The following is a 55,325-nucleotide window of genomic DNA, read 5'->3' as shown; positions in this document are numbered from 1 at the left end:
ACCAAATCCGGCTAAAAGTGTCGATTCTTCGTAAGACCTCAAGAATTCATTTTTGGGCGCTTCCATGTGGATTTGTCCGTTGACAGACTAGGATGTAACGAAGAAATGAATATTTTGCCACATCCACAGATCGCTTGCCAAACAAGGAATTCTAGCTGGATGGCTAAGATCCGGTGCCTTCTAAACTTTGTATACAGGACGTTTCATTGCTGTTGTTGAAAATAAATTTAAACTTGAAGGGAAATAAGAATCAAGAAAACATAACATAGCATTCGGGCAGTCCAGACGAGCTTTCGAAAGAACTTGGAGTTCAAACCCAAATATATCGGTTGCATCTATGCAACAATTTTACGTCTTATACTGATATACGGATCAGCTTATGATTGGTGCATTTACGACAACTCCGCTACGTGCTACACCCGAAATGAATCTACCTTCCACTTCTGGTTGAATCGGAAGTAAAAAACGAGCAAAATTAACGATAACTGGTGTCATAGCAAGCTCCCGATTAAACATTGTGTTTATGAGGGTGAATATTTCCCGACGGTTAAAATGGACCTTCAGATTACGAAAGTTGCACAGTATCTAACATGTAGGGCCAAGCCGAAAGTTACACTTTACAGAACAATCTAGAAAATTAAATTGCACAAGTTATTGGGGCCTATCATATACAAAGAAAGATAAATAACAGTTAAAATTTAATGATAGTAATATTGAAATCGTTTTCGTTTGCAAACCTAGCATACGACGTCTTTCTTCACAAATTTGTCCCACGCAAATTACATCTATAACATTCTCAATTATTTCCAATTTCTTATCATACGATTATTTGATCGAATGGATTTTCGTTCACTCAACTTACCTGAACTGATAACAATACATTCCATGAAGAACTGTCCAGCTGACTCTCGTGTTGACATACCGAACAGCCTTATCAGAGAGATTGGAGTATTCTGGTTGATATGTTATTAGAGCTGCAGCGTCTGGTTCAGTTCCTGAAAAAGAAAAAAATGGTTAAAATTAAGTAATATCGCATGAGATTCTAATTATATATTGGCTAGGTAATCAAACTAACAATTATTCAGCTATTGAGAATCATGCCCTTTGTTGTATCAACGCCCTTAATCCCATGTAGTTATCGTCAATGCATAACAATGCCGAATTAAAATCTTATAGCATTATACTACTGGATCAGCATTCAACCCTTAGGGAACGCCCGAACGTCAATTGAACAAAATAAAGTCGCAGTAGGCCATTAAAGTGTAAAATTTACTAATGCCGAACACATTCGTAGGTACAATATGGAAAAGAACATTTGCTTTTGCAAGCGTTTTGTGGTTTTGTCGGAACGTTATCCTAATTTAATCGGTTAGTATCGAAGGTAAATCTACTCGTGAGAATATTTCGTATCGATCTTCGCAACACCAAAAAGGCCTAACAAGATTCAAAAATTATTTACCATGAAAGATTTTCACCCTCCAAATACAAAAAAAATCTTGCTAGGTTCCAATGTTTTGGACCGGTGGAGTGATTGAAAATCGGATAAACACACACTTGTATTATTGAAAACATGATTATCCGAACAAGTGAGAATGAGTTTTGTATACAATGTAATGAAGGGGTTGCAACAAATTGCAGCCTAGAAAATTTCAGCATGTTGGCAACAATGATCATCTGTTAGTACCATTTTTTTTTTACGCAGTTGCGTTTCGGCTTCGCCTCATCAGAAACCGACACTAACTTTTTATCGGATGGCTTGATGCAAATCCCTTAAAACTAAAAACACACTTTGTGTTTCAATCGAACGACTGATCAAACGTGATGTCCCGTCCGAGCAGAAGTTCTGTTTATGCCGATGAGACGCAAATTTTAGAGACAACATTTTGAACCTATTTGGTTCGGTAAAAAGGAACTGATCGCGAAAGGGCATACGTTCAATTTTCGTAGTAAACTGTGTTATAAATCTGGTCTCGTAAGTAGTTGAATAAAAAGTAAATTACAGCAAATACCAACGCGAGATATAGTTTTGAAATCTTTTTATTATGAGCTTCCGATCGGGTAGTGCTGATAACAATCGGAGGCCTTAGAGGCTACAAATCTGAACTATCTTGTTGTTTACGACAACTGGAATCGTCGTACATAAACACCATGTGTTCACGTTCATTAATCCACGAATGACGAGCCTGAAATGAGACGTCGCCGGTTTCTAGCTTATACCAACCAACCTACCGACCGACGGACCGACAGCAGAGAGTGAGCAGCTTGAGTCGCACTCTCTGGAGGGTACATACAAATATAAACAACAACGTGAGCTGGCAGGTTAAGTACGCGGGGAAACGGTATAGAAGCGGCCTACTAGGTGGGTACCGGACCGCTACCGCAACAGCTAAGGTACGTAAGCCTCAACCGATTAGCACTCTGGTCCTCCCGATCACGCCACATTCGACCTTTGGAGCAAACGCTGACGCGGTCTGAGTCGGTGCAGCAGCGGTTGTAGTATGGCGAAAGAGGAATATTGCTCGCTCGTATGTGTGTTTGCCGGGCGGGTCGGGATTTGCAATATCAAGCTTTGTTTGTTGAATGGAACAAAACTGTAAGTCTTGTGACAGAGCGGTGACTTTGACGGATTTCACGTTCGGGTAAAAGTAAGGGGTTAGAAAGACGTAGGTTGCTATGTTTACGAAAAATATTTGCAAGTGCATCCATCGATGGCAGTCAGTGGCTGCACTGTACTACTGCATCGTCGCTGAATGATTCGTTCGAATGACCGGACCGGATCGAAGTAGGCTGGTCATTTGATGCAGCTGAAGGTGAGATCGAGAGGATTACTTTAGGCTAGCGGAGTTCGGTTGGATAACGAGTTGCGGATGCAATCGTTATTACATCAGTTCAAAGTAAATATTTGAAGGGCTAGGCAGGTGTCTCAGGCAAACCTATCTTAAACAGTCGTAATATTAAGTGACGATTGTTTTCTGTTAGCTTCAGTTGATCATTTTTAAGCGTTGTCGGGTTGAAGCTATCCCATTCAATGGAGAGAAAGGTCGCTCCATTTAGTATTCAAATTAATGCGGAGAAGTTCAATATATTGGAAACTGGGAAAGAAAAATTGTAATTATGAATCTGACAACAGCTACGCCTTTCAAGTGGAACTTTAGTGAACTTAAGGGTATTGTAGTGAGAGTACACGGAATAGGTAAGATACAGGATGCTATTTAAGCAAACAAGGGGCTTTGGAAATGTTTTGTGAAGGCTTGATGTCTTTGTCTAGTCTAGTCTACACATACACAGCCAATACATGTAGGGATCCTGGAAAATTGCAGACGTTCGTCCACAATTTTTCTTGTCATTATTAATGTTTGTGGCACATATTGAATGTGACACAAGCATTAAAGCGGCCAGGCCAACTGTGCAGCGTACAAAATAAAGATGATTCAAAATTATACGGCAATCAAATTATTCATTCAATGAATAATTTAATCAACGGATTATTTTGAACCTTGAATAAGGAAGAAACGTGGACAACCGTACACAACCGTTTCAATTTGATGGGGCTTTGATAAATCGTTGGGAGTGACTTTGCTAAGAAGGTTAATGTCACTCCTTTGGTCCTAGGTTCCTGGGATGGGACAGAAGCATTTAGTCCTGCCTGGCTAATGAGCCAGGGTTATAGCGCCCTTATTCGCTCTAATTTTGTGAAGGCTTGATGCCCTTGGCTACATAACTTGAGTATAGTATCTAGATAATTTTTTAGCATTTTTGTTTCAAATGGCTATAGCCTAAAAATGACAAATCCTGCAAAAAATGTTGTAGGAGTGATTTTCACAAAATTAGTCAAATTTTTGAATAAAAATATTGAAAAAATTCTTTATCGACTTCTACACTGAAAAAAATCGACTTTAAAAATTTACAGTCTATTTACAAAAAACCCCATCTTTGATTTGAATGAAATTTTGTTCCCAGATAGGTAATTATGTTCCCTACCTACCGTCGAAAATTCAAGTTGGACACTTTTAAGGAAAAAAGCTATTTGAAAAAACTTTTTCTTGTTCAAACTGATTTTTTTTTCTGCGTATTTTTATCGAAAATTGAACCAATGAAAGTCATAATCATCTCAGAATCCAATTTTCCATACATGCAAAAAGTATCAGTAACGAATTTGGTATAGTATCGCAAACTGCACTGAAACGAGGCTGAAGGGATTCGTTTAACGGAGATCTGGTACTAGAATACTTAGCGCACGACCAGACAACATGTTCAATATCGCGATAACCGCCACCACAAGCGCAGAGACCACGACCTCAATACGCCGGAGATGGGCCATGCCATCATCCATTCTCTTGGACCATGGTTTGTTGATACCTTTGGGATTCCGTCCTCTGAGGAGAAATATTTGAAAACTTCTAATGCCTAAATATCCACCTTCTCATTATCATTCTAATCCTAGTGTCCACCTTCTCATTACCCGGAATGGAGCACTGCAAAAAAAAACTAAGGTAATATGCTATGATTTTTCAGATAAAGTACTCAAAAACTCCCATGTTTTCCCCAGGAAATACAGAGTGCTTTCCATGCTCCATCAAATGGGGAGCCTAGTGTAACTGTAACGATGTGGGCATGGGAGAATGTTGGCAGCACAGCCTCTTTTATGATTGCACTCACCACTACTGTCATAATAATTAGCATAAAAGCGATGCATAGCTGGTCATCATATGATGAACGTTCCGTGTATTCCAATCACAAGATTCACAACGTAGGCCCTGGCCACCACACGAAACAGTGATTCTCTGATGATTCGTCCGTTAATTCGTCGACGGACCGGTGTCAATAATCGAGTTTTTCAGCTTTCATCAAGTTTTTTATTTGCTTTTGTAGTGTCGCGTATATTGGAAAAAATCGGGCGATCCGACGTTCAGAAGTCCCTTTCGCGTATAATTCTAAGAAATCTCTGCCCACTACGAGGTAGGAAACTGTTCACGTTTGTTCGCGTCGTGTGCCTTAATCGTAATGCAAATGCATTGTGTAAAACCAGGGGAAAATGTAGGGACTGAAATATAAGGACACTTGGGGTTTTTGATGTCCCATGTGGAAATTCCTGCTAGTTTCTAAGATTACCGAGACCAGGAACCACTTACTTCGGTTTTGTAATAGCTTCCCTTCAAAGGACACTCTCAGGCCTTTACGAGGAAGCTTAGGAGAGAAAACTGATTTTCCTCCTTCGGAAATTTTTACACGCATTAGAAAATGTTCTAATATAATGGATGGTCCGACTCTCGCACTTTAATGTACAAGGAAACGTAGGAATTAGTCGTTGTCAGTGGCGTAGCGCTCTTATGTATAATCGGAGTGTTCCTTAAAAGAATGTTTCATTTTGTCCCCACATTTTCTACAGCCTTGTTTTACAATAAGTTCATGCCTTGCGGCACAAAAAGGCGAACAGGTAGACTAGCCCCGCCCAAAAGGTCAAAGTTAGCAAGAGCAGATTCGGCGAAAGGTTGGACATGAGGCTGATGGAAAATAAGTTGTGTTCAAATACTCCTTGATTTTTTCCTGAACGCAATTGCTTGCGAACAAGGGTTCTTGAAGGAGCGAACCCTATACTTCGCAATTAAGGCCTCTGTTGGAGACTACACCATCAATCTCTACTTCCCGGGCGGGTACATAGATAAGATCAATTTAGTATTTAGTTAAATCTCGCATATATCGATGATGTTAAATGGCTCATCTTTGCCCTCATTCAAGTTTGTTATGAATATATGAGCGACCGAAAATAAAAGTCGCAAGGATAGAACATGCTTCGCAAAACCCGTTTCAAACATATTAGAAGATAAAAATCGAAAATAAACTTCAAGCATAATAATCGGACAGAAATCCTTCAGCATAAGAATCGCTTAGAAAGTTCTCACCCGTAAAACTCGGCAAGCATGAACCTCCAGTATAAAAATCGTTTAAAAATAAATAAATTGTTCGTAGTAGGATCCGTCAAGATATACTTAACGTTCAAGATTAAAAGTCGTCTAACAAAAACTACTTTTTACTGGAGGTTTTTCTACCCGACTCTTACAAAGGAATGTTCCAGTCCGATTTGTATGCTTAATGTTTATATCCGGTTTTTATATTCTAATATATTTAAAACGGGTTTTATGAAGCATGCTCTATCCTTGCGACTTTTATTTTCGGTCGCTCATATACCAAATTCGTTACCGATACTTTTTGCATGTATCGGGCAACTAGCAGTTGAAAAATGGGATTTTGAGATAATTATGACTTCCATTGATTTAGTTTTCGATAAAAATACACTGAAAAAATAAATTCAGTTTGGACAAGGAAAAGTTTTTTTTAAATAAGATTTTTTCCTTAAAAGTGTCCAACTTGAATTTTTGACGGTAGGTATGGAAAATAACCTATTTTGGAACAAAATTTCATCCAAATCAAAGATTGTTTTTTTTTGTAAATCGACTTTAAATTTTTAAAATCGATTTTTTTCAGTGTAGAAGTCGATGAAGAATTTTTTCAATATTTTTATTCAAAAATTTGACTAATTTTGTGAAAATCACTCCTGCAACATTTTTTTGGCAGGATTTGTCATTTTTAGACTATAGTCATTTGAAAAAAAAAATAGTTAAAAAAGTTTGACCCTTTTCAAAAGACAGTCTAGATCATTTTCGAAAAAACGAAGTATGCAAAATGGCTTTTTGTGACATAGTTCTCAGGTACAGAAAGTTTCATTAAAATCTGAGAGGGTGCTGCCAACTCTGAATACGATTTAGCGCGAAATTCGTATACCTATATTGACATTTCAAGTTGGGGAAATTTGAAAAAGGATTGTGAAAAAATTCACATGCTTTAAAATTCATTTTCCATATGTTCGTTGTGTTACGCGATGATAAGAATGAAGATGTTTGGGGTTCTATTTCACAACATTCCGTTATGACGGCAAAGACAAATTACGTAGACTGTAATATGATTTAGGTGCTTTTACCTTAGTACTACAGTATATAGGCGTTTATTGCGCCTTTGGTTATACTAAACCAGAACCGATTGACTTGCTTGCAATTTTTCTTGTACCATATCAGATATGTCTAGCAATCAAAGCCTGCTGTGGGCGGTTTCCTCGTTGCTTTGCGTAACAGAAAAAAGACTAATATCGTGTTATTCTTGCTACAGGCTTAAACGGAGTCAGGAACGAACTTCAGCCCAAACATGATGACAATATTTGGCGTTAGGAACCCATTCAGTTCAATTTCTAAGATAAGCCACATTCATTGAATAACTGACCTCTTTAATCAATGAATGGTTATCGTCCTGTTTGTAGGCAAAAATTGTTGGAATCTTATCAGTCTAAAACGATTCTGCATAGTGTGAGTTTATCTAATCAGACCCGATCGATTTCAAAATCTAGACAATAAAGTATGTAAAATTTGTATATGCATATAAAAAAAAATCGTCGAATTCAAGAACTAAGCAAGTCACTAAAAATTTTCAACAAGGCTCAAGATCTCATTAAACTTTTCTTTAAACCGATTAGTTAATACCATTATTTTAATTGTTTCTTCAAGTAACTAATTGCCTAAAAGCATAATTATTTAATCCATCCAATCAATTTACTATACAATTCGAAACGACAAAAAACAATTCAACAGCGGCAGGTGTTGAGCATTGAACATTGTTGCAGGGCCGGAAAAAAGCGGACGAATGCTAAACATACAAAATTTAACGGCACAAGTGTCGGATTAATTAAAGCAGGCGGTGGGCACTTGTATCCAAGCTACACGCTCTACACGCTGCTACTAGGTATACACACCTAGGGGCTCTAAATAACAAGAAACAATAAATGAAGACGTCAGTGAAGTTGTTGCTGACGTGGTGATGTTCAGTCGGTCAGTGGAAACTGTAGTTTATTTACATATTTTATAATCAAATGGAGTGTTGGTTTTTCGTTGGGAAAATTGAAGCAACTTGATTCTGTTGGCCAGCTCAGCTTTACCCGTTTGCCTTCAAAATTCGTCCAACAAATATAAGATTAATAATATTCTCAATATTTTCTCTTTCCTAAATATGCCATCGTGTGATCGAATAAATACTTACCTAAAGTGATGACAATAGGTTCGATGAAAGTTGTCCAGCTGACTCTCGTATTTCTATATCAAGAACCCTTATCAGAATGGTTGAAATGTTCGTCGATACGTTATTAGCAAATAAGTAACGTATTAGATCCTGAAAAATAACTTCGGTTTAAAATATGTCTTCGAAATTCGATTTCTCGACTCACTTAAAATTATGGCGTAATCTCTGGCGTAATTGCCAACTGTCAAAACGTGTCTAACTTGTAAGATTTTCATCGTATTAGCTATCAAATTTTTTTCACAGTTGTGAACAGAATTTACACATATACAAAATTAAAATTGAAAACTTTATGTATTGAAATAAATATTTGAGAGGCTCGCCCGGACTAGTAAAAAAGTCATGAAAAATTAATAAACTGAACTGAATTAATACTTGTTTACTAATCCTTGCGTACGTTCTGCTGTCTTGCATAACTTTATTACGTGCTCTATGCTAAGAGTAGAAAATAAGCAAAGAAACTACTGTCATTCATGTTGGATAATTTTTTACATGCTAGACAATTTTTACTACCGTAAACGGTATTGCATCACGAAGCTTAGGTCCCAGGAAAGCTTAGCAAAAAAAACTACATAAAGAGCGAGAAGGATAGTCATCAGCGCAGAAATTAAAGCACTAATGCACATCTAATAAGGGGGTATTGTTGAACAAAGTTGAGCACGAAGAATGAAGGGAATACAACTACGTTGACAGATCGTCGTTTGAAGGGTAAAAATTAAACGATTATCTCGCAAGGTACGCGCTAGCTGTAGCATTCAAAAACGAAACAATTTTCGGATGGATGGATAACAAAAAAAATCATTGAATCAATGTCAATGAACATTAATTCATGATTTCACAAAAAATGATTCCACTCCCTGTCGCGCATTGTCCATTGTCAATTCTAAATCATCATCAGGGGCAGATTCAGTAAAAAATTGGGAGTGGTCTAAATTTAAGGAAATCAGTGAAAAATTGGTTTGAGAATGAAGATTTAAAATTGTTAACTAACTCAACAGTTTGAGAGAACAATATCCATTTCAATTTTAGATTCGATTCAGCAACTATAAACCCACACAGACATGATCATGCGTATTCCCCTCGCACAGTTAATGTACTTTGAATTAGTTCCCTAGTTGGCTAAATAAACGGAAAACAAAAAATTTGGTTAGCTAAGTTCAATGATGTCATCTCGATTAGTATCAACCGGCGTGTTCCCTAACAATGCCATCTTAACATCAACCATCACATATGACAACAATGTGCAATTTTGATTATTCAAATTATTCACTGCAATTCCAGACGAGACGGGAAATGTCACCAACTAAGCACTGCTTAAGGCCAATTGTAGCGCACCGTGATTCGGAATGTGATATTAAGTGTACGGTTCCGATGTGCGGGCCTTCACGATCGCGTGTAGCATTGCGAAGGGCTCGAACGTTTATATGTTAGCGTGTTAGATCGCATGTGCTAGCGTGTATGTGAATCGCATGTATAAATTTGATTTCGTAACCCTGTGGCCATTTGCATATTCACGTGTGTTCTTGAATGATTGCGCGGATCGTGAATAGGGATCATTCATAAATGACGTAGCATTATATGGGGGAGGGGGGAGTTTTGTATTTTGTGATGATGTGTGACGACAGGGGGGTAGGGGGTCATGTCATGCTACGTAGCTTTTTTAAAGGGGAATAGAATAGAATTTTTAAAAAAAATTACGGGGAAAAGGGGGGGGGGGCAGAGTTACCGTCAAGCTACGTAATTACCAGGGGGGGTATTTAGAGGTTTGTGACGAAATGCTACGATGGGGGAGGGGGGGGGGTGTTAAAAATCACTCAAAAATGCTACGTCATTTATGGATCATCCCATATGATACTTAAATTTCAGTGCGCAGATCAGATACTTGAAGACAGCAAGTGTCACCAAGGAACGTGTTAACTAGGGGATACGAGCGTTATTTTTTATTGGTACTAGAACCGAGAGTAAAAACTGCCGGACGTGACCGATTCGTGGACGTGAGAACACGGGCATTTGCAAGTTCACATTTGAGACTGTGTTTTTAAATATTCAAGTGCTAAAACGCCTACTTTATGGCACGGATTGTTAACAGGTTTGCGAAATCGCGCGCGTAGATTGCGTGGATAGTCGCGAAGAGCTCTAGCGTTTGTATGTTAACGTGTTTGTCGAATGTGCTAGTGCTTACGTTACTTCACATATATAAACTCGATACATGATTGCGGAAACAAAATCATTTGTACGTTCACAGCTTGAGGCCGTTTTGGCAAAAAAAATATTTATAATTTATTACCGGGGTGTTTTCATGATTGGGAGACCGCGAGCGTATGCGCGGACGATCTCGAAAGGCTGCCATTTATCATCTGGTATGTTGTCATCTTCGGGAGTCTTGGAATGGAAAACTTCAAGTTTAAGAGTCTCAAACCAGAGCTCATCGTCTAGCCTAGGGCGCCGCTAGAGAGAACTTGTCCCTAAACCCACTTTGTACACAATTTCGACCATGGCATATGTGAGTAATAAAGGTCACAGAGTTAAATACTAAATTTGTTCACAATGCAGCTTAACTATTTTGTTAACTCAATAGCTAGAGTTTTAGAGAACGACACCCATCTAAAATTGCTCAACAAAATTAATATTGCGGAGAGGGTTTGGAACCTCAGGACCTCTCTTCTGGATCAGCCCTGATCATTGTACATGTTACAGCAGCCATTTGCCCACTCAGACAAGATCATGCGTGTTCCCCACGCACATTAAATTCTCTATGGATCACAAATATACAGAGATACTACATTTGTTCACAATGTAGCTTAATTTTTTGGGATAAGATTTTATTCGTTATATCGCCGATTAGGGTCATTAAGCTAAAAGTCGTTTGGCCGAACGAGTCATAAGGTCAAATGAACCATTAGACCAAATGAGTCATTAGATCGAATGCGTTAGGTTTTAGTGGTCTGGTAGCCGATGGTACAATACGTGTAAATACATCTGAGAAACTGTCGTTTTTAAAACTTGGCGGTATCCAGCAATGATAAAGCCGTTAATTATCGTCTGGGCCAACGGTCGTCTGGATTTGGGCTGGTTGAGTAGAATTTAAATCGTGCAGTACAAGATTTATAATTCGAAAGAACAGCTCATGATATAAAGAAGGTTAAGAAGCAAATAATTTTAATTATTGAAACTATTTTTATTTTAAAACAATGACTTATGGATCGGTAAATAATGCAAACGTAAGAAGGTGTCCTAACCAAACGTTGGCAAAGCAACAAGTCTCTGGCGGAAAAGTCAAGACGTGTGAACAAATTTCATAAAAAAGCAGGATTCATTTATTTTCATGTTTCAAACGTTTGCGTACTGCGGAGGCATCTTGATGCGAAGAAACGTAAACTGTGCAAAACGGACATGGGAATAAATTCGTAACATTTGATTCACTTTCTTCAGCACTTGGACCGAACCTCCACCAATGAATATTGCGGTTGTGGGTGGTGCTAGGGGGATTAAGGAAGTAGAATAAAACCATTAGAATTTGTCTGGCACAATGCCAGTAGTCATGATCGGACAGAAAAACAAGAAGTCTCTGAGTTTTCGCATTAAATTAGCTCAAATTTCGCAGAACACTTCCAATTTGAATAACGTATATGTTGTTATGGACATTCCACGTGGCGTGTAAATTCAAAAGATCTGAAAAAATCGTTTTCTTCTAACAAAGAACAGTAACAGATTCATCAAATAGAGCTATACAAATTTCTCTCAAGCCGAGAAGCCCTGGAAGCTTTGCAGGACTAGCATGGATCACTGTCCTCCTTTTTATTAAAATTTCGACCTACGGTGCGTTCGGATAAAGACCTTTGGCCTAATGTGTATTCGGCCTGATTGCCAGACTCCTTTCTGACGTCGCCTCTTAGAACTCTAACTGTAAAAAACCGGACAAATAAAGCAAGCCGAGATGTTCATAAATTGAAAGGAACAGCTCATGCATTAAAGAAGGAAAAATGCACTGATTTTTCAGACGGTTATTAAATACAAGAATCATGTAATAAGCACTTTAATAAGTCGCAGTCGCTAATTTCGAAGCAGATATTTCCAATGTCATGACAATCGGTTAAATGTTCCTATTTTGCCTGATACCCATTCGGATGAATGACTCATTCGCTCTAGTGACCCATATGGCCTCATGTCTCTTTTTTGGGCCAATGGCATTCGGCCATATGGCCTATTCGGCCTACTAGCATTATGAGTCAAACGGATTTCCGCCCAATGGCCCGATACCGTTACATCGTAGTGATTGGATCTATTACGAATGTATAACCGAAATAGTTATTATGATAAAATGGCTAAAAAAGCACGACTGTTGTTTCTGTTTCTGTAAATTTCAAAATCAGGCGTGTCTCAGTTTTCTTTCCCTTTATTAACTTTTATACTTATTTTTCTTATTCTAGACACTACATAGCAACCGAAACTTGGTGTTTATCGAATCAGAATTTGATCTCTGGCAGTTTTTTAGTAGCCAACAGGGAAAACAGATCGAAATGGTGAGCTAAGCAAAAGCAATTATGTGAAAAAATCTCCCCAGAGGCAGTATTCGAACCTACAACCCTTGGGACTGCGGAAAAATGAATAAACCCTTAGGCTATCCCAGAAATAACACATGATTATCGCATTGGCGACAGTGATCGTACCCTGCCTCTAAACCGAGATCCCGCACAACCCCATCTACCACCCAACACATTTGATCTATTTAATTTCCACGCTAAATATCAAGGCCATGGGCCACATTGTGTCTTTAATTATCGTCTGGTGTCTATAAAGCTCATTACCCATCGTACTTCGATGGGTGACAGAACTAATGAAGTCTGTCGATTTAAATAGATCAAATATGTGCAGCTGTGATCTCATTTCAGTGACATTGTGCGATCACTGTCGCAATTGTCATGTATTCTTTCTGAGACGTCTTTCTATCCCAGGGATAGTATAAGGTTTCATACATAGCGTCCGAGTCCCAAGGGTTGCAGATTCGAATCGTGCCGCTGGGAGCATTTTTTCACAAAATTGCTTTCGCTTAACTCACAATTTCGATCCTAAATTCGATCACCACTTCGATCTTAAATAAGGTATTGGCACTTATGTCAAAAATTTGCGCTTCGATTTCGTCTCATCAGAATCCGACATCAACTTAGTGACAGGACTGAGCTAGCGCCGGGCGGACGCTAGCTCCTAATCTCTGAGCAAATCCCTAGCCCTGTGTGATGACCCGTAAGCAAAGGAGTTCTGATTAAGCTAATCCTGCCACTAAGTTAATGTTGGATTCTGATGAGACGAAGTCGAAACGAAAATTCTTTAACTAAACTAGTTAAGTTTTCGGTTTAATTATATTGTTTTTTGAAACAGAACAAAATGGCATTACATTTATTACAACTGAAGGGCAATTGTTTCATTTGAGAGGCAAAGTTTGACAAGCGGAACCAACTGATTCCGAAATCAACCACCGAACCATTCCTTTTGTGATGCCGTTCTGCTTTGTGAAAACCACCGAAGCAATATCCAAAACAAATCACACAAATAAATCGAAAACTAAAATTCGTCAACACGTTCGCTGAAAATTCGGAACCTTTCGGCGGCTTTGAAAATGGAAATTCAGTTTTTTACATCCACGCCCAGCAAAGCGACGTCACACATTCATTAACCACCCTCTGAAGCGAATCGATCGCGATCGAGAGCCCCCTGTGTTGGCGCGAAAATGCACGAAAGCCTTATTCGATGCCAGCAAAACATTTCCTACCCGCCCAGCCGTTGGTAGGTTTTCTGGTCCGTATGTAGTCCACATTCAGCCAGCCACCGAATCGGGTCGGAACGTTGCTAACCCCAAACAGAAAATCAATCGTGATCAGAAGAAAAACAGCTTTCATTGCTGCTGAACCATCATCAAAAAAAAAGCTCACGGAAGTAAAGCCACTACAACCTCCAAAAGTAGACCCAATTGACCCGCCAGCATGACCGCAGCAGAAAAAAGTGGTTACCTCGGCGTTTTCTTTGTTAGTGATCTTCGCTCAGAGTGTTTGGGGCTTTGGCTGTGACTGCCTAGAGTGCCAAGGACACTGCAAGCAAACGGACCTGCAGTCGGTGGCCTAGCGAGAAGCAGTGTTGTTTCATTTGTTGGTTGGTGGCACTCCGATGGTGATCGCGGTCGGATATGTGCTTTCCGGTGAAAATCTGTGCAATCGAAGAATTCATTCAGTTGTATCGATTACAGCGGCTGCAGTGTGGTGAAGGGCGACCGATGATCTTTTCGAGTAGGAGAGGAATTTTAATTGTTTCAGCTTCATAGTTAGAGGCAAGCATGAAAGTTATCAAGTTCTCGGTCAGTGAACAGTGTCGTTTAGTTGTGCTCGACTTGTTGCCAGAATGACCTCGAAGAAGACACTAGAACAGGTGATCGTGGTTTGTGTGATAGCTGTTTTGTGTGGTGACGTTGTGCGATGTGATCTATTGAGGAAGTCCAGAGCGGTGATAAGTGCTGAAGTAACAACTGAATCCATGAGCTCCTTTGATCAGGAAACTACCACAGTTAGCGCAAAAAGGTTGCAAACAGTGCCGAAGGAAAGTACAATAGCAGTGCCTACTACAACGGAAGAAAACGAATCCGACAGTGTCGGAATAAGCACGGTGATCGTTCAGTTGAAACACTTTGGGACGAAGAACTTTACGTTTTTGGAACCCGATCATATACCGATCAGTAATTTTCTTGATCTGGATGAGAACGTGGACTTGGAGCTGCTGTTTACCGAGCATGTCAATGCAAGTTTAGAGCACAGCAATAATCCGGCTGAAAATGTTGTGGTAAGAGGGTTCAACATTTGTTAAGACACAGTAACTTTATTAATGGGTGCCGCACAGAATATTTTCAATCTTAAAAAAGACAAAGCAACCTTCGATATTTCAAGCAGTATCAGATAAAATCTACCACATTGATGGTTACTCTTATTTTTCTACCATCGATTACATTCTCCCGCAATCGTTCACAGCTCCAGATCGAAGACTACGACGACGACGGAAACACCAAAAGTTACTTTCTGCATTCCTCGCCATACTCCGCAAGTAAGTGCAGGACGTCTAATCTTTAACATGTTTCACCTTTTCACCCACCTGAAAGCACGACGCACCATGCACAAACAGCTGTTTCTCAGAGACCTGCGCATGCGGCGGAGGACACGGCTCACCGATTCCGGAGGAAAAAAATATCAACGCTCACGTAACACGCTGACACAGAGAAGCGTGCACTACTGGTATACAAACAAATTCTGTTCGCACTCATTTTTTTGCAGTTTCTTTACCTCCATAATTAACTAGTTGCATTGTTTATACGCATGTAAATAAGGCGGCTTTTCTTCCTTTCCTTTCTGCTAACTCGAATTACTCCTTTCCCCTGCCAACGCCTACTGTGATCGTGTCGGCGGCGGTGAAAGATCCTGTCAATGAAAGCACGCCTACCTCAAAAAGCATCTCAACGCGAGTTTCAGGCTTCTTCCGAGATGTACTGCAACGGTTGGGCGTCTACAAGTACATCGTAAACTACCGGAATCGGCACGGAGCGGAAAGAGCACTAGACGGCAAGATTCCCCACCGATTTCATCCGAACAGTTTGTCGGCTTCGGTTGAGACGGATCAAGTGACAACTTCGACTCCATCCGCGAGTACTGGCAGCAGTACTTCGAAGCGGCCCACCGCCAAGGGTCACCCGGCAAAGTCGTCGATCGCAAGTTTGTTCGATCAGTTCAAGCAGCGCATCAAAGCGATCTATCCGGGGACGGTTTGGTGCGGCGATGGGAATCAGGCGAAGAGTGAAAACGATATCGGATTTTTCTATCAGACGGATGTGTGCTGTCGGGCGCATGATCTGTGTCCGATGACAATCGCCGCCGGCGATCAGTTTGATCGGTTGCGAAATAATGGATTTTTTACCCGGTGAGTGGTTTTGTTGTGCGACGTGGAACTTAATCCGATTTTAATGAAACCATTTTTGCAGATCGCACTGTGATTGTGATAAGCAGTTCTACAACTGTCTGAAAAATGCTAATACGTTGGTATCGAGCCAGATCGGTTACACCTATTTCAACCTGCTGAAGCCGCAGTGTTTCCGGCATGAGCATCCTAAAGTTGCTTGCTCCAAGAAGTACTTCGAACTGACTCTAATGGATGAATACCCAATAAAAAATATTTTCCTTTTTCAGAAGCAAACACAAATGCCTAACGTATGTTGTTGATGAAACGAAGGACAAACTGTGGCAGTGGTTTGATAACCTAATCTTTTAGATTCATGGGGAATGAGGAAGAGAACAACTTCAAATACCAAATCAATGCATTATTGAAATAAGTTTTATTTATTTTAATGTTAATTTTTCAACAGGACAAGTGTTTTAAAAAGCGATGTTATGCTGAATAAAGCCAAAGTAGCGGTTTTATGTAGCATATTTACATTAAAGAAGCGAATAGTGACAAATCGTCACAAATGAGAAACCACTGCATAATTTATTCACAGATTCGTGTTGGATCTGACTCTCTGCTCCGACAATATTACGCATCAGGTGGCTAATAATCAGCTCAAACCTTCGCTAAGTAAATTAGCATGCATTATGGTAGTCTGACTTTCTGTCAGACCTTCATGAAAATACATGAATTTCCGTTAACCATTAACGGATTTGTATAAGTTTGGAGTCGTTCTGAGAACTCGATTGCAGATGTCGCAGCATCTCTACTGGAGCAACATACCGTACTAGCTAATGATGTGACACCAAGAATGCATCAGAGAATCTTGATTGAAACCCTTCGACACAAGTTTGATCGTACCAACCAGTAACGCGGGTGACGTCGTGTAAACTGTCGAATACGAATTTCCAATTGACATAGCTTAATTTAATACATTTAATAAAATATATGAAACTACGCTTGCAGGAATGGTATTCGAGAAAAAAAAAAGAAATTTTGGTTAAGTACAACGGGAAAGGTTGTTTGAATCTGTCATCATTACGCCTTCTGTTTCCCCATGCGTTAGCCGCCGATTTATCCTACTTTCATCGACGATTTATCAGTTTCTCAGAACATTACAAATTCGGCGTTGAATAATAGTAAATATAAATGTGAATTCCTCTCGCTAGTAATTCGTTTTGCCATAGGCAGATGTAGCTGGACGAGCATGGTGATACTTCAGGTTCGAGTGATTCTATAATTCTTAGATGAACTTTGGATCCCTCTCGGGATCTTCAGTTGATTATCTATATTATACACGGTTCAGATCTGTTTTCTCAATTTTTATGACATTGAAAATATCTTACTGCACTATCTGGGGCAGGGTGTCATTCTAAAATCTAAAATCAAATGATGTCACGTTTTTGCGTCACTATTTCGAACGCTAATAACTTTGTTATTAATGAACGGATTTCCGTCTGTTTACCACCAAACAATTCGAAATTAACTGAAATAATGTTTTATTGCTCTACCCTTTTTTTATAGCACACAATTGAAAAACAAGCAAAACTGATTAGATCTCGGAAAACGTGAAAACTCCCTTACATCAGTCAATCTATCCCGGGCAGAACCGTCAATAGGGAGCACCTAAGCGACTCAATCAGATACGTGAGGCTATTTATAGAGGTGCCGCGTGTTCGTTTGTGTCAGTCCTTGCTCGATTTTCGCACGAGTAGGACCTGGACAATAATGTCCGGACGATGCGATAAGTGCTAAAGTTGCTTGTTCCAAGAAGTACCTTACGGTAGCTTGAAAGGGTAGATTGTTTAACAAAAAAAAATGTTTTCCATTTTCAGACGCAAACACAAATGCCTAACTTATATTGTGGATGAAACGCAGGACAAATTGTGGCAGTGGTTCGATAACTTAATCTTCTAGATTCATTGGGAATGAGGAAGAGAGCAACTTCCAATACCAAAAAATGGATTATTGAAATAAGTTTTTATTTTAATGTTAATGTTTCAACAGGACTATTAAAGTTATGCTGAACAAAGCTAAAGTAGCGGTTTTATGTAGCGTAGTTCAACCGCTTTTTTTTTATTTGAATCATATCGTTCCCACCTGTAAGGGGGTGGGCGTAGCGTATTGGTAAATCGATTGCCTTGTACGCAGCGCACCTGGGTTCGAGTCCCGACCCCGCACATAGAGTTAGAAATTTTTCATAAGAGATTTTTCTAACCCGAAGAGGCAAATGACCTTAAGGTTAAAACCTCGATAATCGAAATGAAAAAAAAAGTTCCCATCTATAGCTTTAATTCCAAATTAGGAGACTTGAGATTGATAATATGCCAAAGTAGCACGTATCTGAATGCACTCAACGCAGAAGATCGGCCAAAATTTGCAGGATATGGGAGAAGAGTCGTGTTAGACCTGACACACTGCTCCGACAATATTATGATGGCTAATAATCAGCTCAAACCTCAGCTAAGTAAATTAGATGACTGGATGATCGAGCATGTATTACGGTCGTTGATACCACAAACTTACCCATGGTAGTGGCATATGAAAATGCTCATCCACTGCTTCTCAAAGCCCGCCTTTGTGGAGCGCCGAGTTATATCAGACGATGGCCATGAGCTTATTTTATGAAGCACAGCTTGCACAGAATTGGTCGAATATGCAATGGAATGGAAAGTTAGGTTATCTGGTTGGGTTTGGTCCATTTTTTGCTCTAACAGATTTTAAAAACTTCTCTCGTAACTTGTAAGAGGTTTTCACCTGTAGTCTTGTAGTAAGATGCATGCAAACACCAAAGAAATAATCGCAGCTGTAAAAATGTCTTGTCGGACTCACAATCTAATAACGGCACAAAACTGAGCAACAGCGTCGCTTTCCAAACTTGAATGTCACTTCTTTTCCTCCTTAATTGGCGCAGCAATCCCAAAAGTGCGCGCTTGAAGTCGGTCAATCAAAGCAAGCTGGGGTTGCCGGCTTTGTTGTACTAAATCAGTTGCGTCGATAAAATAAACTGTGGCAGTAGGCCCAGCAGTTGACAGTACATTAAATAAACTTTTTTTGGGCTGACAAAATGTAGCTCGCAAGATTCAAATATTGAAGCTTCGTTTTCTGGAATCGAAAGCAACTCCCACTTGTGGAATGGTCGCCGCAGAATTCCTCCTTCTCGATTCCGCCTTTACGCCGAACTTGAGTCGGTAAGTTGTCCTTTATGATCGCCATCACTCAGCACTCCCGGTCTTGAAGTTCTTGGATGTGCTACCATCGTGAGCGCGTTGAACGGTATCTCCTCACATGAAGGCTCTGGAATGACCGTCAGAGAGCGATCAACCATATTATTAAATGTTAAATATTTGAGACTAAGTTTATGAGAATGGACTTAGCCTTTTTCGAAGAACCGATGCGACTTCAATTCTAGAATATTCACAGAACCCGAAATTGTCGAAGGCGGACACTGTATTCAAAGGGACTGATCAAGAAGGCTCTAGCAAAGCTAAATGTAGATCTTACTAACGACGGTTCCATCGGCACTTACCGCAGAGAGAGCCAGGAAACCATCATCACTGTCACTTTCTGCAACCCTGGACCAACAGGAAGCATAAGCTGGTGAGTGTGCGAGGAGTATATCCTCAGCGATCGGAAACAGCACATAAACTAACAATCTTAGAAAACGACGATCTTTAACAAGGGCGTGCTCTTCGAAGCACTTAGATTTGAGGGTATCCTCCTGATTCTAAGGACGGATGATTTCACGGAAGTACTAACAAGGGTATGCTATGCTACCATGCGGAGAAATGGGTAACCAAGGTACGCCAAGAAAACTAGTGGTATACGACGATAGCCGATCTACGTGTAAGTTGCCTCCGAGCCTGGAGAAGAAGTCAGGCGGTTCGCGTATATAGTTGTAATCACCGCTCTCAACAAAGCGATCAAGCTAAGCAAGAAATCCTTCCTTGTGGAGCTCTGCCATAAATCCAACAAGGATCCTTGTGGAGACACCTACAGAATTGCTATGGCGAAGATAAAATTCCCTGGTTCTGAAAATAGCGACAAATGCGCACCCAGACATGTTCAGGACTACACTGCAGAAATACATCGATGAATGTAGCTTCCCCAATAACTGGAAGCGACAGCAGCTTCCGAAGACGGCAAAAAACCTCCTGGAGATTCTTTAGCGCATAGGTCAATAAGTCTGTTGAATTCAGCCAGAAAGCTGTCAGAGAGAGAGAGAGAGAGAGAGAGAGAGAGAGAGAGAGAGTAACACTGAACAGGTTTACCAAGTACACGAACCGTGAGAATTTCTTGTCCAACATGTAGTTCGGCTTCCGGAAAGGAATACAGTGGATACTATCCGAAAATGCGGAAACTGCGCGGATAATACTGTACCTACCGGACCGTATCGTTGAAAGCAGTCTGCGTCATTGCCAGAATGAGTCCCATTGTATTGCTACTGGAGGAGGATCAGGAATGCTATATGAACAGAGACACCAGAGGAGTTCGGCTAAGAACTTGTATTCCCATCATGAGGAAGCTTTAAGAGAAATGGAACATGGACACACCGGTTGATCCCAAAAGTGTCCACGTGGATGAACACAAAGCACGAAGTTGATCAAGCAAGTGGATGAACAGCGGGTGATCATCCTGTGGAATAGGCTAGATCTCACGCCGGGTAGCGCTTTGCGTCGATCCATCGTACCCAACCGACAAGATCGTTAAAAGGCTTACGAAAAGGGATCATTATTCGGAAAAAATCCGCCACGGGTAACTTGGAGTAGGGTGGATTAACCGCGGAAAACTAACTCTAATAATAAGCGTTGATTCTTCGTATCGAAAGAAATTCCGCTTCCAGGGAACTCTCAGTCGGAGTAGATTCACCACCGTGGACTATCCGAATTGATCGCAACAATGCAGGAAGATGAAGGGCTTGCGAAAGCGGGAGCGGAGGATCTAAACGAATGCATGCACCGAATAATCGAAAGAATCTGGGACAGGTAACAGCTACCGGAGGAGTGGAAGGAAGGGGTTATCACCCCGATATACAAGAAAGGCGACAGATTGGACTGTGAAAACTACAGAGCGATCACAGTGACAAATGCCACTTACAAAGTGCTACCCCAGCTTCTGTTCCGGCGCATGTCACCGCTGGTAAATGGATTTGTCGGGAGTTATCAGGCCGGTTTCATCAACGGCAGATCAACAAACGACCAAATCTTTACTATACGGCAAATCCTCCAAAAATGCCGTGAATACCAGGTCACGACACATCACCTGTTCATCGACTTTAAAGCCGCATATGACACGGTGGACAGTGTAGAGCTATGGAAAATGATAGACGAGAACGGCTTCCCTGGGAAGCTGACAAGACTGATTAAGGCTACGATGGATGGTGTAAGGTGTTGTGTCAAAATTTCGGGCGGCCTCTCGGGTCCGTTTGAAACACGCAGGGGACTAAGACAAGGAGATGGGTTGTTCTGCCTGCTGTTCAATATAGCGCTGGAAGGTGTAATGCGAAGAGCGGGGTTCAACATGCGGGGCACGATTTTCACGAGGTCCGGACAGTTCGTGTGCTTCGCTGACGACGTGGACATAATCGGTAGAAATAAGGAGACGGTAGCAGATCTGTATACCCGATTGAAGCGCGAACCAGCACGAGTAGGACTGAAGATAAATGTGTCTAAGACGAAGTACATGCTGGCTGGCGGAACCGATCGCAATAGGGAACGCTTGGGCAGTAGTATTACGATCGACGGCGACGAGTTCGAGGTGGTTGACGAGTTCATCTATCTAGGCGCATTGGTGACTGCGGACAATAACACCAGCCGGGAGATCAGAAGGCGTATTATCTCTGGAAGTCGTGCTTACTATGGGCTCGCCACAAAACTTTGAGACCCAGGAAGCTTCACCACCGCACGAAATGCGCCATCTACGGGCACGAAACGTGGACAGTGATCGAGGAGGATTTGCAAGCACTCGAAGTCTTCGAAAGAAGGGTGCTGAGAACGATCTTCGGTGGTGTGCAGGAGGATGGCGCGTGGAGGAGAAGGTTGAAACACGAACTTGCGCGACTCTATGGTGAGCCAGGTATCCGGAAAGTAGCTCAAGCTGGAAGGGTACGGTGGGCGGGGCACGTTGTGAGGATGCCGGACAACAACCCCACCAAGTTGGTGGGGTTGTTGTCCGGCATCCCAACCCTGCAGGTACAAGATGGAGCGTTCCCGGCGGCTGGACCAAGTGGAGCAGAACCTGGCGAGAATCGGGCACCTGGGAGATTGGAGACAAGCAGCAACTGAGTGACATGGCGAAATATTGTGGAACAGATTAAATCATGTTAATATGATATATAATCAGGAAATAGGGATCTAAACGATCAAATGTATGCAAAGACTGATGGAGTACAAGAGAAATGTTAGAAGCTTAAGACTCAAAAGACAAGAAACTTAATAGATCAAACGAGACTCCCAGTTAATTAGGAAAATTTCGTGAAAAATAGCAAGAGGTTCAGGGTCTTGATTGAAAAGTCGAGTTTGAGAGTGATTGCAAACCCTTTTTTATGTAAAAAGGCAAAAATGCACTGACGACTCTTGAACATTTCATAAATCCAGGCTGCTATACGCAGTATAAAAGAATGTTTCAGCAAAGATTGCTACATGCGTGGACAGAAATGCCGATTGTGCCTAAAAGTACACGTTAAAGTTCACATAAAGCTCTTAGCGAACTTTCAAATCACTCAATCTTGTACTGTTCGAAAAATTGCTTGAAACGAGAACATTAAAAGAAATAAACCTCAAGCACACCATCACCAATTGCCCTGCAGAAACGTACACGAGGACGATCGCCAGAAAATGCTGTTTATAACGGCATTTTAAATAACGTCTAACTAAATTTGTTGGAGGAATAATGTTTCAAATTTCTTCTAGAATAATCCCCAATCTCATCAGAAAGTCAATTCTAATATCTATGCATTGATTTATGATACATTAATCTTTCAACTATATTGACTTTTATGTGATGGTTCTGTATACGTTGTTTTTACTTATTGTAATTCGTTCCAATTCCGACACTTTTTCTGCATTTTCTCAACAGTTTCTTATGTCTATCCGTACTGTCAGACAATAATTTCACTAGTTTTCTACTTACCCCTCCTTCGAAAATCCATTGAGATGTTGATCGTAATTGTATGTATGATTAAAGAATCTGAAAAGAAACGGAAAATATTTAAAACCATTAGTTTACTCATGTTTGATCGATCGCGCTTAAACTCAGAATAGAAATATTATGGATAAGCATAGTTCATCCTCGCCTACCTAGCTTTTACCGAAAGCTTTTCAACCAGCGACAAAAACAAATTCCTCCCCTTCATGACACTGCGCCACAAATACACCGAAAACTATACATCAGTGAACAGCTATGTTCATCTAGCCGGCAAGTAAAACGCCAACCCGCACCGTACCAGTTAGTGTTGAGCGGTTACTCTCGCCTAGTGGACGCATATCTCGATAGCCCCGAAAAAAGACAGAAAACATAAACCAAAATGGTCAAACTATTCGACAACGTCAACGAGGAGGTCTACCGGACCTACGTCTTCTGGGCCGCGGTGCTGGTGGGCAAAATGCTGATAATGTCCATCCTGACCGGGATGCAACGTTTCCGGAAGAAGGTAAATGCGTTAAAACATTGATATTACGCAACATCCAAGATGCTAGTTGGTGTGCATACACAAAGCTGGCCTTGAACTAAGTCCCCCCGCCAGAGAGGGGGAGAATCGCAAAATACCGGTCTACTATGTGTGAGTGCGTTACTCGCAGACGACAGATTAGATGAGAAAGCACTTTTCTGGGTAGATTGCGAAAACGTCGCGGTGGCCAGTACCGGAATAATATGCAAAATTCAAATAAAAATTTCGAAAGTTGACCTTGCCAAGGGCGCATTACGGACAGGGGCCAATGAAAATGCATTTCCTATACATTTATTTAACTTTTTCCAGGCTTTTGTCAATCCGGAAGACATTGCTACCATGCCAAAGTTGAAGCTGAAGTTTGACGATCCAGATGTGGAACGTGTTCGCAGGTAAGTCTGGTTTCAGTCTATAATCTTATCGCTTTCCTTTGGTGCCTGTTTTTGAAAGATTAGTCTTATGCATCGTAAAATGGCGGTCGAAAGTGATGAACCTAAATTTCAAATTTCTCGCTATTTTCAACTAGCTGAAATAGTTAGCAAAGCTGTTACAGTATTGTTAAGGATTATACTCTATATTACAGAACAAACGATATTTTTGCATTTATACCAATGCTGATTAAATTAACTTGAATCAACTTAATCCACAGAGCCCACCTGAACGACCTGGAGAACATTCTACCATACTTCGTGATCGCTTTCTTCTACATCCTGACCAATCCGGAAGCGTGGATTGCCATGAACATCTTCCGGGCCGTTGCCGTAGCTCGGATCATGCACACCCTGGTTTACGCCGTGGTGGTTATCCCACAACCGGCCCGGGCCATCTCCTGGTTCATTCCGTATGCTGCTAGTATCTTTATGACGATCAAGACGGTGCATTTCTTTCTGTAGAGGAAATTGACCGCATGGTGGTAGTCAGCAGACAATGGACGAATGGTGGCATATGTAATATAAGCTCTTTTTTCTATAAGTTGTGTGTGAAGTAATTTTAGTCAAAAACGATGTTAGATGCTGTATCACAGATAAACTCAGGAAAATGTAGTTTTGATTAAAGTTTGGAATTAATACATTAAATAAGTTTTTGTCTTAAAAATATTCAGTCTTTTTTAGAATTTCACTAAAATCAATGACACAAAAAAGCCAATCAAAACATGTAAAAAACCACTCATTATAAACATAATATTTGAATATACGCCTTTCGTTACGGGTAAAACGGTAGTAGAATAATAAGCCATTGTCTGTTCAAGTAAATGTTGCACTCTCACTACTCATCTCAACAAGATAAGAGTTAATTTAATGCAGAATCTCCGAAACTGAGATGCGACGATCGAAGTAGCCGGGGTTATTATTATACCAAGCGTGCGTAGCGGAGCGAAAATCTGCTGACTCATCGACAACAGTGAGGAGGCCGGGTGCAACGCGTTCATAAAAACGATCACACGCGCAATTAGTTTGGAATCATAGCTAGTAGAAATTGACTTGGGTCGAAGCGTTGATTTCATATGATGAGTAGGTACAAAATAGATGGTCAATACTATTTTCATAAATAGTTTATTGATATTTATAGGCGCTATTATACAATCGAACAAGCCACAAAATAAGAAAGCCAAGGTGAAACATTGTCTACCGTCAACTCGTACAATATTGCAGGCTGCTTTGATGTGTTAAGCACTGGTGAAATCGACAGAAAACTTCCGAGCCTTCTTTGTTCTGAAAGCAAGAATTCTTTCGATGAAACCCAACGCACAGTATTTCTAAACAATTGACAGCTACAACACCTACGCAGACGTGCCCTGCTAGCAGACCTGTTTCTTAGTTTTGATAGGCTTGAAAGGTTTGCTTTTAATTACTTTTTCTTCACTTTCTTCTCACCTGTTGCATCGGACACGAGCCAGGCGAATGCTTTTATAAGCTTCCACTCTTCATCTGAAAAATAAACTCTCTCAGCTAACGGTATAGTGGTCGGAAAGAAAGTTTTTTGACACTAGTATCAGTTCGGCCGCTGAAATAAACTGATTACTGGGAATTATTTCGCTTCAGAAAAAGGTGAATAGTTATCGGAAAAATATCACAATGGCGGCCGCAATTTTGGACAACCTGGACACGGAACTGTTTCGGACGTACGCCTTCTGGAGTGTTATATTGGTGCTGAAAATGCTGGCCCTGTCCCAGCTGACCAGTCTGACGAGAGTGCGCAAGAAGGTAAGTGAGTGGAAAGAGGGACAGTTACGGCCATCGACACGGTTTTGTCAAGCGTGGTAATGACTTATTCGTTTAGGGAACGATGCTGTTGTTTTGAGTAAGAATGCCATCTCAAATTCCTTGTGATATTGAATTAATTGAACGGCATTGAGTGCTGCGTTTCGTGGTGCATATGTACAGGTGTTTGTATGTCTTTCTTGATGGTGATAGTAACTTGTGTGCAAGTGACAGGTAACTTTGATTTCACAGTCGAACTTCGCGACGATTGCAGATCAAAGAAGGCCGTTTTTTGGTTCTAGAAAATATGTTCTCGGATTGCAATTGCTTTACAGAGTGGCATAAGATCTAAAGTTGGATTTTTGATTTTCGAATTCATGTCATCAGTAAGAAGAATCAATTTAGGGATAGGTAGACGGTAAAACAAATTGAAGATGAAAATGGACCACAAGTTTACGGAGGCCAAGCAATTTCTGTACTGAATACTTTCAATATAATAGCTGAGAAAACTTGTTTGATTTAACAACCTGCAACACGTCGCATAGTGGCCGAGAACTTTAAAAAGTTGGTCAAAAGTAATAATCTCACACAGATTTCATTTTAGCCATTTTCTGAACCAGGGAGACCCTGTTTTTGATATTTACGTGGCCTGCGTAAGGCCAAACCGGACTGAGTACCATTTTTTTCTAGTACTTTTCATGTTAAAATGCATTTTAGATAACTCACCATTAACACACCAAGTTAAGGAACACTTATTTGCTTTCATTTAGTATTTGTTCCCAAAAATAAATAGATGTTGGTGTTGCTAGCGCTATGTTGGATGCGATAACGTTTTTAGAGCATGAATCTCAAAATGTCGCTTGGATCTCTTTGGCATAACAAAGGCCACATAATAATCGGTCTGAAATTTTCCTTCATTCTAAATTCAGTGAAATTCGCACATTTTCCTGGATTTATCCAGGAATTGAAAACATGTGTAGTGCACAGGCCCGATGAGAGGGGGGGTCAGCCAGGGCAATTGCTCTGGGGTAGGGTGACCATATCAAGCGAGTGAAAAACCAGGACAGTCCAAAAAGGACTACCACCCTCCATCACCTCTTAATCGATTGTGCCTTCTCCCCATGTGTTCGGCAGCTTAAAACGTTCTATTCGGCAGTAAAACAGTTCTGGGGTCCTACAGGCAAAGCTCAGCCAAAAAGTCTTGCATGAGAATTCGATCACCGAGCTCTTTTTTCGGATTTACACACACGCAGTTCTTGTTACATCACCATCAGCAAATGTAACATGATGTTGTTGGATACATCGGCTATCATCAATTTAACGGATGATACGAAATATTCTGAAATCATCTGTGCAGCACCGGCGAGGGGTCAGTGAAGTAAAGTAGAAACATCAACGGCCCAAAGTAACTTCCCTACTTCATTCTTGATTTTAAGTTAAGTAGCTATCAATCTCCAATGACAATCATTATCTCTCGATCTGAGAACTATGATCGAAACAGCTGCAAGAACTACCATTGATTAGAAATTCCTCCAGTTTATCAATTGTTATATGAAAATAGCGGATTGGTTGGTGTAAATAATATCAGTTTGAGATCCTGGATTGAAAGGCAATTTAAGCCGGGAAGAAACTCTAGTTATCATTGTTTCATCGGCCAGAAATTGGTCCACAACTGGAACCATTTCGATTTGTTCGGCTGCCAAATTTCCTTGAAAACGGATCACACTGCCGTGATACGCATAAGAGTCCCATTTACTATCGATTTTCTATACATATGGGACTGTTATGCTTATCACGGCAGTACAGGTCATTCACATGTTATGTACGAACGCCTCATGTTTTTCTTTTCATTTTCCACGTGAGAGAAGAAAGTTGAGAGATTAAAAAAGACATCGGATTGTACAATTGAGGGATTCGAGTATTTAAAATTTTGTTTGTCGTATTTTGCTTGAGGGTGAATTTACGTGGCAATTATGGTTGCGATCGGTCATAACAGCGATCTGAACCAGAGAAAATAAAGCGAAGACTCAGTAAAGAAAAATATTTTAGGCTTACAGGGCACAAACCAGGACAAATCAAGCGTTTTCCTTGACTTCCCTGGACACCAGGACAGTCAGTGAAAAACCAGGACATGTCCTGGGAAACCAGGACGTATGGTCACCCTACTCTGGGGCCCGGGTCGCATTTGGGGGCCCGCGTTTTTACCCGGTAGATGGGCAAGCACGTCCGGTATTCATAGAAGAGCAATAAAAATATCAATAGTAATTTCTTTGTAGTCATTCGTTTTATTGAATTATTGTATGATGGAAGCGTAAAAAAAGAAAACTTTATTTGATAGTTGACATTTGTTAAAACAAAAGTTATTAAGAGAATTGTCTACTTTGTGTACAAGTTAAAAAAGCGAGTTTTTTCTACTTGAATCTAGGAACTGCACTACGAAATATCTAAGAGAAGAGACGACAACAGGCTTCTTGCTCTTCTTAATTTTCTCGACTTGGCCCTGCCGTAAATCTGAAGACAACAAGCGTTCATCGTTGCCAGATTCCCTTTGAATGCTTCTTACAATTGCCGAAAATAATTGTACCTAAAAGATCGCACCTCTACCAAGAATTTACAATGCTAGCTGCATTTAAAAATTAAATTAAATATTTATTCATGTCTCTCTTAACAATACACGTAACTATATCGTCATTCAGGTCTTTTATTCAATTTGCACGAAATGTTGATGTGTATGAAAAATAGCCAGAATAGATTCAGCAGCACTGTTTTCCATCCCAATTGTAAATATAACGAACGCTCATGACTGGCAAAATGACCAATCAGAAGCTGGTTCAATATTGAGGTTAGGACTGAATCAAATTGGCTACGCGATTGTCTTCTCTTCTCTTAGCGAAATATTGAGAAGCCAATTCAAAGTATGTTCGAAGAACGCAATACAGCGTCAAGGAGGAATGCGAGCGCACGGACAAACGCATTCGTCCTCTTCTACGTTCGCTTCTTTGCTGGTTGTGCTGGTTTTTGGCGTGGAGATACTGGGCGTGATTGTTGTTGAGTGAATATTTGTTCCTGTCAGAGCCGTAAATATTGATTTTGTAGCCGTTTGTGGTTTGGCATACGATAACGGTGTGCTCGTTACTGTTATAGCAGGTGGGCTTTTTGTTCTTTTGCACACAGTTTTCCGTGGTGTAATGTCTTTTTGCAGAATTCGTGCATAGGAATCTTCCATGGGTGCATAATCATTAATCAGTGTTGTCTGATGAAACGTCCCATTTTCGGTTGATCCGCATAAAATGCTTACGTATGAAGGAGTTCAAACCAACTTCTTCTTAACGGAAGCATTCTCACCATAAGAACAACGTTAGGAACATCCGGGAAAATGCGAAAGTTCAGCGGTTATGAAAAGCACTTCTTCGTATCTTGACATAAATTTGTTAATCACGATGTCAGCGATGTGTGGAGATAATTCATGTAAGCGTATCTCTGCACGTTTAGTAATTGTTTCACGTCTCGAGTAGTTGATTTTACAGGACATTTCCAAAATCAATAGCAACACAATTCGTCTGCAGTCGTTTTTACCGTGTATCTATAGCGGAACGATTTTTAGTTTCAACTCTGGGCGAGATGAGAAGATAGACTGAGTTTAACTAACCGTTGAATAAAATGATTAATTTTTATATTTTTGTATTGTTATACTAAGCTACTGTGTCGAAAAAATGAGTGCGTAGCGTACTGATTATGTTCCAGACCATCAATGGAACAGAAGCGCGAAACGAAATATATCCGCTCACTGTTAAAATGCAAATTATAAATTCCTCCGTGGGTTGGCAGTATTATTCCTGCTATAGTAGCACCTGATCCTATTTTCCTTACCCATAACCTTACCACTGCCCCAATCCTTCCCATCAGAGAAATGATGAAAAAACGATTCATGGCAAGGCACAGATCTCCGATCTACATGGGGAATGTGCCATTTGAGCCAGACGCTACTGATTCCTGAATACCCACAAATTTAAAAACTTGTAACTATGTCAATTTTACCCTATTTGGATACCGTGGAATAAGAAGCTGTCGCCTGTCTGGCACGCTATCTTTAGATGTAGCAATATGAGTCAACCGGAGTCTAATAGAAACCACGGACTCACGAGTTTCCCATGGCTGAAGAGATACTAGCTCATACTGCACTAGAGAACTTTAGTTTAAAAGGGCCCCGCAGTAATACAAGCCTTGGGACCCGACGCGGCTCTAGAGGGCCCTGGTAATGCAAAAATAATTGTTACTGAAGAAAAAGATTTACTTTATTCAAATAGGTATAGTAGCTCTTATAAGGAATTTTCTGTCGAGATTAATATGCAGTCTCCCGAAAACTTGATCCATTCGTCGCCTTCGAACAGTTACCTTGGACTGATTTCACAAAATAGTTGTGAAATCAGTTTCAAGATTTGCGACTGGATCATGGAATGAGCAGGAGCCACACAAACTAGCTAAATCGCAATCCATCAGTCAGGTGCGGTTTATATGCATTGTCTTCCCAGTATGTAGAGTTCTTTAAGCAGATGTTCCGTTCCCTTCAAATAGAGACTTACGAATACGAATATTAGAAACAGTTCCGTTTATAATTTCACATCATTTAAGTGTTCGAATGGTGCCCCATATTAACGGCTTTGACCGAGATAGGCTGAATACTTTCACCTTCTCCAAGTCGTGTCGAAAGATACTTTAAATGTCAGTTTTTTCTTTAATAGTGCCGGTTATATATACTGCAAAATTGAGCACAAAATTGTTGAATATTTTTCAGGTAAAATATTGAAAAAAAATCATAAACTACATTCAGTTCAAAATCTTACACACTTTCCCAAAATATTGGAATGGAGCCCTTATATTGAAAAGTGAGTCGACATCTTGTTGCAACTTGGAAGGATATCTCTTAAGATTTTTCCAAAACTGGAAATTGAATCTTTGCAACATGCTAGAACGAACACAGCTTTTTGTGGGATAAAAAAGGACAGGAGGGATTGATGAGGAGGGGATTTATTATAACCTAACACACCGACAGGGTACCCGGGTATACGCAGAAATGATGTTCAATGCAATGGCTATCATGGTAGTGCGATAAGTAGGGTATTCGATTCGAGTTTTCGTTGCATAGCACATCGTTTGCGAGATTCTGCAAAACCTGCCACTCGATTCCCTACAGTGAGTTTTAAAGCCTAGAGAAATCAACATTCGAAAAAAATGAACTCCCCTACATCCAACATCTCGTCACAAAGAACTAATTGGGGACATGTTTACGTTATTAGAAAAGTATGATGATGTGCGTCTCATGCAAGTAATGGCTCAAGCGCTTCTGAAACGGTGCAGTTCATTGAAGCTTCTTCATCTACGAACCGGAGCTCAAAGTCTATTATTCACTGTATACATTTGCGGTAAACATATAAACATTCCGTCCAGTAAGGCGACACTCGTTCTTGGAAAGATTGAATCAGAGGGATTTGGGAAGGTATAGCCGGAGTGGTTATTCTTCCATAAAAGTCCAGGTTTATTCTAATTACCAACCAGTAGATAAGCCGTGTTGGATTGAATAGAAGTTTGTAAAGTCAAGTGCCGAGTCTATATGCTTTTGAATAATATCTACATCATTTGTGGAATCAAGGGAAATACACCCCTACAAATATTAGTATCGCGACGACAAATATTTACCCATAGTTGTTTGAGATCGAGACTGTCAGTTGCTGAACGTTTGAACGAGTCCCAGTTAAAGACTGCGATAAGCACACCACCACCGCGTTTTCTCTGCCCTATCCGGATCGCGATCATTACGGTAAGCCGTTTACCTTGAGCCGAATAATTGGAATCAGTTAATTTGATCTTCGCGTCACGTTTCGGTCAGAACAATATCATGATCGACATCTGAAACAGCGATGAACCTAGTCAATTTTTAAGCGTATTCGTTCTCAGATACAAATTTCCTAATATGCAGCTTCCGATTCCAGTGTCAGTAAATGCAGGAACAGAGAAGGGTGTACAGTACAACGAATGAGATGAGATAATGTTATACGATCATTGGCTTATATGATGGAATTGTATTGAACTCGTTCCATCACAGAATGAGAATCTAAAGAGGCACTTAATATCGATATTGATCGCTTTTTGTAATTAAGTTAAGGGAAGCTTCGTTTTGGACGAAAATAAGTGGAGTTTGCTAATTTTTGTGGAATAATTAACAAGATTTTATCAGCTTTTTAACCCGATTTCGTCAGTCTCATATGAAAAGATATACCAAATAATCGGAAAGGGTTATGGGACTACATCTAGGGCCATAGAAGAATATTTAAACAGCTTCGGCTAATTAAAACGAAGGAAAACATGTGTCCCCAATTTGTCCGTGATTGCATGCATTCGTCTTTGTGTATCATCGCGAAGGGCCAGGGCGTTTGTAAATTCAGTCGCGTGGGCGTTTGTATATTGCGTGCGCTAGCGTGTATGTAACTTCGCGGGTATTCGATGAAAAGTCGATTCTATAAGCTTGTGTCCATTCGTATATTTGTTTGTGTTCTTGGATGATCGCGCGCGGACCGTGAATGTGGTACTTAATTTTCAGTGTAGTGAGTTCTTCCATACCACTAGAGCTTCCGGTCATGGTCCCTTGTCACGGTGTTGTCTAGTGGATACGCGCGTCATTTTTTGTTGGTCCAACTGAAGACCTAGGACCTAGGTTGCTAGAACAGAGAGTAAGGGCTTCCGGACCTACCCGATTCATGATCGCGCAAACAGGGGTGTGTAGGTTCACTATTGAGACCGCGTTTATAAGTTTATTAGTACTAAAACGTTCACTTAGTTATCGGGACGTGATCCTGTTTATGAGATCACGGGCGCAGGTAGTATACGTGGATGATCGAAAGGGCTCGAGCGCTTGTATGTTTACGTGTTTGTCGCGTGCTCTAGTGTGTATGTAACTGTGCGTGTATTTATTCGATTTTATAACAGTGCGATCATTCGTACATTCACGTGTATTTTTGAATGATCGCGCGCTGAGCGTGAATCTGATACATAATTTTTAGCGTATGGTTCAGATGGTAGACAAAAGTAAATCTTTCCATATCAACGTGAAAAAACAAACACTTTTTTGCGATTTTTTTAGAACTTTGCGTGAAGCGAATTGATCAAAACTTTTGTAAATTATAATTTCACTTTTCAATAACATTCTGTAATTTTTCTATCTAAAAATATCTACAAACGACTCGGTGACGAACCTTTGTATAGAACGTCTCTAGAAAAAAACATGATTTGCGGTGTTATCTGCCAATCAAAAACTACTTAACCGATTTGTTTCAAACATTACACATTCTACGTAAAAAATACCTAACCACAGCGTTGAGTTCTTGAGATAATTATTCTATAAAGGGGGTTTTACTCATAAAAAGGGGGAATTTTTCGTGAAAAATAGAAATTGTTATTTAAAATGAGTAAAAAAATCCCTAATTGAAAATTTATCTCGAAAACTTAACTCGGTATTTTCTACATAGAATGTGTAGGCAAAGTTTGAAAGAAATCGGCTAGGTAGTTTTTGAATAGCAGATAACGTCGCAAATCATGTTTTTTCTAAAGACGTTCTGTAAAAAGCTTCGTCACCGAATCGTTTGTCGATATTTTTGCATAGAAAAAATATCGGTAGTCGTCACAAACGGCGCACTCCGTTTGCTACAAAAGAAGATCGCTCGCCAAATCATGTATTCATTGGCAAACTTTCTGCTTCCTTACTTCCTCCGGAACATCAAACTTGTGCTGCGCGGTAAATAACAGTAGCCCTGGAAGTCCGCCTTGACGTAAGTCTCATCATCCATGATGAGACATTGAGGCTTCGTTAGCATCAGCATCATCAGTTTCCGGGCCCTTAACTTTCCCACCGTATTTTGCCGTTCGTCACTATTTGGAGCCTTCTGCACTTGGTACGTCTCCCGGTCCTTGACTCTCTGAACGAAAGACTTGGACAAATTCTACCACATCCCTGGCCTGAAGCATTGGGACTCCGTTTAAACACTTTCACTACACGCTTGATCACTAATAGAACATTCATTATGACCGCATTGCTCCTTCTGTTCGATGTTCAGAGTTTGGTAGTAATGTTTAATTACACGGTTCACATTTGACCAGTCTTCCCAAATGAGCATTGTACACAATGTTCGCACTGGTTCTGTGCTCATATTAAACCCACACTTCGTGTACGAACTCAAACACGCTATTTCGTACCAAAACACACGCACATGTTCGACTGCACAACCGAACCCCATGTACGTACACGATGTGCGTACACACAGGTTCGTGGCACCGTGGTTTCTCTTTATCACTCTCATCACCACTAGCGTTGATTCTTTTGCATTGTGCGAATCGTTCAAGTGTACGCACCCTGTGTACGTGAACTAGAGTTTGTACATCGTTCGCTAGAGTCCGATGTTCGAGTCGAACCAATAGACCGAGACGAAGCATGTTAGAGGTTCAACGCGTGCACGAAATTTTGTACACAGGTACAAACTTGTCGATGTTCATGGGAAGTCTGCATTTGACTGCACGATTCCGAATGGTTTTCCGATGTCCCGATGCGTGTTGAGAATTTTCCAGGTGCTTGCGCAAAATCAATTCACGACATTGCTTTTCAGATGACGCCCTTAACCCTAGAACGTTGCACTGGCCACTGGGGTATAAATGTATCCCATGCCATCTTTGAAGCCTTTTAAAAACGAGAATTCAGCATTTATTGATCTGGAACCCTAAGGGACCGTTCATAAACCACGTAGACCGAAATTTGAGAATTTTTAACCCCCCCTCCCCCCTAGTAGACCTTAGTAGACTTTTAGCAACCCCCCCCCCCACGCCAAAAGTCTACGTAGACTTTTATTTTTTTTATTCGCGGGAAATGTGAAATTAGCAAGAAGCACATTATAATGTTCGATTAAAAATTAGTGTTCAAATTTATTTCAAGCTTTTAAAATATTAAAAAAAGGTTTTTACATTGGTTTTTGTCTATGATTGATCAAATCAATTAATACCCAATTCAAGGTGCTTTCCAACGTTTGTGTAGCGGAATACTTCTTTTCAAGATTAGTAACTCAAGTATATGTAAAAAGATATATTGCTATAACTAGTTCAAATTTTGACCGAAGTGCTACCTACACCAACAATGCAGAATTGATAAACACTTCTTGAGCCTTATTAGTGCATTCAAAATTGTTAAATTATGAGAAACAATTACAAAATAATACTGTAGGTGTGTACTATCATCTAGACTAAAATAATAAACTAAACATGCACACAAATTTCAATTTTCGTGAACAAATTTCAATATTTCTAAGATAATAAGACAATATAAATTGCCTTATGTGATTAAGGGAACGAAGCTATTTAAATCTTCCCAAAAATATATTTATATTTCTTATGTAATAAATGGCCATATCACCTGAGAATATTATCGTAAAGTATCAAAGTTTAACTCCGCATATTTTCGAAGATAAATATAGTAGAGCCGGTCTGCACGGAGTTGCGTAGGGTCAAGACGTAAAATGTAACGGGTGTTTAATTATTTTGAAATCAGTATAAATGATTGCAAGAGAAACTGATTAACTCGAGTAAACTCTTTGTTGTAGAATTTTAATTACATTACTGCTTTAACCACCGATATCAATAAATAAAAAAATAATCCACTTAATCCTAACTGAATAGACCGATACATTGAATACAACTCTCTTTAAATCTCATTTATAATTAGTAATACGAGAATAACAAAAAATAAAAGTCTACGTAGACTTTTTAAAAGACCCCCCTCCCCCCTCGTAGACAAACGTAGACTTTTGCCAGACCCCCCCGTCCCCCCTATGAGTCTACGTGGTTTATGAACGGTCCCTAAGCATAATTCAATTTAGAGTATATAGTAAGAGTAGGAGAAGGTGGTAAAGCCAGTTTGCTTTTTGCTTTTATGGAGGCAGGAGTAAAAGTTGGTGTGGGGTACATTTGTACCCCAGTGTACGGTTTTACTTTTTTATTTTCTATTTTATTATACTTTTTCAAAATAATGATTTCACTCTTCCAAAGAATTGCGTCTCAAAAATCTCAAAGTTCCATTTTGTACAGCTTCTAGACCATTATTTCAACTTTTAGAATCATTTAATTTTTTCAAATCGGTTTAAAATTTGCAAAGTTATAGTTATTTTTGCGAAAAAGTCAGAACAGCGATTTTTTCACTTCTTATGTTTCATGTATCATTGATTCAATAAATTCCGTACTTTCAACTACGCCGTATTTGCAATTAAAATACGAGGAAAATGATATATTATACATTTCTTTTGTTTGCATTTTACCTGCGAAAATTGCGATCAAACGCGTGGGGTACGTTTGTACCCCAGTGCAACGTTCTAAGGCAAAAAAGTAAGTGTAACGTTCTAGGGTTAAGAGCGACACAAAAACGATCCAACAATTAACTATCTTGCTGAGCGGGTAGTTTTACCATCCTATTTTGGCCGCCTCAGTGCACAGTGGTCCCCCCATAGGCCAATAATGCAAAAAAAATATTTCGGCGAAGGCGTATTTTTATCTTGCGATTACATCGTTCTGTATGTATATTTTAAAGTTTCATAATTAATTTTGTCAATACTGAACTGGTTTTCTTAGTATATAGAAGAATGCATAGGGTGGCTCGTTATTTACCGATAATGTAAATAATATCGATAATCGATAGCTCGCCAGAAAAATGTTTTTGTCGACCTGTAATTTTTAATATTGAATTTTTTTCAGACAGCACTGGTATTAGCTTTGTATTAAATGATAATTTTCAATTTTTCGAGTGTAAGGAGAGCAGAAATATGAGTTTATTTGTATATGTAATAGAAAAATTAACCTAAAAATTTTCAATATGACTTTAACTAACTTTGTCCCACGATATCCTTCCCGAACTTCTTTTCAAAATGGTCGTCAGACGTTCCACTTCCACTTAAACTAGGTTTCAGCTGCGCATCTCTGCGCCCAGAATGCCTAGAAAATCTAAGATGTTGTACATGTTTAACGGGATAATGCAAGACGAAAAACTTTATATCAGATTGTCAAATTATATTACGATAATAATTACTACTGATCTCGAAACTATATAGCTTCATTGTTATTTTCCCAAAATTTCTTATCGATCGAATCATTAGAACTTGAGTTATATCGATTTATTTGACGCTTCTCTTTGAAACACATGTCACTACGGAATATTTGATGTACGAGGTAAATGTCTCACTCCACTTCGTATTACAACTACGTTCTCAAGTACAAGTAGTATTTCTCCATTTTAAAATAGCTGGTACTCGGCGTTTTTTTATTATGGGATAATTTTTATTGTAGGAAAACACATCGGTTGTTCACCAAAACCATCATTTTAAAGGAAAAAAATGCACGATTTACTTAAAATTCGAGATATTATGCTCACCGAAGACGATATCATAATATTTGCGTTCAGGTGCAGAAGCTACAATTTAGAGAACTTTCAATGAATAACTATTTCTTTTTATACCTGCGCAGCACAACTTGTACTATTCGATACTGAAAAAAATTCTGGAACAAAAAAAAGTAAATGTGAATCTTAATGTAATAAGAAAAGCTGTATTACACTGTTAGGTGGATATAACCGATTTTTTATTGCGAAATTTGAATTCTGCGACCCAAATGTACTATAGAAATGCAGTTTTGTATCAAAATTTGCATTAAATATATTTATGACCGCCTCTCTTAAGGAATGGAACCACTGTGCAGTGCACTTCAACTTTTCGAAGCCTATTGGTCGCACCTCTACTACGTTTTAGTGAACAGTTATGAATCCAAATTTTGTCTACACGCCACCGAAAAACTACCTAAAATTCAGTACTTTTGACTCAATCTCGTGGTATCGTGCAGGAAGGTAAAATTAGGCAAACCGTGTTGAAGGTAGTTTCCATTTAACTACGGCAAAAATAATAGCTCAACCTTGAGTTTAATTTACTTAAATTTAAGTTGAATTTACCTAATTTTGAGTATATCCCGAACAACTTAAAAGTACCTTACTGCACGGAAGACCTCGACAGAGTCGAATCTCTCTTTGTTTTTGACTACACTAATAAGTGCGAAAGCGACGCACAGCTCAAAAGTACCTAAATTTAAGTTAAAAGAACTTATTCTGTAGGTTATTTTACGGTTGCGTGTAAGGTAACAAATCGACAGAAAAATCCGCGCCTACTTCGAAGCATAAGTTTGTAATTGTGCTAGGCAACATCGACTCATTCCTGTTTTTTGAGAAACAGTCAACACACGCGACACCCCTCGCGCTCAGTTTTTGCATGTCAGAATGATTGTGTAAAATTGTAAGTCCAGGTCTGATAGTCAAAGGCATTTGGAAATGATTCGCATATACTATGATTTATGAAGCAACATTGGTTGAAAGCTGCTCAATACATTTTATCAACAAACTTTGGGAGCTCTGTTTACGCGACTGATTCACGCGGACAGATAAGGAATGCGGGTCAAAATGGCTAATTTTTTACATATTCCCTGCTGCTATCGAAGCTGGTTGCAAGATAACACAATAACTTTTTTTATGAAGCGTTCAAAGTCGCTAGATTAAATATGTTTATTTTTGTTCAAAAGGAGAGAATTTTAAAAACAAATGCAAATAAAAGAATGTAGCACTTAAAAAAAATTAGGATAAAATACTAGAAACCGTATCGACGTTCCGGCAAGCTTTCTTCGCCCGAAACTGATAACAAAAACATGCCGCAATAACAGTATCGTGTTTCCTATTTCGCTTACTTTGATCGTTCCCAGGAATTTCGAATCTGACGTCACGTCGCGATCTCATTTACACTTACGGATCTTGACGTAAAGCGATTGACGCAAGCATCGAATATCATCATCGTGATTCGGCAAAAATAAACCCTTTAATCACTACTTCAGCATCGTTCCAAAAGAAGTTTCAAAAACAATGCCCACTCAAACTCCACTCATGCCCGAAGATTCCACTTCATTTCACCGTTTCTTTCGTAGCTACGCACTTTCTAAATAAAAGCGAGACAGACAATACCGAAATACCCGTAATTCACTATAACAAATAATATTTTCTTTTCAACCTGTACGAAAATGAGTGGGTGAAATGAACGAAATAAACAGCTCGATTTTGAATGTGCACGTGTCGTACGTCAAAGTTTTTCTGTGCACATTTTCATTTGCTTTTGACATGAAACCATTTCCTTCAATTCTAGGTCTTCGCCAACCGTGAGGACGCCGCAACGATCAGCCCCACATTGAAGCCAAAATTTGACGATCCACACGTGGAACGAGTACGCAGGTTGGTGTTTTCCGCCTACTACGAACTCTCGGATTAATATAACCACCTCTCGAATTTCACCGCCCTTCCCGTTTTTCAGAGCCCACCGCAATGACCTTGAGAACATACTGCCCTTCTTTCTGGTGGCCTTCCTGTATCTGCTAACCCGGCCGGATCCCGCGCTGGCAGCCAACCTGATCCGGGTGGCGGCAGTTGGCCGCATTGTCCACAGCATCGTGTACGCCGTGATCGTACTGCCACAACCGGCACGCCTACTGAGCTACGCCGTTACCCAGCTGGTGATGGCATTTATGGCCGTTAAGTGTATTTGGTTTTTTCTGTGAATGACCATCCGAATGCCGGTGAATCACTAGTAATTGTTCGTCTCTAGGTGTTGAAACATGAGACAATATATGTAGTTTGGGTGCGAATCGAACTTTGGACTTTCAATATTATTTTTCAGTTGTCATGTTATGGTGTAAATTGTTGAACGAAAGAAAAAAAATGTTAGAAATCGCTAATGATCTCTAATAATAGGTATCAGTGTCCAGCAAGTAACTGATTAGTTGGGGAGTAGTGTTTACCCGGCAGCTTTCAACGAAATAATTACATAGCTGTACAGTTCAATGAGTCACTCGTTTCTAGTTTCGCGTGTGGGTGACTCAAGCAATCATTCGATGATAACGTTTTCCACGTAAGTTATATCTGGAAGAGAAATTCTTTATCAAGGTTTAATTATGATGAAATAAACGATGTGAAATTTTCGTAAAACATGCGCAATGCTTTACACTCTTTTATTCACGTGCCGCATAAGGTCACAACAAAAACAAATCACCCAATATCAACAGAATAAATCCGCCGGTTACTTGGATCAAATTTCAAAACCATCCCGGTGTTTCGCATATTTCTTATTACTCATACAGGTCGGAACAAGTTCATAGTTGTTCGAGTACGACTCAACCGATTTTCCAAACATTCATTCATTAATTGAACGAGGGGAGGAGGACAGTCATACAGCCTACTATGAGGAACAGTACCAAACACACCATTGAATGTTCACGCATTTTGCTGTAGGTACTCTGGCATTCTATTCATGGTACCAAGAAGGATGGGGGAAACGGAGAAATGAACCATTTGTTCGGAATGGGAGGAAGGGTCCTGAATTACCAACACGTCATCTTGCCTGAAATGAAAACAAGTCACCAATACAAACGACTTTACGTGGCTGTATTTGAGTAGGTGGTAATCTTCGAATGAGGTGCCAAACTATATAGCTATACGGCGGCAATGATGCCAATTCTACCGATATCTAACCTCCGTAAAGCTATCAAAAATGGAAATATACAAGAAAGGAACTAAAGATAATACCAGTTCTTTGCGATTTTAATAAACAAATCTTATAGGATTATTTCTCGACAAACGTATGATTACGGCGTAAAAGCCAACTGTCAAAATTCTCTTTGGAGAGAGATTCCGCAAAAACCGTTGGTCGTTGCACACAATTCACACCAGTTCATGAGAGAAAATTTTTCTCTTTTGTTTACTCCAAGCCCCTGCTAGGCAGCCATTTTGTCCTAGCCAACATCTGCCTTTGTTGTAATCAAAACAACCTAATGCTATTGCACGGGCGACATGGGCCTAGAGCCGGCTAGGCCTACATATGTTGACTACTGTCAAAGTCTGTATATCTCAATAGCGGATGACAGGAGTGACACCCTCCTGGTTTACTCCCAACCTCTGTAATTGGCGAGTAACGGTTTGTCCGAAATTTCCACTCAAAGTGAATTTTGACAGTTGTTTTTTACGCTGAGATTTATTTAATTTTTTACAAACTAGAGATATTTATGCAACGGTTTCTCCACTCATTGCTTTGAACAGAGGATCGAAGAGCATTTTTGTACTGTTTTGTTTCCAACTACTTCTGGTTTGGCAATTTCAAGCCCTACTGCATAACCTTTTGTGTCTAGGAAGTTAAGAATTATCCAAGACCGTCATTCGAAGATATTGGTACATCACGTATGTGCATATACTGTTTCGATAATTTCTAATCTAACCTATCGTGGTAGTATGAGTTTTCAACTGCGCGTACTGTTTTCAGTAGAATCTATTCACCTGATCCTAATGCTGCTGATGATGCTAGCAGAAAGGGAGAAGAATGATCGCATGGTCGTTCTAGACGAGGATTTGTGAAGAATTTTTTGCCGGCGTCGGCGGTAAAACATGATGATGAGTTATGTTCTGCCGTAGACCATGCGGTAGACTTGGGTGCAACGCCCAACTCCTACTTAGCAGAAGGCAAAGAATTCTTCACATTTCCTATCGATCATGTCCATATGAGCGTGCCTTGTCCTAGTTTTCCGTTATAAGTTTATAACTGATACGCTCTAGAACACCTATCCGTCTTTCAATTTCATTTGCTTTCGTTTCTCTTAGTCTCAAATTTGCCGAAAATAGCCAACAAAATCGATACAATGCTGATTCCCGTACATCCTCAACTTTATGGTTAATTTCTCTTGGACACCGTCGACACCTCCATCCCGACGTACTTATCGCCGTAGTGCAGCTTCACAGGAATTGTGCGAAACAATACCCGATTTCTGGCTTGAATATCTCCTATCGACGACGTCCTACGTCGGATGCAGCAATGGATTGTGGCTTATTAAGGTAAACATTGCACAACTTCCAGCGCATTATGACATTAATTCGGTCAGGGTACTCCGTATTCCTGAAATCTTGCTAGAAACGTAGCCAGTGATTAGTACACTGATACACCTTGCAAGGTTCAGGCTGTCTCCGAACGATTATGCTCGAGCTCGAAATTTCCACTTTATTGTGATTTAACAGCGATCTGCTTTTATTTAGTTTTCCTCTTTCAGCTATTGACAACTAGTGCAGTTCGCTTTATATTGCACGTCGACGTTTGCTTCGCAGGCGTCCACCATTATTTCTGTAAGGAAATCGGCAAATACCCTCAGCGTAATATCCTATATACGGCGCTCGAAACGGACCTACTCGCGTTTGTCGACCTCTGGGAGCTGAGAAGCGGGTTCATCAAGTGTTGAGGAAGGTCAGCCGCTTCTATGTGTTCGTACAACTGTTCCACTTTCACCTTGAACTCTTGCTCCAAGTGATTGTTGGAGGAACTATTCTGGTCGACCGTTCAGTCGGCGAAGCTTCGCAGTAACTCTCGGAACTGAGCTCGGAAGCAGCAACTGTTTACGAGCTGACTCAAGAGCTATCCTGTAAACAAACAAAGTTCTCGACATTAGAAAGCCGCCATACTTCAATGGAGGCTTGGTTAGCTCGATTCACCCAGACCATCACTTGACTCACTGTCGGTAATACCTTCACTCTGCTGTCGTCGTCTGACTCGCTAATCTTGGTGAGCAATGTTACGTACCAAAGTGTTTTGATAATGTTTGAAATGGGTTCAACCCATGAAAACACCATCACCAAGGTCCGGAAGATTCCATTTCAAAACTATATTCTGGTGTATTTATGTGTTTTTGAGACCAATTCATGGTGTTTTGATGGTTGTGAAAATTGGCGCGGGCCATATTCATGGTTTTTCTATGGGGTTGTATGGTGTTTAAACCCATGAGAATTTGCTCGGGAACGTAGCTCTCGTTCCACATATAATTTTAATGTCGATCAACAACGTATTTTGTTTTTTTTTTTGGATAAAGGATTGAACCTTTCATTTCGTTCAACTTATCATATAGACATTTTTCCCGTTGACGTTCCTCTAGGAAATATTCCTAATCCTCTGCTTCATGGTCAGTCAGCTATCTCTCAAGCAAGATTTGCCTTTCTTTCAGAGAGGAAGCCCTTTTTCTTTTGATCTCCATTTTGCTACTAGTTCTAGCTTTATCCGTTCCTAGCTCCTTTTTCCATACAGATATCGCTTGAACGATCCGACTTAACGCTAGACCAATCAGAATCGTCAACGTTCATTCTTGATCGACCGCTTTTTCTTCGTTTCATTGTTCTTCTCAAACTCTATCGCAGCTCCCTGGCAAGTAGTGCCTAAACTCTCTCCTTTCTTACTGCTGCTGTTTCTTCTACGCATCGAAAATTATGCCAGCTGTTACAGTTTTTTTTTTTTTTTTTTTTTTTTTTTGGGGGGTTGTGCCAACGTAAGGACTCGATTCACACTCACAAAAACGCGACGCGAGACAGGACACAACACTTATTGTCCTTACTAACTTTAAAAAAAGGATTAAAAATTACCTTTTTGTCGACCGGTTTCGGGCTCGATGTTGCCCATCTACAGGACGATGTCCGATGTACATAGCCAATGCTGAACACGTGCTTATGAACGAGGACGACGCGCCAATATCATCACCCCTTTTCCACTTGACAAACCTGAAAATTCAGTGAATTTTTGTGTTTTTTTAACTCTCTTCTCGACGAGTACTGCACGCAGTACGATTGTATGTGTAATCCAGTAATCAGTCGGACATCGTCCTGTAGATGGGCAACATCGAGCCCGAAACCGGTCGACAAAAAGGTAATTTTTAATCCTTTTTTTAAAGTTAGTAAGGACAATAAGTGTTGTGTCCTGTCTCGCGTCGCGTTTTTGTGAGTGTGTTACAGTTTTCGCAACTAACCATTCTCTCATCCTCCGCGGAGATTTGTCCAGGCGTATCACAAGGATTTTTGTGTCAAATTTAGTGCAGGCTCAATCGTGGTGTTTTGAGTTCAAGGTTCAATCTGAAACAAACATTCAGTTTTGAGAGCGTTCGGCTCGAATTACACCAAATTTTTGTAGCAGCTATTTACATGCAGCTCAAGAGCTGTAAAACTGATTTAATTGTCCAAATAATGGACATTGCGATTTTTTCTCTATAAATTTCTATTACAATCGTTCAAAACATGTGTTAATACAGTTATACTTACAATAGTATCTCAACATCAACTGGTAAATGTCGAAAGTCTGATCATCAATCTTGGTTGTATTCCAGATAGTGGATAATGCGAGTCTTCTTTTCTCTTTATGTTCCTAATACAACAGCTGAAAAAAAGTTTGAATTCAATTATTGATTTTTCTCGTTATTAGAGTATAGTTACAATAGTATTTCGGTAGCAAAAATTTGGCAAATAGGTAAAATCCAATCATAAATCTGGTTCTACTTGGATGTCGCTTCGTTTTGATGGAATTCTCGTTAAAACAGTATTTCTGTTTGGATGACATTTTTCATATCAGAAAGTTAGTGTCCCTTATTGACAAGAACTTAAATACCTGGAACTATCGCATGATTTTGTCCGTCACGGCATTTTTGTTTAATTTATATGCTCCGTACCACAAAGCAGACAAATCAAATTAGTTACAGATCATAAACAATCGAATTGCAAAAGTCACAAAGTTACAAAGTTGACCTTTTTTCTCGTCTTCGTGATTCCTGCTAGGCCAACAACGATGGCCCATTCTAGGCGCAATTCATATGAGCACTTTTTCGACAACATTGTGGTTTTTTGGAGCACCAATATCACTGATTGGAGCAAACGGAAGATAATTCTACAACATATGAGGTCATGATTCGAGGTATAATTGAACAAAAAATGGCGATTACGATGATTTTTCAAATTTCATAAAATTGATCGCTGAGAATAGATTTTTGAGTAGTATATTTATTTAACAGTAGAAACTGGAGTTTTGATATGTTTAAAGAAAATGTTTGTCTTCAAAAACTCATTTAAAGGATATGCTAGCAAAACAATAAAAACTTCAAAAGTTATGCGTAAAAAATTGGTATTTCATGATTTGATCGTTGGTAGTATGTTTCAATCACTTTCACGGTGGGCAATATAAAATATATAATTTCGTTCCCAGGATAACATTTTGCATTTAACAAGACATTTCTTACTCAGTTGCGTTTCGGATTCGCCTCACCAGAAACCGAACTAACTTATTGTCGGAATAGATTAGCGCCGGCTTGACGCAAATCCCTTAAAACTAAAACACACTTTGTGTTTCAATCGAACGACTGATCAAACGTGATGTCCCGTTCGAGCAGAAATTCTGTTTGTGTCGATGAGACATAGTGAAGCCGAAACTTGTCTTGGCTTAGCAGGCCTATGCGAAAGCACTATGCTATATTTCACCCTAAGGAGGAAAATTTGGTAAGAACCAAAATTTCTCACTAGAGTGAAAATTTGTTGGTAAAACCAGTCTTTGCACTTGAGGGCACAAATCCTTATTTCATACTCAGTTGCGTTTCGGCTTCGCCTCATCAGAAACCATATAGCATAAGACATTTCTATTATTTTAAATAATGGATGGAGTGGTTTTAAATTTATTAAAATCCGAATATTTATTTTATAATGGTTCGAGATAGTTTCGCAGTATTTCAGAAAATCGAAGAAAATCAAATTGTAAAAACTTTGTTACAGACGATGGAGCTTTGTCTTGTACTTTTTCTTCTAAAAGAAATTTACCAAAAAAATAGGGTGTTTCTTAAAAAAATGGTTTTCTTTATGTAACCTTTGCAGGTTTGATTTTTCGTTACGATGACTTTAGAAATACTTAAAGATATTGTTGCAATATACTAAACCTCTATATTCTTTCGTTAGAAAGCCATATGTACATTTCACTAAAAATAAACGATTTTTGAGTAAAAGTCGCCATTTTTTGGTGATCTATACTACAAAGGATGATATTTTATGTGGCAGCAACGGTATTTAATATTAAGTACCCTATATATCTTCGTATAATCAGTGCAAGGAGCTCAGTAAAAAAGTAGCCTGAATTATATTTTTTTTTCATTATGTCAATATTGGCATCAAACTTCATGATTAACAATAACAAATACGAATATTTCTTATGGAGCCTCGAGAATTGCCACTATTAAACATGAATGAAATGACCCGAAACTTATTGCTTCAATTGCGGTAAAGAAAATTTGAAATTCACAAAATTTTCTTAATGTCACTTGCGCTCCAACCCGCAAAACTGGCATCCCTGCCGAAAACGCACTTCGCATACCAATTGAGGTATTCATTACCACTACAGACACCGTAAAGCAATGGCAAAAGCAGAAAAAAAACTATTAGCAAACCCTCCGAGCACGTCATACTACCTATTAACGGAATGGTGACGTACCTCGCCTCACATCGATATGCTCGTTCACCAGCCAGCACAGTACCACACGCCAGTACGTGAATGCACATGTTGCCTATATGGCGTCGCACTTCACCTCACCCCACCGGTCCGGGCCTGGACGACCGGTCCGTTGTCGACATCTATATAGGCAAGCGTCCAGCCTTGGCCGAGGCTAAGTTGTATTCTGTCGTCTGGCCGGTGCGGACGTGTTTTGTCGGTTATCTCTCTCTCTCATTTGGCTTGTTGATTGGATCTGTCACCGAAAGAACTGGAAGAGTGCGGCGCGACTCGCAGGTGTGATTCATCATCAGCGTTGTGGTGGGTTGTGAATTCACGTGAAACTAGTGAAGGAGTGTTTGCAAGGTCAAGGTGATGGTCACGAAGACACTGGTTTATCTTATCTGTCGAGGCAAGTTATTTTATCGGATTGTTTTCTGTGTCCGAACCTTCTTGTCGACAGGGAGATAAATCACTGGTTTTTAGTGATCGGTCTACAAGGATACTGTTTCGTGAATCTGTGAAACATTGTCGTGAAATTTCACCAACGAACAGTGACCGTGATGAACAAAGAGTGAGTTGCTATAGTGAAGTAACAATATGAATGGTTGTGAAATGGGCCTACTTCGACTGAAGCTAGATGATTACGCTAATAAACCATTCATGTTATGAATCAGTCACACAAAGGTTGTGAATGATTCACACCAATTTTCTCCGAATACAGCCATCCACAATTAGTGACCGTTAGCGGTATGAATCATCATCTTTGCGCAAACATTCCGCACACTACTTATCGGATTGTCGAATGTTTGATTGGCGGGGATTTTCCTCGGGCGTGGAACAGGATAGTGAAACAACTGCCATAGCCAACTCTGTTATCTTACGATTTAATACATATTTTGTGACAAACAACAAGCCGTCGTAGGTTTGCACAGGAGCGGAGGCGACGAAGCAGCTTACGGAACTGGTGCCCACTAGCAACCACCCACATCCATCCATCATCCGATGCTTCAGTGTGTATATGGATTGAATTGGAAAGCAAACATCAACACTCAATACCAGTGAATACTCTCGTTTGTTTTCTCCGAATTGCATCATTCAGGACCGATTATTACAGTCACGCGCGAATGACGTCAATCCTGCTTCTGTGAGCCATCAAGCCAGTACAAGGAACTTTCCAGTGGAGTTGGGGATTCCCACACACTACGTGCTCTTTGTGGCTCTATGTAAAACGATTGGATTTGTTCTTCTCCCAAATTATAACCTTGATATTAGTCGATGACTCCGAAAACAATCTCTTTCCACGTGCGATCAACAGTTGACACGGGCGGAAATTCCACTGACCTCTTTATTTGTGGTATTTCCGGAATGTGGCGACCATCAGCTTCAAGTATCTTTGTCCAATTATAGAACTAATTTTCTCGGAAATCGTTCAATATAAACAATACACTGATGGTTGGCTCTTTTGCGTCAGTCCAAACGCAGTTCCCCCGTCGATCCTAAACCGGTGCAAAATTTGGTCACGTTAATAATGACCGTGTGGTTTTTTTTCTAACGATAAAAAAACCCAGTGCCACCCCGACGAAGAGTGTAGCAATAGCGAAAAAGTAATAAAAACATGCGAAAACAACAAACACAGCAGGCATGAACACGTTTCCAGTTTGCAAGTCATTCCTCAAAGGAAAAATTTTGAGACCCTCCCCACCGCTAACAACGGCGGCGGCGACGACGACGACGATGACGTGTTTAACCATCGCGGAGAAATTAGTCATTAGTATGAGTGAGTTCGCGAAACCGCCGGCAGGTTGAAATGACAGCAGTAGTGTGTCTGTAGGAATACACAGCTGCACTTCTCGCGCACTTTCTCACGTCTGTGATTCATTGTGATGAATGAACGCACCCCCTCTCAAACGACGCAGATTGGGCGATGAATGAACCGGCGGAAACGAACCTAATTCCATGGTAATCTACGATGAATCATCGATAAGTCTGATTCACCTGCTTGTTCGTCGCCATCGTCATCACCACCATCGTCATCATGAACGGCGCCTGCTGGAAACACAAGAAAAACTTAGCAATCCATGACGGAAAGTGTAGGTTGACAATCAAAGAATCTGTATTTTTACGCATTTCGCCTTACTAAACTTTTTTTTAATTTTAGCTGCACTAATGACTATGTGAACCCCAATAAACTCCGACAAATAAATTAACTACAGCTCAGCAATCGTTCATTTAAAGTTAAGCGTGTATTTTTGTCAATATATTGGAAATAGGCAAACAGCATTGCATTGGAAAGATAAGTTCGCCGTTTAGACAATTGATGTCTCTTGGATCTATCAGCATTCTTATTTGGCATACTTCTCGACAAACATATGATTAAGGCTTAAAAGCCAACTGTCAAAATTCTCTTTGAAAGGAAATTCCGGAAAACCGTTACTCGCTAATCACAGAGCTTGATAGTAAACAAAAGAGAAAAGTTTTCTCTTCCATTAACTGCTATGAACTGTGTTTAGCCAGCAACGGTTTGTGCGTAATTTTCTTTCAAAGAGAATTTTGACAGTTGGCTTTTAAGCCGTAATCATATGTTTGTTGAGTATTCGACTATTGATCCTCCGCAGACCAGGAAGGGGTCGGATACGACATCATGTTTATCGATAGCAGGCTACCGCATGTATGGGAATCTCATCTGGTCTGCGAAGGGTTAAAGTTCTAACGGGACAGCCTATGTTAACAGAAAATATTAATCGATTGTGCTGTGTTTCCTATTTCCAGTTCCGTGTAAAAGTATTTCAGTGAAACAGCATGAGGCTTGAGGAAGAAGACAGGTAGTGTCCTGGAAAATGGCTTTATGGTGTTCGAAAGAATATCCGCAACATCATAAGCGTGTTGATAACTAAAGGTCGTTCCTGCAATGATAGCGTCATTAATGTGCACTGCACATAAAATACGAGAAAGAGGAGTTATATGTGGAGCTGGAGCGTGTGCGCCTCGATAGTTTGACAGATGGATGGTGACGTCGTATATATGATCATTCCAAAGGAAGACGACGAAGAGTGAAGCGTGCCAATTGGCGTTTTGATTTTCTGGATACCATTTTTGGGAACCATACAGCTGATGCATATTCAAGACCTGAACTAACTCACCGTCAAATGCAGCCATCCGTTAAAAAATATGTGAGGCAGAATAAGAAGCTAAAGGAGATGAAAGATAAGATTACCAGAAACAAAATAAAAGAAAACATCTATTCGAGAGTCCTGTCTCAGCTCAAAGCTGAAGCGAAAAGATGCACAATAGACCGATTTCAAACACTGAATATTTGTAATACATTTTGTTTAACGAAACCAAGAGCTTTCCGCAATGTGTTCCTTAAACGGTAAGTTTGAATCCAACATGACCTTAAAATCCTTCATCATCTTTTAAAACTACACTAGATAAGGCATAATCGTACGAAAAATGTGAATATTGTCTAGAAAAACATAACTGAACAATTTGACACATTAAGGAAATACCATTCGATAGGAGGAAAGACACCAGATATCAAGACTATTAAGCTGTATTTGGAGAAGTTACTGATCTGTAATACATTTGATGAAGTGAAATAATTGGAAGTAAATGGTATAAGAACGTGAATCCCTATACATATTGTAGATATCGTTAACATAAAGAAGGAAAAAATGGTCCAAGATGACTTCCCTGTGGTACCCCGGCAGCTGCGGCAAAAACCAATGACCTTGAATCGCTCATATTATTTATAACCTTCTGCATTTTTTCTGATCTTAAAAGTAAATAAAAATAAAAGCTCCGTGAATTCGACATCAAAGACTCAGTTTTCCCGTTTGAAGTGCTGCCGGTTGCTCTCGAACGTACCGGTTGTGATCATTTTTCAGCGCTCAGTTTACTGAAGATTTAGAAAGACCTGAAGAAACGATATACGGCCGTAATTGAAATTTCAAAAGTCCACCCAGATAACCTCAGGGTTTAGCAAGCAAATGACATAACTAGAGACAGGTCTCTTACGTGTGTGTATCGTGTCTACCTACCCGCACACAAAATAGAGATAAACGGCGTAGAATCCGATTCGAGTTTGACATGCTTGGATTTGCTGAAGGACATCAAGATTTTCGATTTCAAGCGATCGAATTTAGCATCAGTAAGCTGACCAACTCTGACGAAAAAATCCGTACGCTATGCGGACTGTTTGCCTGAACGTGGTGAACGTTTTCGCTTCGTTGCGGTATGGTATACGGGTTTTTTCGGCAGAGTTGGTCAGCTTAAGCATCAGTCACACGACGGGACGGGATAGAACCTGTGTCGAGTCAAACTAGTATCGGTTGACTTTCGCCTGGTTCGCTTTACCAAATTACGTCCTCTTCGATCAGGTTCGTCTGTCTACTCGAATTGCACTAAATGCAAACAATTAGGCGACCCATTGTAGCAATAAGACCCGATGTGGCAAATGTGGAGGGAATCATGGGAATGATTCTTGCTGGAAAATGTCCCTACTGTGGCGAGAACTTACTTGAGCTCATGTCCAGCATACAAACAGTGCCAGAAGAAAATGAGACGTTCTCTTAAGGAACGCTAATCACTCGTGCGCTGAAATGCTAAAGAGGAAGAGTGCGACTCTGACGATCTCCATGAGTTTGCTCCGAAGCAAAAACGTGACCACGTCGCACAGCTAAGCAACCACGTTAGCCGGAATGCAAAGCTTCAATTCCACACTGTGGCGACGACGAGGACACGGAAGAAGTCATTTTCAAGTACAAAACCAGACGCAGTTGCAGAAAAAACATTATGCTATATTTCACCCTAAGGAGGATAATTTGGTAAAAACCAAAATTTCTCACTAGGGTGAAAATTTGTTGGTAAAAACCAGTCTTTGTACAGGAGGGCACAAATCCTTATTTCATACTATGTTGCGTTTCGGCTTCGCCTCATCAGAAACCGACACTAACACATTGTCGGAATAGATTAGCGCCGGCTTGACGCAAATCCCTTAAAACTAAAACACACTATGTGTTTCAATCAAACGACTGATCAAACGTGATGTCCCGTTCGAACAGAAGTTCTGTTTATGCCGATGAGACACAAGTGATTGAAGTTTGATCAGTCGTTTGATTGAAACACATAGTGTGTTTTAGTTTTAAGGGATTTGCGTCAAGCCGGCGCTAATCTATTCCAACAATGTGTTAGTGTCGGTTTCTGATGAGGCGAAGCCGAAACGCAACATAGTATGAAATAAGGATTTGTGCTCTCCTGTACAAAGACTGGTTTTTACCAACAAATTTTCACCCTAGTGAGAAATTTTGGTTTTTACCAAATTTTCCTCCTTAGGGTGAAATATAGCATAGTGCTTTTGCATAGGCCTGCTAAGCCAAGACAAGTTTCGGCTTCACTTGTGTCTCATCGGCATAAACAGAACTTCTGTTCGAACGGGACATCACGTTTGATCAGTCGTTTGATTGAAATTGTTTGATTGTGTTTTAGTTTTAAGGGATTTGCGTCAAGCCGGCGCTAATCTATTCCGACAATGTGTTAGTGTCGGTTTCTGATGAGGCGAAGCCGAAACGCAACATAGTATGAGAAAAAACATGTTTTTTTCAATATTTCCTTCCACAGTTTAATAATTTTTTTACATCATTCGCCATTTCGTTATTTTCTTACCTGAATGACGTAAATGGATTGAATTTATTATTTTCATATTCTTGAAACAAAAGTTGAACCGCCGATTTTCTAGGTTTGTACATTTACGATCCCATATTTCAAAAACATCGAAAATAAAGTACCTTCGCCTTTTTTAATTTAGCTTGAACAATATGCAGCCATGCATTAAATCATTATTGCCAAAGCGTTGCCAGGTGTATAACCTTTCCAACGAGTGCTTGTTTGTCAAAATTAGTGCAAAAATACCGTTCCAAGAGCCCACCAAAAAAACTGACCTACTTGATCCCACTCTACGCTACTCAGTTGAATTATGCGAAACATTGCTCAGTTTAGAATCAGACCTCAGGAGTACTTTTGGGGATTAAAAAGTGGTTTGTCTTCTATCGAATTAACCTCCCCTCGGATACAAGGCATTAACATTGACGCTGACCAAGCTAGGATCAAAGGTAAAGATCTTTGCATTGCTTCTACCTATATTCCCCCCAAAGCCTTGGTTGACCATCGATAGCTTTGTGATATTGCAGAATTGCTCCCCGTACCGAAACAATTCGAAGTAGACTGGGATAGTGTCGCTTTTTTATGATGACAGTAATAAATTTCAACTGGAAGGTAATCGCTGATCCCCACCGTAGCAACAATCCGACAATTATAATCTCTAATGGTTTAAGATCCGACAACAACCAATACTTCGTATGACCCCCCACAAAACATGAACTGGTACAGCTATGCCTCCGCCATATTCGAAACTATCGACTCGACACATATACTTCCTCCTGAGGAAGAGTACAAGTTTTTGCACGTCTTGATTTTCGATACATGCTCAAACAAAACGAGTACCCGGCACTAACACCAAAAGACGTTCTCCTAATCCGTGGTGGGACAAAAAGTGCTCTGATATATACGTGGAGAAGGCCTTCCGGGTCGAGAAAGCACTCGCCAACTATCAGTACTTCAAGCTAGAAACGCGAAGGAAGAACTAGATAAAAGTTAAGAAACGTAGCTACTGGCGCCGGTTCGTCGACAGGTTAACGAGAGAAACATCAATGAGTACTCTTTGGGGCACTACCCAAAGCATGTGCAACCGAAACAACACCAATGAAGACCTACCGCGTCGCGTTCTCTCACGGTACCGCGACCGAATCACCGAATTTTTATTGTGGAATTCTTACTTTCTCTTTGGTATGCAACAACAACGCTTCGGGGGTTAGACAGAATCAAATTCATTTTGTTGAAAAATCTGGCGGATTCTGCTAGAATGCAATAACATTGTTCCTTAAAACTGAAGGCAACTGAAAACCGGGAGAACCAGCCTCCGATCACAACTCGTATTGGCCGATTTAAATGCTGCCCTGTATCGGAAATTTGTTCGAAAAATGATTTTGCTCTGCCTGGACAATTGAGTCGAAGCAATTTGGCTTCTGCAAAGGCAAAGGGACGTGCGAATGCCATGCACTGCTTCCAACAGATGTTCAAGAGTAAATCAGTATTATTAGATATTAAGGATGCAGTTTCTATTGACGTTATTTCAGAGAGATAATTTTTTGCTAAATTTGGTCAGAAAAGCATATTTCGCTCTGGTGTTTGCGTATTGCCTTGCGTTGCATGTAGTCGATCCATACGAGGAGTCTCGAAGTGCTGGCGGGTGTTCTTCCTGGATACAGGGACCTCTCATATCAATTATGCATTTCATACTATATGCCGGCAACTTCAAAAGGCTTGTCAAGCTTAATTATCAGAACCAATTTACGTCTTTGTAGTTCAATTACATGGTAATGTCTTTCAGTAAACGTTCGTTTATCGTCCTTGAGCGCGTTATCTGAATTGCTGCATTCCGGGCAACGTTAAGGTGGATTGCTCAGCTACCAATCTGATTCGACGATTTTTTTTCTGAACTGCTTGTTAGAGAACGTTCGAAAGTTCACGAGAATCTTGACAATGGGAAACTTGGTTGCTGGTTACATTCTGTAATGCCTACGGTATCGATGAACCCTTTTTTGGGTGGAATGGACTACATGTTGGGTGCGCAATTTCGGCGGATTGGTTTTGTGCTTGGGATAAAGATTATCAAGACATCCAGCATGTTGTCTGGGCGTGCGCCGAATATGTAGGCATTCGATCTCGGTTATGGGATTCCCTTTGGGCCCGCGAAAGATCACCAAACGTTCTTGTTTTTTATGTAATGGCAAACCACGATCCACCTTTATATGTCGCTCATCCAGTTCTTCCTAAAAACAATCAATATTCAAATTTAGTCCTCTCTTTCCTTTTCTCGTTCCTAGAAATCTTCTCAACTGATCTTGTGATTCCGACTCGTTCCAGAGTGATACTACGTGATCGGCTTCATCCTCACCACGGTACCCGCATTAATCGAATCTGAGGCCAGAAACGACCTCAAGATCCTATCCGTTTTGGAGGATTTTGTGCGGATCAGAGAATCACCGAATGTTACACTGCGTGCTGTCTTTGCAACCCGAGGCTGACGTTGATCTCCGATTTTCCATACAGCTACAAGTTTAGTGTTCTTCTTTTCTTTCTCTCTCTCTCCCATGTCTCGTACACTGGTGTTACCCCGCCGTTGAAATCGAATGCCTCTCCCAAAACTTGAATCTGTTTCTTCCTGTTTTATGGCCTAAAAATTGTTTCTTAGTTTTATAATATAATATTAATAGACATTGACCCTTAGTACGATAGTTCCCATAGTTTAAAGAAAATTAAAATGTAAAACGAAGAAATTGGCACCATCAAGCCAACATCTTAAATAAACAAACTGCGAAAAAAATTAATTTTTATTTGTGAAAACGTTGATAAATAACAAAGTCAACAATACCAAAACATTTAAGTGACCCGTCTTGCCTCTTCATCCTCTTGCAGTTATTTTCATGCTTCGCAGTTTTTTTTTACTGTGATAACATTATCTCGCAAATCCAGCGTTTTTTTTTTCGTCAAACCACGTGTTAATAAACGCACATATCAACACGAACATCGCTGATGAAATCTCATAGCAAGCCCTGACCTTAAACTGCTAGCCTCTGCTGGCGTATATGTTCTGCCATGATGAGAGCGAGAGTGAAAAACCACAACCACTGACTGCTCGACGACAACGGGCTCTCACAAATCAATCGCTCTGGTACGAAACCACAACGTCACAAGATAAGGTTTTCCTTCCACGTTCGTTGGCGATAGGTACCTTATCATCATTTTTCAGCAGCAGAAGGCACGGTCAAAATACGAGCAAGAGAGAAAGAATTCAGTCTATGAACTTACATATTGATTTAT

General features: G+C 40.1%; 3 protein-coding genes and 1 long non-coding RNA gene across 4 annotated transcripts; all 4 read left to right on the top strand.

Moving 5' to 3' along the window:
* Window positions 1-14,093: 14,093 nt before the first annotated feature.
* On the top strand, window positions 14,094-16,687 carry LOC131676501 (uncharacterized). Its single transcript, XM_058955567.1, has 5 exons — window positions 14,094-14,949; window positions 15,135-15,207; window positions 15,576-16,074; window positions 16,136-16,282; window positions 16,341-16,687. The coding sequence occupies exons 1-5, from the start codon at window positions 14,515-14,517 to the stop codon at window positions 16,420-16,422; spliced, it is 1,236 nt and encodes a 411-aa protein (XP_058811550.1). The 5' UTR covers window positions 14,094-14,514; the 3' UTR covers window positions 16,423-16,687.
* A 6,843-nt stretch (window positions 16,688-23,530) lies between these two features.
* Window positions 23,531-24,861, top strand: LOC131692088 (microsomal glutathione S-transferase 1-like). The gene is made up of 3 exons (XM_058978941.1): window positions 23,531-23,746; window positions 24,074-24,156; window positions 24,414-24,861. Exons 1-3 carry the CDS (start codon window positions 23,621-23,623, stop codon window positions 24,655-24,657), a joined length of 453 nt encoding a protein of 150 aa, XP_058834924.1. The 5' UTR covers window positions 23,531-23,620; the 3' UTR covers window positions 24,658-24,861.
* Window positions 24,862-24,991: 130 nt separating this feature from the next.
* Window positions 24,992-40,010, top strand: LOC131692077 (microsomal glutathione S-transferase 1-like). Its single transcript, XM_058978933.1, has 3 exons — window positions 24,992-25,968; window positions 39,222-39,307; window positions 39,387-40,010. The coding sequence occupies exons 1-3, from the start codon at window positions 25,840-25,842 to the stop codon at window positions 39,628-39,630; spliced, it is 459 nt and encodes a 152-aa protein (XP_058834916.1). The 5' UTR covers window positions 24,992-25,839; the 3' UTR covers window positions 39,631-40,010.
* A 6,653-nt stretch (window positions 40,011-46,663) lies between these two features.
* On the top strand, window positions 46,664-50,005 carry LOC131676500 (uncharacterized). The gene is made up of 3 exons (XR_009303196.1): window positions 46,664-48,478; window positions 48,547-49,758; window positions 49,817-50,005. It is a non-coding gene; the product is annotated as an uncharacterized LOC131676500 (long non-coding RNA).
* The last annotated feature ends 5,320 nt before the right edge of the window (window positions 50,006-55,325 follow it).

This window comes from Topomyia yanbarensis, chromosome 1 (assembly GCF_030247195.1).
Source record: "Topomyia yanbarensis strain Yona2022 chromosome 1, ASM3024719v1, whole genome shotgun sequence".
Classification (NCBI taxonomy): domain Eukaryota; kingdom Metazoa; phylum Arthropoda; class Insecta; order Diptera; family Culicidae; genus Topomyia; species Topomyia yanbarensis.
This window is presented reverse-complemented; position numbering and strand designations above follow the sequence as displayed.

Excerpts from the sequence above, each read along its gene's own strand:
- LOC131692088 (XM_058978941.1), top strand. The coding sequence starts at position 23,621 with ATGGTCAAACTATTCGACAACGTCAACGAGGAGGTCTACCGGACCTAC. Across the intron at positions 23,747-24,073 it reads TGCAACGTTTCCGGAAGAAG|GCTTTTGTCAATCCGGAAGA; the intron begins GTAAATGCGTTA and ends AACTTTTTCCAG. Across the intron at positions 24,157-24,413 it reads GATGTGGAACGTGTTCGCAG|AGCCCACCTGAACGACCTGG; the intron begins GTAAGTCTGGTT and ends CTTAATCCACAG.
- LOC131692077 (XM_058978933.1), top strand. The coding sequence starts at position 25,840 with ATGGCGGCCGCAATTTTGGACAACCTGGACACGGAACTGTTTCGGACG. Across the intron at positions 25,969-39,221 it reads TGACGAGAGTGCGCAAGAAG|GTCTTCGCCAACCGTGAGGA; the intron begins GTAAGTGAGTGG and ends CTTCAATTCTAG. Across the intron at positions 39,308-39,386 it reads CACGTGGAACGAGTACGCAG|AGCCCACCGCAATGACCTTG; the intron begins GTTGGTGTTTTC and ends CCCGTTTTTCAG.
- LOC131676501 (XM_058955567.1), top strand. The coding sequence starts at position 14,515 with ATGACCTCGAAGAAGACACTAGAACAGGTGATCGTGGTTTGTGTGATA. Across the intron at positions 14,950-15,134 it reads ATCCGGCTGAAAATGTTGTG|CTCCAGATCGAAGACTACGA; the intron begins GTAAGAGGGTTC and ends AATCGTTCACAG. Across the intron at positions 16,075-16,135 it reads AATAATGGATTTTTTACCCG|ATCGCACTGTGATTGTGATA; the intron begins GTGAGTGGTTTT and ends CCATTTTTGCAG.